At 37.3% G+C, this 72,089-nt stretch overlaps 2 protein-coding genes across 2 annotated transcripts; one reads left to right on the top strand and one right to left on the bottom strand.

The window, feature by feature from the left end:
• Positions 1-36,368: 36,368 nt before the first annotated feature.
• LOC140166614 (uncharacterized) lies at positions 36,369-36,929 on the bottom strand. Its single transcript, XM_072190115.1, has one exon. The coding sequence runs from the start codon at positions 36,927-36,929 to the stop codon at positions 36,369-36,371; it is 561 nt and encodes a 186-aa protein (XP_072046216.1).
• Positions 36,930-44,224: 7,295 nt separating this feature from the next.
• On the top strand, positions 44,225-67,837 carry LOC140165780 (splicing factor YJU2-like). Its single transcript, XM_072189103.1, has 7 exons — positions 44,225-44,366; positions 54,032-54,132; positions 55,984-56,128; positions 57,839-58,015; positions 60,923-61,062; positions 63,015-63,168; positions 65,962-67,837. Exons 1-7 carry the CDS (start codon positions 44,343-44,345, stop codon positions 66,448-66,450), a joined length of 1,230 nt encoding a protein of 409 aa, XP_072045204.1. The 5' UTR covers positions 44,225-44,342; the 3' UTR covers positions 66,451-67,837.
• The last annotated feature ends 4,252 nt before the right edge of the window (positions 67,838-72,089 follow it).

Below are 72,089 nucleotides of genomic sequence, written 5' to 3'. Positions count from 1 at the left end.
GTTATAGGGCTAGGTTTAGGTTTAGGATTAAAGCTTAGGTTATAAGTTAGTGAAGTTTAGGGTATAGAACAAAATTACTGGGTTTTGGGCTAATAACCTCAAGAATATCGGCGTGTAACCCATAACTTACCACTGTCTTGAATATTAATAAAGTTTTATCCTAATTGTGAACAAAAAGAAAGACCTTCATATTGCATGAATGTTTAATTAACTGAAACATTTAACCTCAATGACTTTATGAAAATAATGCCACCAGTTAAGGGCAAAAATCAGGAAAATGTACATTATTTGGAAGGCATAAAGTGACGACGTTTGAACGTGAAATTTTAACGTTGATATTTCCCAAACCTTTTTTTTTTACATATTTGTGAATTTTACACGTGCCCCATGGCACCTTATTGGACTCAAATAAAGTTGCTGTTTTTATAGAGGATAACGGATGATTTTTATTTATTTATTTATTTATTTATTTATTTATTTATTTATTATTTATTTATTATTAATTTATTTATTATTAATTAATTAACATTTTAAGCCGAAATGATGAGGTAACCACATCCTAACACAAGCCCCCACCCATACATGCATCATCATGTTACGTCTAAAAACGTGCAAAACTCTGCAAACTAACTCACAACTCCCCAATAAATGAAAAAAAAAAATGCAGATTAACGCTGTCCGGTCACCCATGTGTGTCCAAATTGCACATCTTGAATTGAGACCAAGACATGCTGTTATTTCAATTGTTATACCGTTCCGGTTGGTTTATTACCTACCATTGCCTACGAGATGCAGTTCTAAGGTGACAGAGGGACAGGTCTGCAATTCGATTCCACAACCATTCATACCTTTCATCTGTTTTATTGTATTATCGTGCGAATTGCTCCGTGGTACCTTACGGGTACCTGAATTTTATTTGAATGAAGATGACTCTGTCATGCTCGACGTCATATTGCATAATTTTTATTACAGTATATGCAATAAACCAACCAGAACAGTATAACAATTGAAATAATAGGTAGTTCTAAGATAGGTTAAGAAGAATATTATAACGTCACAATTCTGTATTATTATTCAAGGTTGTAACGTGTGTCTATGCTGTCATGTAGGCCTACCTGGCAACAGACACGCCCCGTACAAACAGATGAAATTTGTAGAAAAGCGTGATTATGACAAAAAACATTAAAAATGATACTTTGAGGTATTGTTTTTTTTAATTTTGTATGGCAGATCATACATACACATGTGCTGAGGTCAAAAGGTAAAAATTTTGTTTTTGACCCCTGACTCACCTGTCATTCCAAACAACCCCTTAAGTTACTGGTACTTATTGTTTTGAGTTATTCCAATTTGGTACTTTGTTACTTAATTCACGTAATTGGATCATTTTCTGCACAATTAGCAGTATTCAAATATTTATTTTTGTAATCAGTGCAAAATTTTGTATACTATAGCACACCTCTAGAAAATTATGCTAACCTAGTTTTATTTTCTGAGTTGTAACAACTCAATAAAGTAAGTGCAAATGAGTGCGACCAACATAATGATATCGAGTCAGCGTTACTCAAAATTGTACGCGTTGGCATTACTCGCAAAGTTGACGCAACGACTTACATCAACTTACTGAGTAATGCCAACGAACAATTTCTATGAGTGTATATTGATTTGAAATTGAAGCAACCACTGTAAAATGTCAATATCGTACATATACTTCAGTCACCCTCCTTCCTTAACGAAAGGACTTTCGTTTATAGGACTTCGTAGACTCTTCGTCGAACTTTTGGGTTGTTCCCTAAGTTCGTTATGATTGAGAGCTGCAAATAATGTATTTGGTACCAACATGAAGAGTTTTACTCGAAGGAAATGAATAAGTTTTTAATGCAAGTAAACTTAACATTTATTTCATGAAAATAAAATAAATAACACATTAATCCCGGGATATTATACTATAGGCTGTGTATAGTTAGGTAAACCATGTTATAAGAATCGACCATCAAATCTTTGAGTAAGTGGGAAATCGAACATCCGAGCTTAAAATTGCAAACAATTGCCTTAAACTCTCTACCAAGACGTTGTAAACTACACTTACCATGCGCGTATTTTTTTTTTTTTTTGGGGGGCTTTGGGCCACAACACGCCGGGGTAAAAGAGGGGGGGGCCAAAATGCAGGGGCGGCGGAAGAAGAAGGGCGGCAAAAATTTTAAAAAGTATAAAAAATTGTGAAAAAATGGTACTATACATCAAAATGTGTTGCTTTTAGGGCGCTAGCGCCTATAATCCTCAAATGCATGGGTTGATGACAACATTTGATTGAATAGACTGCACTGCGCCATGATTACGGTAAAGGACGCCGGTTCAAATCCTTTGTTTGGAGCCAATCAATAATTTCACGCACAACCGCTATACTCAAAGCGAACCACCAAATGGCTCAGTGTAATTGTCTTCATCACATGTGCTCATTTTGCTTAAATGAATCATTATAGTTATGAGACTGATCAATATAACCCATATCAAAAAATGAGACCTTTCCGGATAACTTCCCGATAGTCACCGGGTAGACACCGGCAAATTTCACATGCAAATTAAATAGGTAGCGGGTGACTACCCGATAAATTTTTGGGAAACCATAGTGGATACCTTTCAGGTAATAGGTACCGGATGACTACCCGATGACTTTTTGGGAAACTAGCGGGTAACTACCCGGTGACTTTTTGGGGGAACTAGCGGATAACTACCCGATAACTTTTCGGGGACCTAGCGGATAACTTTTGGTGACAATATACCTGGTGACCTCTTTGGAGACTTCCTGTTGACCTTTTGGGGAATGCAGAAATACAAATTCATGAGTATGCACAAATTTATTAGACAGTTAGTAAGCTTATTATTTGAATTGTAGTTTTGGAGAAATACAACTCTGTAGGCATGGCAGTTGAGCTTATAAAGTGCTATCTTGCAATAAGAAACTTGAAAGTGTACAATGTAATTGTAGTTATTGTACAAAAATATTCTTCTGATGTAATTTGGTTCACACCTTTATAAGGTGCATACCTTAATTAATGTACAACCAAATTGTTATGATATAGCATATGTATTACAGTACCTAAATGTGATGACACAACTATAATTTTTATCAAATATTATAATTTATTTACAACAAATAGCTTAACATAAAGCTAATTATATCAGTTAAGGGGTATAATCCACGCGTCTAGTACGCACTCGTTTCTAACTGAAATTTCTGTGAAATCTTGTCCGCGCAGTTCTTGCCGCCACGCGCGCGTCAAACTAAAAACTGCGTGGAGTGTGCGCCAGGCGCTTGAAAGAAGTTCAGCTACGCGAGACTACCATGTTTTTATCGCCATTTACCGGTACCAGTGATTTTTGTAAAAGAAAGAAAGATAAACAAAGAAAGAAATAACTAAAGAAAGAAATCAAGAAAGGAAAAGTTCAGGAGTGAAAGAAAGAAAGAAAACTAATAAAAGGAAGAAAGAAAGAAAAGAGAAGGAATAAAAGGAAGATAAAAAAAAGAAAGACAAAGTGAAATAACAGAAAATTTAAGAATAAAGGAAACTGAAAAAAATAATGTAATCAATCAAATAAATAACAACGACAGAAAGAAGTGAGAAAGAATAAAAAGAAGAAAGGAAACGAAAACAAAACAAAGACAGAAGAATGAAAGGTAAGAAAAAAGGGAGACAGAATTAAATAATGAGGGAAAATAAAGATAAAATAATAACCAAGATAACAAAATATATAGACGTAGGCCTAGTAATTAGACAAGGGTGAGCCCATTTCAGAAATCCAAAAAATGTATTACTTCATGGAAAAGAAAATTATGATGTAATTAAATGGTATTAGCGTTACACATCTCATTTGGTTACCTATAAAGTGTAACTTCGTAATGTAATGTAACACAATTTAACTCAATTTTGGTAACGGTTGGGGAAGTGGAAATCAATAATACGTAAAAATAATATCGGCTATAGGTATATATAATTATTATAAAACTAGGTCTATATTTTTTTCTTATGCATACTGTCCATTTAAACAGGCACATTAGGCCTGTTTGGGTGATGTCAAACGGCCTTTTTTATTTGTCTTATATATAGTATAATATAACTTATTTATTATAATATAAATTAGTTTCTTATTTTACTGATTATTAATATAATGAAATTATTTCAATAGTATTTTAAGATAAAATTCTGTAATTTGAAATATATATCACATGAAGTCAATTTTATTTTTTTAATAAAATGTCTTCACATCTGACTTACTTCGCATGCAACTGACTTTATAACTTAATCATGTAATGATAAAACGAGAATGATAAGTAGATCGAACCAAGTTGTCCCAGCAAACACAAAAAACGTTAAAACGTCTTAAACATTTGGGTTTTGATTTAAGTAAATTATATGTCGGGTTATGAAGTTATGAAAACGTACAATAATATTTCTAAATTGTTTTCAAAGTGTTATTGTAAAAAATTTGTTTTGCAAATAGTTTTTGCAAAATATTTTGTCAACACTAAAATAACATTATGTTAAAATGTTTGCAGTATAACGTATTTGAGTGTTTTGAAAACATTTTATACCCTTTATAACCCTTTAAATAACCCGACATTTAAACGTGTGCAACCTTTTCTAACCTTTGCGAATGATGTCGAAAATGTTTTGTGTTTGCTGGGTACATGCCCAAAATGACATGATATTTGAGTAATATTAATATCATTCTAAACATGATAAATAACGGGATCCGCTAATATTTAAGTTAATAATTAAAGGCCTATTCAGTGATAGCCTGCAAAAAATTAACATTGTTTATAAATTGCATAGGAGTAAGGATAAGTCATTAAAGTTGTCATAGGTAGGCCTACAAGTATTTTTGCTATGCAAAACAACGAGAAAAAACGGCAGCATTGACAAAGTTCAAATTCAATTCAATTTGAAATTACAGATTTATGTCAAATATCTCATTTTGTTTATTGGCGCATGGCTTAACCACTTTTGGTTTTCGATTTATAAAGAACTTTTGAATCAAGAGGGTTAATAAAACCGAAGAAAATCACCCCACTGTCATGTTGCAGGTGTTTGCGATATCACCTGCATACGCGGACAATATTAGCGCGTATGAGCTGCGACAAGTTTTTTGCGAGTGACGCGCTATGATATCGGACTGGTATTTTGAACCAAAAAATATGCCATTTCTGCTCAAATTGCGAAAAAAGTAACTCCGTGACCCCTATTTTTTATTAGCTTTAATGAAATATCCCATCAGTGCGCATATTATATCAAAAAATAAGCAAAATTGTTCGGGTAGATTTTTTGTTATAATCGAAAACATGTCTAAAATTTCCATTTTCCCATAGACGCCTGTACTAATTTTCCCAAAAACAGCATTTTTAAAATGGTTATTTCTCGAAAACTAACTCCGTGACCCCTCTTTTTTATTTTAGATATTCGAAGTATATCAATGAAATTTAATTGGTACGAAGTTTAAGAAAAATCGTTCGGCGGGATCTTGTATGGATTATACCCCTTAATTGACACATTAGCTGATGATATTAATTTAATTGACATTAATTTACTGTCAAAATCATGTATGATTTACAAGAAAAGATATAAACTAAAACATTCAAATGTGTCATATATTAGGTACATGTATGAAGACTGCATCAATATACAAATCATTTCATACACATTTTCCTACCTGCATTATCATATGAAATCAAGCATTCAATGCTTTATAATTCCTACAGCATGTTCCAGATTAATTAGTAAACATCTTGTAATGTCCTACATGTAAATCCATACATTTGGACCACAAATAACTTGAATATTCTGCACAAATATATTCCAACTGCCAACAGCTAGCTGCTCCATTTTGAATTCATTCAGTGACCTTTGACCATATACCCACCCACAATGCATTCTTAAGATGCTTTATGCTATTTTCAAGGTCAAATTAAAAGCGGATAACCACCGGGTAACTCCTGCAAAGAATCTATGTTTCTGGGAACCTTCTGGGTAACTCATTTGAAATATTTAAGTTTTTGGGAGACTTCCGGATGTCTACCCGAAAACTTTTGGATAACTTAATTAGGTATCCGCAAGGTATCCGCTAGCGGGCACTTTCGGATAACTCTGGAAAAGGTACCCGAAAGGTTTCTGATGACCACCGAATGGTCATCGGGTGGTCACCGGGAAACTTTTCTTTTTGCTATGGGAACGAACCACGAAACAGCTACGTGTAATTGTCTTACCATCCCATGTGCTCATTATGCTTAAATGAAGCATTATAGCATTGAGACTGACCAATACTCAAACGAACCACCAAACAGCTTAGTGTAATTGTCTTATCATCCCATGTGCTCATTATGCTGAAGCATTATAGCATTCAGACTGACCAATACTCAAACAAACCACCAAACAGCTTAGTGTAATTGTCTTCATCCCATATGTGCTCATTATGCTAAAAATGAAGCATTATATAGCATTGAGACTGACTAATACTCAAACGAACCACCAAACGGCTTAGAGTAATTGTCTTATCATCCCATGTGCTCATTATGCTTAAATGAAGCATTATAACATTGAGACTGACCAATACTCAAACGAACCACCAAACGACTTAGGGTAATTGTTTTATCGTCCCATGTGCTCATTATGCTTAAATGAAGCATTATAACATTGACACTGGATAATACTCAAACGAACCACCAAACGGCTTATAGTAATTGTCTTATCATCCCATGTGCTCATTATGCTTAAATGAAGCATTATAGCATTGAGACTGACCAATACTCAAGCGAACCACCAAACGGCTTAGGGTAATTGTTTTATCATCCCATGTGCTCATTATGCTTACATGAAGCATTATAACATTGACACTGGATAATACTCAAACGAACCACCAAACAGCTTAGTGTAATTGTCTTATCATCCCATGTGCTCATTATGCTTACATGAAGCATTATAACATTGACACTGGATAATACTCAAACGAACCACCAAACAGCTTAGTGTAATCGTCTTAATATCATCCCATGTGCTCACTATGCTGAAGCATTATAGCATTGAGACCGGGATTCAGACTGACCAATACTCAAACGAACCACCAAACAGCTTAGTGTAATTGTCTTCATCCCAAGTGCTCATTATGCTTAAATGAAGCATTATAGCATTGACACTGACTAATACTCAAACGAACCACCAAACGGCTTAGAGTAATTGTCTTATCATCCCATGTGCTCATTATGCTTACATGAAGCATTATAACATTGACACTGGATAATACTCAAACGAACCACCAAACAGCTTAGTGTAATTGTCTTATCATCCCATGTGCTCATTATGCTGAAGCATTATAACATTGAGACTGACCAATACTCAAGCGAACCACCAAACAGCTTAGTGTAATTGTCTTATCATCCCATGTGCTCACTATGCTGAAGCATTATAACATTGAGACTGGCAATACTCAAGCGAACCACCAAACAGCTTAGTGTAATCGTCTTAATATCATCCCATGTGCTCATTATGCTGAAGCATTATAACATTGAGACCGGGATTCAGACTGACCAATACTCAAACAAACCACCAAACAGCTTAGTGTAATTGTCTTCATCCCAAGTGCTCATTATGCTTAAATGAAGCATTATAGCATTGACACTGACTAATACTCAAACGAACCACCAAACGGCTTAGAGTAATTGTCTTATCATCCCATGTGCTCATTATGCTTACATGAAGCATTATAGCATTGACACTGGACAATACTCAAACGAACCACCAAACGGCTTATAGTAATTGTCTTATCATCCCATGTGCTCATTATGCTTAAATGAAGCATTATACCATTGAGACTGACCAATACTCAAACGAACCACCAAACAGCTTAGTGTAATTGTCTTATCATCTCATATGCTTATTATGCTGAAGCATTATAGCATTGAGACTGACCAATACTCAAGCGACCCACCAAACGAACCACCCCACCCGTCGCCATTCCATTGTTCGCCACGATCATGCGACATACATAAAAGCTTTAAAAATCAAGATTCCTCTCCGTCCATCCAACCGTCCGTCTGAGGTGACGTGAAGTTTTGATGATGCAGCTGCGCCGTATAGACCTTCCAATCAATTTATTTCAAGACTGAGTGGCACTCGTTGCCCATGGCGAAGAAGTACATGTAGGTCTACTATTATAAAAGATAAATACGAAATCACTGAACTATTAACCGTGTTAGTCTGGGGACATTTAAAGACCCATTCAGTGATCCCAGCGCAAGTGTAAAAAAATTAAAATTGTTTATAAATTGCTTAAAAGTGAAGGATGAAAGAAGTTGAAGCCCCATTCAAATACATGTAGCTAATTTAGATACTGTCAGTATCTAAATTACAGATTCGTGTAAAATGTCTTATTTTGTCTTAAATACATGGCTTTCGGCTGAACCACTCGCAGACTATGTTAGCACATCTATGACAATGACAAAGGTACCAAAATCTGAATTTTGAAGATTTTTACGATCATCTGGATGAGCAAATCACTGAATGGGCCTTTAAGGAGAGGTGATAAAGTCTGCACAAAAAGTAACGCAGCTGTTATGAATACGCCCATAGCTTCAGAACTAATAATTGTTCACAATATTTCAACATAAAAAGAAAGATGATTTATTTACGCGCATTTTGATACCCCATTTGTAAAAAATAAAACAAATATTGAAAAGTGTAGAAAACATAAATATAGGTCAGTCACTTGCACCAGTTTAAATGCATTTTAACTTTGAAAAGTTACTACTGTGTAACAGTTTAGGATAATTATATATTTATATTCCACACACAAGTCCTAAAGTGCCATGCAAATCAACTATCATTGGGACAATGTTTTTCACGGATTATAATCCTTCAAATCAACAGTGACTTGTATTATTTTCTATGAACATTCATGATGCAAAATATGAATTATTTAGTATTTTTTACGCTAAGTTACTCATTTGTGTGTGTGTAGAATTCTCACTCCACTATGGAATAAAAAGATGCTCCAGAAGAATTCTTACACAGTTTCTGCTTTCTGTACTGTATGATGGCGGTAGGCAAACAAAACAGTTGGGTGTTATCCACAGAGGAGTAAGATAAGACAGAGCGCGTACCACCAGTCAAAGTCTCCGCCTCATCCACAGAGGTCGGTATACACAAGAGTCGCATAAGTTTACATGTTCACGTAACCTCCTTCAACTCATTTGCATAGAACTGGATACCAGAATCGTATTCTGATTCGTCGTGCCTTCTAACCTGTTCTAATTAGCATACTTTTGGATACCTCCATATTTGGTATTACCTAATTAATTATTTATACCTCTATGTTGTTTACATAGTGACGTCATTAGAGCTGGTCACTTCGTCAAACATCCGACGAACGAACGTTTGCAGTTTTCTTTTAATTACTGTTATATCGTGAAATACCATATATAGCTGAGGTGTTAGTCCAATATGCATAGGAAAATATTTCTTGCGATGACCCATGTTCACATTGGCTAAATAAGCTGTATTTTCGCTGGAAAGGGGCCGGGACGAGTCGGCCATTTTGTTTGCAAAAGGCATGTTCTTCTCCCGCGTTACCCGGAAGTGGCAGCACCAGAACAAATGACGTAATTTCTGGATTTCAGCGGAACGGTTACGTTGCCGTGCATCAGTAATAGGCATCAGCGTATCTAGGTTTTACTAAAGTAAAACATCTTTGGCCTCATCCGATAATGAGAGCCGATTGTTCACGCGAAGCCACGCCTTGGTCGATATATTATCTGAGCTGGGTGCTTTTTACGTCAAAAAGCCTCCTAAAGGTAGCTAAAGCTGGAAAAAATTTCAACCAACCATTCGTCTGAGGTTATAGACGCTGGAGAGGGTTGGTTTTGTAATTGAGCTGCTTTCTGCAACTATTTTTCTACATTTTCAGCTTCTGAAAAACTTTTACCAACGGAAGAGAAAAAACAACGCTGGAATGGATCACGCGTCCGTGACGCGCTACGGTTTTCTTCATGGAGGAGCGGCCGCAAGTTAAGTTTTTATTTTCCGTTTCATGCCGAAAAATTACCTGAAAATCATGGACATAAATTGGAATAAAACATCTTGTACCCTCCGGACATCTGATGAGAATCTTTTGAGGACACTCACCGTAGAATAAATCATCAATATGGTCCCGGAGTTCCATCAACCAAGAAAAATCAAAATGGTATTATCTACAAATGTACAGGTGTAGGAATGTCAACTATCACCTTGTACGAATCTACACAAACGATTCATGTACAAGGAAATGGATATATGTACTGGGTAGAAAATGTTTTACCTTCGCTGTTGACTACCACTCATTCAGATGAAGAATATACAGTAAGTGCTTCTGAAGAACTTAAATCGATAGAACTTGCCCCTACTAGTCATGACGAAGAACTCTCACCTACTGATCTTGCTCCGCCTACATGTCCTGATAAAGAGGATCATGTTCTGGCTGTTGCAACTCCTCAAGTTGCAAACACAGTCCTGCCTGCTCCTGTAAGGAAGCCCATTCACAATGCTAATAACTCTGATGATTCATGTTCGTGTACCCAAGCCGTTCATGACGAAGAACTCTCATCTACTGATCTTGCTCCGCCTAGGCCTACATGTCCTGATAAAGAGGATCATGTCCTGGCTGTTGCAACTCCTCAAGTCCTGCCTGCTCCTGTAAGGAAGTCCATTCATAATGCTAATAACTCTGATGATTCATGTTCGTGTATCCAAGCCGTTCATGACGAAGAACTCTCATCTACTGATCTTGCTCCGCCTACATGTCCTGATAAAGAGGATCATGTTCTGGCTGTTGCTCCTCCTGCATACCCTGATAAAGAGGATCATGTTCTGGCTGTTGCAACTCCTCAAGTTGCAACTCCTCAAGTTGCAAACGTAGTCCTGCCTGCTCCTGTAAGGAAGCCCATTCATAATGCTAATAACTCTGATGATTCATGTTCGTGCATCCAAGCCGTTCGTGATTTGGAAGGTAATCTGGTAGATAAACTGTGCGGTGTAATGAAAGAGAATTACGACCTGAAAGTCCAAATATTACAAGGTAACCTTGATTTGTCAAAGCAAGAGTGTTCTCGTTTGTCCAAGGAAAACAAGGAACTGACAAAGGAGGTGGCTGCATGTCAAATCCAAATCAAGAAGCAAGACTCGGAGTCCTCATCTGGTTTCAAGGTAGGCCTTCACAAACTACGCACAGACATAGAACAGTTAATGAAAGCCAGACATCAGCAAGGGAAGGAGACGGAAGAGCGCCGAGTAGGGAAGGAGACGTTCACTTTCTTTAAGCCAACATGATCAAGAACGCTATGAGAGCATTATCATTGGAAAAGATAAACAAATTTCTGCATTACAAGAACAGCTGATCAAATCAAACGCAGAAATCATCAAAGCAAAGGATGATGCGTACGAATCCGCCGCACCCAAACATCCGTCTGCACTAAGGATTTCATCCCAGTCGGACGGCAAGGCATCATCAACTCATCACAGTCTTCTACGTCTGTACATACAATGACATCAACTGAGCCGATAACCAAAGAAGCTCCAAGCTATGCCTCAGTTGTCTGTAGCGGTGGCAACCCCTCATCAACCACACCAAGACCAAGAACATCAGTGATGAGAACACCAAGACAACTGGATTTGTCGCATCCGAAGCAGCAAGATACTAGTAGACCAAAGACCACGAGTGCTTCTACACCAACGTCACCAATGAAGATAGATAAGACACGCGGTTCATCGGCGAAACAGCATGCCACTAGTAAAATCAACCAAAATCTCCCGCATCCGCGACAATCATATCTTCCGCGCTCGCGACAATCAAATCTTCCGCGTCCGCGACGATCAAATGTCAATCACACAGTTCCCGGAGCAAACAGTGCTAACAGCACGAGATCATTTCATCGTAGACATGATCACCCGGCCTCTACTAAACCAACAGTGGTAGTAATCGGCAACTCCCACCTCGCACCAGTGGAAGCCAATCGATTGGTTCCAGACGCACAGGTGATATTGCTCAAGGCCTACACAATTGTTGAAGCAGCCGATCAACTTGAACATCTGTCATTTGCACCCGATTGCATAGTTATTCATGAGATAACAAATGACATAAAATATGCACCAAGTCCAAATGAGTGCGCCCAGTACCTTCATTCTGTAGTAGATCATTACAGTTCAAAATACCCGCAGACTAAATTCATCACATCACTTGGAATATCAAGAACTGACAACCAAGAATTAAACACCGCCACCGAGATAGTTAACGCGATCCTGAAGGGTCTCATTAATTCAACTGGGAACGATAATACTACATTCTGTGACCACGGTAACTTCTCCAGAAATGGTATCCTCATCGTCACTTATTTGGTACTGATGGATATCACCTTTCAAATGAAGGTACAAAATGTTCTCAAGCAACCTAAGGTGTAAGATACAAAAGGTATTAAACCTCCACTCAAGATATTGGAGTAAAACACAGATACAAGGGTAATTTAAAATTAAGATTTCATCATGTCTCTATTTTCTAGATCGTCGCTCAAAATAGGTGCATGGAACATCGACGGTCTTTTTTCAAGGATCGCTAATGTTCGCACATCTAAGTTAGGTTTCAATCCAGTTCGAAGATTACTTGAAAGTTTAGATATTTTTTGCTTAACTGAGACACACTGCGAGATTTCTGACATAATTGATCTTGATGGATATCACATCGAACAAAATCATAGGCCTCGTTCATTAAAAGCCCCTCATGCTTTTGGGGGCCTTGCTGTCGGTGTCCGTCTCAGTTTAGTTAAAGGAATTAAATTCCTCAAACCTTCTCATTCAGAGTTTATGTGGTTTAAATTATGTAAGAAATTTTTTGGTATTCAAAATGATATTTATATTTGCAACATCTACATTAGTCCTACGGGTTCAAGTTATAATTTACGTAGTGATGACATTTTCACATTAATTGAAAAAGACATCACTAATTTTTCTAAACATGGCAATTGCGTTCTAATGGGTGACTTTAACGCTAGAACTAGTGTTGAACCTGATTTTGTAGAAAATGATACTTGTAAATATTTAAACGTTCATTCCGATTATACGATCGATACACCTATCTGTAGAAGAAATTTGGATACCAAAATGATCGACACACATGGTAAACTTCTTTTAGACATGTGTAAAGGTAGTGGTCTCCGAATTGTAAATGGTCGTAAACTCGGAGATTTATGTGGCAACTATACATGTTATAATCACTGGGGTAACCCTAGCTTAATTGATTACTTGTTATGCCATACTGATCTTTTCAACGATATTGAATATTTCAAAGTCCATGAACTGATTCCTTATTCCATCCATTGCATGATCTCATGCACCTTAAAAACAGGCTGGTGCGAGTATAAAACCATTTTTGCTAATGATGACACTTGCATACTTAATGATCCCCCGGATCACTTTATCTGGTCTATTACATCAGGTAAACAATGGCGCTGGGCTTTGAAACAGCCTAAAATAAAGTCAAAATTGACCGTTTTTATTTGGAACAATCATCCAACACGGAAAACGGGACGGAAAACTCAGTTGAGAATTGTATTGATGATTTTTATGATTTACTTGAGTGTGTCGGAACTAAAGCGGGTTTAAAGAAGAAGAGTAGGCCTACTACCCGCAAAAAACGTTCCAAAAATAAGTGGTATGATCAAGATTGTAAATCTATGTATCGTAAAATCAAATCGATATCTCGCTCTATTAAACGTCAGCCACATAATCTTTTTTAGTGCATGATTACCGTAAATTATGTAAACAATATAAGAAACTTTTGAACTCTAAAAAGACGCTTTTTAGAGATAACATGTTTCGGACGCTTGACAAATTAGAAACCAATGATCCGCAGGGATTTTGGAAAGTTTATGAAGGTTTATGCACTACCAAAAAGTCTTCATCCCAGAATCCTATCACACCTAAACAGTGGTGGGAACACTTTCTGACTCTCATGAATAGAAATGTTTCTCATAATGATACACTATTTGAAGATTATATAAATAATTTTGTATCAAATTTTAATGAAAATGATGTAAATAATATTGATTCTATTATTACTAATGATGTAAATAACATTAATGCTATTATTACCATCAACGAAGTCAAAGAAGCAATCTCAACTCTAAAAAAAGGAAAGGCAGTTGGAGTTGACGGTATTTATAACGAAATGTTAAAAGAGGGTATATCAGTTCTTGCACCATCTTTAACCTGTCTTTTTAATTCAATTTTAGGCAGGGAATTTTTCCCTCTTCCTGGAGACTTAGCACAGTAACAGTACTTCACAAAAAGGCGACAAAAATCAGCCAAAAAATTACAGAGGAATCGCTGTATCGAGTAATTTATGTAAATTATTTTGTTTAGTGTTATATAACCGTTTAAATGTCTTTTGTGATAAGGAAACTATAATTCCACATAATCAAATTGGTTTTAGAAAGGGCTCTCGAACCAGTGACCACATTTTAGTTCTCAAAACACTTATTAATAAATATATTCATCGTGCTAGTAAATCTTATTTATATGTATGTTTTATTGATTTTTCTGCCGCCTTTGATACCATCTGGCGAAATGCTCTTTTATATAAATTAAGCCAAACGGGTATTGGCGGCAACTTTTTTCAAATAATTAAGAACATGTATACATCTGTTTCTTTCGCTATAAAATGTGACAACAAACTTACTGATGCGTTTAACACCACAGTCGGCGTGAAACAAGGCTGTGTCCTTAGCCCAATTTTCTTCAATATTTTTCTTAGCGATCTTCCAAAAATATTTGATGCTAATTGCGCTCCAGTGAGTCTTAACAACTCACCTCTCAGTTGTCTCATGTATGCTGATGATCTAATCATTTTATCTGAAAGTGCAAATGGCCTTCAACATGCCCTTGATAAATTGCACAATTATTGCAGAAAGTGGAAACTGTTAGTTAACATTGACAAATCAAATGTCATGATATTCAATAAAGGTGGTCATGTTTTGAAAGGTTGTAAATTTAATTATGGTAATTGTAACATCAACATAACTAATGAATATTGCTATTTGGGTATAATTTTTGTACCATCTGGTTCATTTACAAAAGCAATGATTAGACTTAAAGACAAAGCAATGGAAGCATATTATAAAATTAGGGATAATTTTATAAGTGACTCCTACAAATGTAGCATGAAATTATTTCAGACCCTCATCCAACCAATCCTTAGCTATGGATGTGAGGTTTGGGCACCATATTTGTTAAACAAACTGAACGACTCAAACTTTCTTACAACATGTGATAAACTTCCAAGTGAATCTATTCACATTAAGGTTTGCAAAATTATACTCGGAGTTCATAAAAATCCACTAACAATGCAGTAAGAGGCGAATTAGGTAGTTTTCCACTGCTCACAACTATGCTTTCTTTATCTGTAAAATACTGGTGGAAGCTAAACGAAAAATGTATGAATGGTAATGATTCTCTTGTAATTCAAGCACTTGTAGATAACAGAAAGTTAGTGTGTACTAATAATTTCACATGGTCGACAGGTATAAAAATATATTTAGCCTTATCAATAGGATTGACATTTGGGATAAACCAAATACGATCACCGCTTCCAATTTTAATGAAATTATTGTATCTAAACTTCAAATCGTCTATAACAATCTTTGGGTTAATCATATTAATAATTTTAGTCCTAAACTCAGAACATATTGTACATTCAAAAATTCTTTCAGTACAGAAAATTATGTTATTATCGCTAAAAGATCTTCCAGGGCTGCATTCTGTAAATTAAGAATAAGCGCACATAATCTCATGATCGAAAAGGGCGTCACTTCTCTCAAAAATTAATCCAGAGAATAGAATTTGTACACTTTGTAATTTAAATAAGGTGGAGGATGAATTTCATTTTGTAATGATATGTCCTTTCTATACCAACCCTCGCCAAGATTTATTATCTACAATACATGAAATGTATGATATAGATGGTATGGTAGACACTGACATTTTCAAACTTATAATGAGTGCAAGTGATTTTGACAGTATTACTCAATAACCAAATTCGTCAAATCAGCTTTTGATTCACGAACGAACATGGACTTATAGATAATAACAAAGTTCCCATTTGGGCTTAGAGCAGCGACCCCCTGTCATATTTTCATTCTATAGGCTCAATGTAACATGGACTTGAGCGCCACTATTAATATTGTCTATTATTATTAAGACTAATTTATATTTCTTCTATAATTGTAAATATTTGTACTTGTAACTTTAATATTGCAATTTCAATTGTAAATATTTGTATTTGTAAATATTAACTATACCAGTTTGTTTGGTGAATGTTAATAAAATATATTGATTGTTCTGTTCCATGAAATGCAACAGGCGAGACTGCTACGCAATTACCGCGTATTTTCATGGTCTATCGCGTAATCGCGAAAGCACGCAACGCTCTATCGCGTATACACGAAGGCACGCAGTGCTGGCGTGATTGTTTGACACGGGACAATCGAACAATCGGCCCTCATGAATATGCGAGAACTGGTACCATACAATACACGGGGACTTTGACTGGTGGTACGCGCTCTGTCTTATCTTACTCCTCTTATCTGTGGTGTTATCATTCTACCCTTCATTTTCATTCACTTCCATCTAATATAAAATCCCTTGCGAACATCTTTTTATACAAGATGGGAACACGATCTTTATTATGACCTACTCTAATGATTCAAAAATGTTGAAAACGTCAACACGCATGATAGACGACCTTCTTTTAAAGGTGCATTTCGTGATCCACAGCCTCATCCCCCACTTTTCTCAACAACAAAAAGTTGAGATTTTTATACCACTGGAAACCTGGCTACATAATGTTTATGTACAAAAACTTCTCGCAGATTAATTTGTTTAGCCAAAACATGGTCAAATTTGGAATTCACACCAGAACGTAATATTATTTACAAAAATCGGAAAATGGGAATCAACTGAAATTTTGGGAATCAGCTTGCTTTTTTCGTGAATATCTACTGAAAAATGTCATAAAGAGAGGGTGCTAGGATCGCGAAATACTCCTTTAATCAGGTGTGGCAATATACGTGTATTATAATACTTAGGGACCGTTCACAAACACTTGTAAGGGGGGCCTGATGCAAAAAGGGGGGCCCTGAAAATGTTTGACCCTCCTAAGGGGGGCCCTGAAAAAAATGAAGCGGGGGCCCTGAAATTTTGAGGTCTGTAAAGGGGGGGGCCGAAAAATTTTCGCGATGAAATTTTTTTGCATCAGGCCCCCCCTTACAAGTGTTTGTGAACGGTCCCTTACATTTGCATTATTGCTCTTTCTCAACTAGTTCATTTGAACTTGAAAAACTAATTTAAAATGAATGTATTGTCTTACAATATGTGATTCCAATATGTGACCTGTCACGGCGAATGAGCCGTATATTCCCCCCCCCCCCCTATCAAAATTGTTTTATTTTGCGTTTAGAAAATATACATCATAAGCTTTAAAATGGTATATTATTGACTTCAAACGATATCCAATAGCGGGGTTATGGTTTGTTGAACTTTGCTCCTTCAACAAAATGGTAGCTTTTTTCGTTTCTACGTGTGTCTCTTTTTCCACATTGCTGGCAATAATATCAAACAGTCATAATTGGTTCTCTCATTGTTAAGAACGTTCTCAGAAAGTTCTCTCATTGTTAATTGTTGGTTATACATACCTATACAAAATACAATGCCTGGTAACTCACCACTTGAACAGGATTTAGCCAAAGCAAACAAAGACCAGAGCTATTAAAATTTCTATTGCCATCTAAGGTAGAAGCTTATTATCCTCTTCAATAATAGGATTATTGATTGGTGTTTGACTATAAAAATGAGATAGATGTCGCGCCAGCTGGAGATGCCGATGAATACGAACTGCATACACATTTTACACTCTAACTCAGAATACAATTTAGGGAATTTACGGCTCATTCGAGCTGTACGGTCACATATTATCAACCACTGTAATCCTTTCTCACACCTTCCAGTCTAATTTGCGCTGCTATTGTTTTCTGTATGTAAATGATAAATGATGCATCGCAAAAAATTAACGGTAGCATATAAAAATAGGCAGTAACAAGCATGGCGAGAGAATTACGTTGATATTTCTCAAGAGATAAACTTCATGATAGCAAAGCACACCTGCCTCGCAGCTAACATTTCAAATCGATACGAAATCTCCATAGCTCTTTAACTGCACTACCACGACCCAATTCCTAACTCAATCCATATTATCTCAGGAATAAATATTCAAACCAGTGGATTCACTTTTTCTGCATAATAAAAATCCACGAGTGTGCATTCCATGAGAATAATGATGTTGTACACGTACGTGATCAAACAATAGAAGGTATAATGAATTGCATTAGGAAACGAATTTGGAGAAAACCTTCTGTTAATAAAATACTATGCTGAGCCACCAGCCTGGGTGGCTCATGCTCCAGTATTTCAGATGATTGAGCTCAGTAATACATCAAAGAATGTCTTCCAATTCATGAAAACAAATAGATAATCAGCTTATCGGATTAAAAGCTTAGAGGGAAGGTCTTGCTGCATGCTCAGCGAGTGTTTGTAATTATCAGAAGGTTTTCTCCAAATTCATTCTCTAAGGCTGAGTTCACATAGAAGTATACGGTATACGGTATTCGCTATACGAAATACGCTCATTCGACCAGGCTGAGTTCATATAGGAGTATACTATGTGAACTCAGCCTGATCGAATGAGCGTATTTCGTATAGCAAATAGCGAGTATGTCAGTTTACCCATTTTCTTCGTCTTATCAAATGCTTGTAACTTTACTTCTTGAGGTCACATTGCATTCAATGAGGTGTCATAATGTGCAGAATTAGAAAAAATGAATTTACCCACATATGGTTTAGGTTTTTTTAAATTAGGACGGTATACGCTGCACTAAAATCGAACACGCACGATTCCCACTATACTATACTATACGCAGGTATACGGCCTTTTCGAATAGCTCTTATGTGACCCGGTACTATGAAATTACCTTGCTCGATTTCAGCTATACGCGTGCACCTGCAAAACGTGCATCGTATACCCGAATAGTATACTTCTATGCGATCGTAGCCTTATGTGACCCGGTACTATGAAATTGCCTTGCTCGATTTAAGCTATACGCGTGCACCTACAAAACGTGCACCGTATACCCGAATAGTATACTTCTATGTGATCGCAGCCTTATGTCTAGAAAATGAACAAGAATAGCCTCCCTATAACAGTGGCCGCGCCAGGAGTTTTTTATTGGTGACATTTTCGGGAGCATTTTTTCTAAAATTATGCGATTTTCGCACAAAACAGGGTTCCCTTCATCCAATCAGAATTTTTTAAATATCAAATTAATCAAAAGCTAACACTTCCCACTAAAAACACTTTTCATCACTAGGTCAACAGATAACGTAATTCAATGTTATAGCAAGGCGAATGTGGAAAATCTGTTGAAAACTACCTATCCAAGCACATTTTTGACCAAAGTGTAGGTTTTAAAAGTCAAAACCTCAAGTGTTCCTTACAATATTTTTCAAATTTGATGTCATTAAATGAAAAAGCACACATATATTGCCCATATACTAACGTCACTAATGATCAATGGCCAATTCTCTTTAAATTGCAAATATTGTGCAAAAAGTTACTATTTTCGCCTGTTTTGTCATACGGTTGTAAATTCAATGAACTATGACTTCGCTAATGAGCGCTTACAAATTGATATGCTGCATCTGAGGTTGGCGAACTACACGTAGTCACGGTTTCAATTTTCGTTAACCATGTATTGAACATTTTAAAATCAAAAAGCCTTTAAGGGTTGTGTTTAGCTATTTCAGGTGGGTAGGGGTAGAAAAAAGATTATTGCCATTTTGACCAAAACACGTGAGTATTTATGATTTGCCAAACAGAAACTAACAGAATAATACCTAAAAGTATCACTTTTTAATCATTTTGTCATAAATACGACTTTCCACCATTTACAATTATTTGTACCGGGGTGTGCCTGTTGTCAAGTCGATCAAGATTGTGATGTAACATTCCGTACAGAGGGTAATCAGTACGGCGTGAAAAGTATGGCTTCTATAAGGTTACAATAAGGGAACAAACCAAAAGATCGATGACGTCCAATAAACGTAACTAGTTTCGTTTCTCAGCCGACCCCCTCCCTCCATGCCAGAAACGTAATAATGAAATGTTGGAAATTTTGACATAATAATAATAATGACACATTCTTCAGCCCGTTTTTTTTGTACAAACGTAATCGAGTATTTTTACCCCCTACCCCTTAAACGAAACTGGTTTCGTTTATAAGACGTTATCGATTTTTGGTTTGTTCCCTAAAACAGGTAATAGGTATGAATGGCCGTGTAATCGATCTAGAGAAACCTGTCTCGCTGTCATCTTAAGCTGCATGGGTGTCCCAGAAAGATCCATACCGGGAAAGTTGAATTTTGTAGGTAGCATTGTTATCAGTCGTATTGTTTTGAGTTCTAAATATTACATATATTTAGCTTTCTTGGTAATTTAAGATTTTAAAGATCGAATGTTTCTAAAATAAATTACAGAATATTGCGTACAATGGTGAAGTTTAAGTTTTGACAATACAATCTATTATGAAAATAATGAACTAACCGTTCAGCACAAAGTTATTTGGAAAAAGTTTTGCAGCTAATTTTGTTATGATCTATCGATTACTAGCATGCATGGTATAAAGGATTTGTTAAGCTTGATTGACCTAATACTGCATGTGTCGTCTTTGGCGGCAGTTTCGAAAATAATGATTGCGGTGTATGAGTTTCATCATTTGAAATGCCGGCAGAGATTGATTTAGGGGCCTATTATAAAAATATTATAGAGAAGATTCGTCCTTGTGCCACAGCATGTATTTATGTCCCTATTGGCAAACACACAACTAGGAAAAGGTGAAGATTACATTTGCAGCAAGTTTTTCTTAAACAAGTTATACCCTCTATAAGAATTACATTTTGGCGTAAAATTGATCGTAAAATTTTTTTTAAATTCAGCACAAATATCGGGACTAATATTGAAAACACATGAAAAAGGTCACTTAAATCAATATTAAGAATTATTCAGTGTTTCAAGCTCTACATTTGTGCCAAATTTGGTGTATCTCCTTTGACAACTGAATGATTTCTACACTATATTGCAAAGTACGTCTACGTCTGGGCGATAGTGATAAAGCAGGTCAATGTCTGGTGCTTATGAAGCCTGTGCTGTAAGTTACACACGTGCAATTTTTGTCCAGTTTTAAGAATTTCAAGTTTTTGAAATGAAAGTAACACAATAAGTAGGTGACATTTATGTCATTAGAGAGCTTGCGAAATGACGTTACTTTAACTTTAACTTTAACGTGTAGAGGATTATAGAGGATTATGTATTCAAAACCAAGGTGGTTTTGAATACATAATCCTCTGTAATCCTCTAGACGTTAAAGTTAAAGTTAAAGTAACGTCATTTCGCAAGCTCTCTATTGTATTCCATGTACCGGTACTAAAATTAAATACACTGTTGATTAATTTTTCAAACACGGTATAGATCATTCTGGAACACCCTGTATCTCAGAACTGTCCTTCAACACAGGTGGTAGTATACGGTTATATTGTTCCGGTCCATTTATGACATAGCCATCCTCATTTTAATACATGATAATACAATAAAACATGAGATCGGTTTGAATGGTTGTGGAATCAAACTAGAGACCTGTTCCTTTGTCACCTTTATAGACCTGATAAATCAAGCGGAACGATTCTTGTCATATCGTTTTACAGAATTGGTCGTATTGCCAGCGCTGCAGTGTTAGTATTAACTTTGGGCTTCTTATGAATTGACTGTCAATATCTTATACTAGGTATACATTAAAACTCAAACGGGAGAAAGAATCGCGCATACGCATGTTAGAACATTTTCAACAATGTTTTAAAATTGTATATTACAATGTATTTACATTAACATTGTACCCTAAATAACATGGACATTTGGGTGATATGTTGATGTAGTTACGGGCCATATTTAGTGCCGATTTGTCCCAATTTGCTTTTGACTTGCCTGGCAACACTCCATAAAATATGGCTAGTCGTGTGAAGACAAAGTTGAAGACCTATAAGGAGTTATATTCGTTCTCAAATGGAATCATTATGAAGATCGTAAGTAAAAGTAATATAATAACATAGCGCTATTAGCTCGCCTATGAACCTTGATATTCGTTAGTTAACCGGATAAATAACTTCGGCAAAACTGACAAACTTGTAGGCCCCTACCAAAATTGGCGTTAACTCGTTACTGTCGAAAATGTACAAAATATGGCTTCCGTGAATCTGAAAATATTGATATTTCAAAATTGGTTAATTGTATTACCATAAATCGAACACGGACATGCAGGATGGTATCTCCAGAAGTCTTTTTGCCTAAAAAATGGAATTTTGTTGAATTTAGAGTAACAAAATAACATGCGCCAGACAGTGGTCGACGAGACTGTAAAATCAGGTAGAAGTTTGTATGTTGACGAGCTTCGAACATGCCTTCGTCGCATTTCGAAGTCACAAATATCTATCATAATTCTTATTTCACGGTCCTGTAAATACCTCAGCAAAAAGATAAGGTCATCGTCCAACACGGACTGCTCGAAAAGAGTTCACCTATAAAAAACTGCGTGGGCTGTTATGCGTCGTTATATGTACAGGCATATTTGAAGAATTTCCTATCAACTAATAATATTAAGATTGCTAAAATATTAATCTAAAGACTTCAATCTTTCATGTGCACCATAAATTTTGCACCTGAGATAGATATTGCTAGGCAAAATTTCACAGCAAACATTGCAGTTTTCTCCCATTTCGGAGATATTTGAGACAATACAGCTCGACCCCTTAAGGCCAGAGTAATGGAAGACACATTCGTTCACGCCCGAATTTGAGATTTCTTGATATTTATCAACACTAAGATGTATTCTTTCACTTGAAACTGATAAAATACAACTTGCTAATATTTACTCATATTTTTGCTTGATTTGTTTCACTCTTTTCAACTCTAAAAAGTCACATGGCTCAAAACAGCTTAGTAAATTGGCGGGAAATAATGAGTCAGAAATGCGCGAATGCGAAATATTTTGATTACGCGCGAGATTCGCTTAGCGTGACGCGGCGCAACTCTGCGCGTATGTCCAACGCAGTCTAGGCGCATTCGGTTTGTTGTTCACGCCAGCAAATGTGGTGTAAACAAAACAAAAATTTGCAGTCAAAATGCCACTTAGATTTTTAATTATTTTGAATTTTGGCGCATTGAAAGCAGACATTATAGATTTATTGGTGCAAAAAGATGCATTTTAGACCATGCACCAGATACAGCTTTTACAAGCGTGAAAGTCTTACCGTTTTAAAATATAAGGACGTTTTGTGCATAATTTTGACATTTTTTTACTAAAACGTCGATTTCTCGGAGTTCACTTTTGACAATATTGCACGATTTTTGTGACAAGATAACTCGAAAAATATGCAAGCAAAAGGTAAACTTTTGCACTATCGTTTAGAGTACATCAAAGCCTAGGGAAGGTTTTCTCATTTTTTCAAAATATTTGTTTTAAACAAAAATATACACCATTCTGTGCAATTTTTAGCTTAATAGAGTGACAAAATTGCTTTTTCACATGTTTTTTTCAATATTTCGAAAAAAGAGACGAATTTCAAAAAAATACAAAAACATTCCCTAAGTTCATGTCTCTTCTTTATGAAAAATTAACTGAATTTTTTTTACTCCGAACGGATTTTTTTCTAAGTTGTCACAAAAAAATTGGGATAAAAAAGTGAATTTTTGTGATTTTTTCAAAAACTCGAGATTTTTGAACAAATCTGATTCCTTGACAAATTTCCTTTCCAAAAATGAATAGTTTTATATACTTTTGACATACAATTCAGAAATAATGATGCTCGAAAAGGTCCATGTTCTCTCCCATTACACTGGCCTTAAGATATTCACTTATTTATACTCCTCACACTTCCAACTTTTCAAGTGAAAACCATTATAAAATCATGATGGAAACATAGTATTGACTGAGAGCGCGCAGAAATCCACAGTTCTTTAATTCTAATAATATGCCTAAGCACACTTAGTATGGTATTTAAATAAAAATGGTACAAAAACTCATACTCCAGAACAAGTACAAACATTCCCAACATAATGTCGCTATGACGTCATAATGTGAGAGCGCCCGTGCAAATTTGGGAAATTCTGGCTAGGTAGGTACAAAAGTATATAATTGATTTTTCGGCTAAAAATTCTACAATAATGCGATTTTCACCGAGTTTTCTCCTAAATATAAAAGCAAATGACTACTTTCACCTAAATAACAAGTAAAAAGCCAGTAGCTCTTGGAATAATTTCACAAGAGTGAAATGAAAATCATTGGACCTCCAGGCCTCACCAATCACCCCCTCCCTCTTGGTCATCTTTGACGGCCGGTCCTACCCCGGGTAAGGTGCTGCGGTAAAAAAAATTATATCACTAAAATGAGCGCAAAGGATGAATCTACGATTAGCTTAGGTCGTTTGGGCGTAAACGCATGCGTGGTTTTTTTTATGACGGATAAAAAAATCTTAGGGGGGGGTACAGCCCCCCCCCCCGACGTAGTTCAAGGGTTAAAGAGAATTATTGAGTTATGCCATTGGAATTGACACCAGTGGCATATAGTTGATGACAGAGACCGTAATTTATATTATCGTATTAAACTACTGATATCAAAGCTCACAAAAATCAAGACGACCCGCCGTCCATTCATCCGTCAGTCCGATATGAAGTGAGGTTTTGATGATGCAGCTGCGTCGTAGACCGTCCAATCAATTTATTGCAAGACTGAGATGGGACACTCGTTGCCTTTGAGCGAAGAAGTACCATAGATAACGAGGAAATCACTGTGAAATGGTAATGGGAGTGAATCGAACAGTGTAAATTGCCTAAATTGTAAGGACAACCTTGTTAGTCTGGGGGCATTTAAGGTGAGACACTAAATTTTAAGCGAATTAATGTCTTAGAATTTTAGTGAGTTAGTTTATATTTAGTTACAAATCATATACATGATGATACATAAATGTTAAACAAGCAGTGTGAACAAGGTGATTGAACGGGGATAAATAATGTCAAGTTACAGCCGTATTTATGATTTTTTTGTGCATGATTAAGTTAACCAGAAAATTGTCGACGTCTGGGAAAGAAGACATGGATACTGTTCAGCATTTCATGTTTAGAATCATGCAAAAGTATCTTCTCTTCCTCTGGAGAACAGCTACAGTATCTCATGTATATTAAATTTAGTGCATATTTGAAACGTTTGACACCATAAAATATTTAAACTAGTAACTTCATAAGTAAAATTTGCTAATGAGGTATGGGGAAGGTTGTGGAGGTATCGGTCGATAAAAACAATATTGCTCAAAAACAATATTGTTCAAGGTTGGCCCACAGGGCTACAAAGAAACAATTAGCGCTCAAAAAAAGCGATCAAGCTTAAACTATAAATTTGCAGGGTCTGAAGAATGAGGGGAATTAAAAGGGTAAAAAGAAAAAATAGCAAAAAAAAAGACAAAAACAAGAAACAGGGTAACGGGCTTTGCTTAGGCCTACGCATTGCTTTCTTGCCCTGTGGGGCCATACATTGGAAGTCCATTAGTTGCAAGGCAGTATGAGAGTTTCCGGCCTCAGCCCTGCCCGGCAGGTCCGAGGCCGGAAACGCACATAGTAAGGTATGTGCCTTTAGAAACGATTAGTGCCTAGACCGTCACATCAAGGCTGCAAACCCGGCAGGTCCGATGCCGGAAACGCACATAGTAAGGTATGTGCCTTTAGAAACGATTAGTGCCTAGACCGTCACATCAAGGCTGCAAACCCGGCAGGTCCGAGGCCGGAAACGCACATAGTAAGGTATGTGCCTTTAGAAACGATTGGTGCCTAGATAGACCGTCACATCAAGGCTGCAAACCCGGCAGGTCCGAGGCCGGAAACGCACATAGTAAGGTATGTGCCTTTAGAAACGATTAGTGCCTCGCAACGACGTATTACTGATACTACGACTTCAGTTTTTAATGCCAGAAATGCATGCCCAATCATGATGATAATCGAAAGATTGGATGCCTCGTCGCTCGATCATGAAATGATTTTTTTTAATCATTTCAAAAGCATGCTATCGCGAATATTACCGTATTAATCTATGCATGCACAAACACAAACAACAAGCTATCAATAACATATAAAACTAAAATTGCCATTATTTGTTATCGAGGTAAGAATTGTCTTTGGAAACAAATTTGGAATTCAAAGTATTGTAGGGACTTATAGCTTAGAATACATATCCTTTTGTTATTGCCGAGTCACGTCCGTTCGTGTACAACAACATTGCTCATGGACTGTACATTCGTGTATTTTATGCCGGGATTTTATGCAGCAAAGGTAAAACCAGTGGTTTTAGAAATTTATTCCTCAGATAACATAGATGTGAGTTAAGAATTGGGTCGTAGGAGTGCAGTTAAAGAGCGATGGAGATTTCGTATCGCTTTGAAATGTTAGCTGCGGGGCAGGTGTGCTTTGCTATCATGAAGATTCTCTCTTGAGAAACAGCAAAGTATATTCCGCTCATATCATGCTTATTGTTGCCCGTTATTATGTTACCGTAAAATTTTCACGATGCTTCACTTATTTACACTAAAAAAAAAAAGCCACAATAACAGATAACATTATACGTGATTAGAAAATCTGAAATGACCATCATGTTGACTGATAACATTGGTATTTATTTTTTTTTTAAAACAACTTTAATTTTAAAGTTCAAAATAAACGAATTCAGAAAGATCAATAATGCAAACTTATGTGTTGACGTTGCTCGTATAAAGGGCTACGGTGTGTAATTGTCTTGTCTATTGCCAAACCTGATTAAAAGAATGTTGCCTATGGTGCGAACGTTTTTACGATATTTTTAGTTATGGATCATTAAAGTGGGTCTTAAGGGTAGACTAGGTATTGTTGGTCGAAGCAGCCAAAATCGATTTTCATTATCTAAATCAATATAATTATTGAAAAAAAACCCATTTGTTTTACAAAACTTCATTCTACAAATCATATACTTTGAAAACCTGCTTGATCTTGTTGTTAATGAGTTAAACTGTTGCGATTTGGTAGTTCACACCATCTTGCAAATGTTAGTGAGCTTTGCCAAAAATTGCGTTGATTATTTCATAGCGAGTGTGTAGAAGAATTCAAATATCACAGATATACTTTGGTCGGGCCTGTGGTTCTTGAATTATGTTGTAAAGAGGGCTTAAACAACAACACTTTTGTAAAACGTATATAACTCATTAACAGCAATAAATTAAGCAAGTTTTCAAAGTATATGATTTGTAGAGTGAACTTTTGCAAAACATCAAAGTGTTATTTTTCAATAATATATTGATTAAAATCGATATATTGGCTGCTTCGACCAACAATACCGCGCCAACCCTTAAGTTCATCGGAGGCTAAAGTATCGAAAATGAAGACCGTCTTTTCGAGATTTCTTAAATCGCATGGTTAACAGGGCTTGAAATTCGAATTTTGTGAGCTGTGGACTCACACTTTGCAATGTAATCTTTTCGTGCATAAAATCAGAATATTCTTTATTGCTGATTATTTTTATATTGGTTATATCGTATGTCGTACGTAATATTAACATGCATGTAGTTACATTGGGCTGTTCCATTTAAATTCACACTACCCTGTGGACGATTTTAGAAATATCTTCCACAGGGGAGTATGAATTTCTAATGGAATAGGCACATTAGGCAGCTCCATTTGAATTTCATACACCCTCTGAGAAAGATTCAACCTGAATTTTCCACAGAGGCAGGGTGAATTTCAAATGGAGCTGCTAATGTGGTCATTCCATTTGAAATTCATACTCCCCCTGTATGAGATATTTCTAAAATCTTCCACAGGGGTAGTTTGGATTTTACATGGAATAGCACATTACAGCTTGATATACGTCGTCATTGATCAGTATTGTTTCATTATTAATCTATATTTGTATGATCAACCCACACGTATTTATTTATTTATGCCGGATTTTATATGTAAAGAAAATAATCATTAATGGTACAAATGCAATGACCAAATCAATGACTTGTGCATTATAATAATCCATTTTTTTTTACTTTGTGGTATAAATTCTTCAAACACAGTCTTGAAAATCAATTGTCCCCAGAACACTTCCTTTGTTGACAAACATAATTAATACATTGAACTAAATTTGAATGTTTCCGCCGCCACTGAAAATAAACCATTATCCTCGTAGAAGAATAATAAAATAAATAACTCTTGAATCGTTTCAGACAATGATTTTTTGTTTGTTTGTTTGTTTGTTTTTTCAATGCTGGAAAAACATTAACTTTCATGAAAATTCAATTAATCTCAGGACCTTCAGTGAAGCATGTTATAAGAATGGCCGGCCAAACTTGAATTGAATGGGAACTTTTGAGCTTGAAACTACCAAAACATTGCCATTAAAAGTGTCAAGATTTCAATGTTCACGATGTTTTGAACGGGTTTTTATATAAATTAGATGAAATAGCCTTTCAGACATTCACTTCTTGAGTATTTATATTATTCATAAGGCTCCACATCTAATTTCGTGCTATAGACGAATCCAACGAGCCAAGTCATGGTCAGGATTTGATCGGCCATTATTGGGTCCCCGCAGCACCAAACTGGCGTTGTGACTGCCCAATTGGGTGGATTAGAGCCGCTTAAAAATCGATGTTCGGTTCTTTTGTGTTGAAAACTGTCATCATTCTTTTGTCTACGCGTAACACGGGTGATAGAATGCAGTTTAAAATACCCTCCAAGGCCGCATCATTTCACATTTTAGGTGAAATGGAGCCGACGGGGACCCAGCTTTGGCTGCCATTGAGGTGTAGGAATGCGTGAAATTGGATTCGTCTATATCATGTCTATTGCACGGCCGGTTAGGCACCAATGACTCTTTTTTTCTATCGTCACCCCTGATCATACCCTGGTGATGTAATTAATTGTATCAAGCATAATAACATTTGCATAGTGTTATTTTTTCAAAATAAAAAACGAGATTATTATGCAAATCTTCAGGTTATGGCAGAAAAAGCCACCGGTATACATATCGGGGCACTGATACGATAGGACCAAATTAGACTTCGTGCCTAAAATCATGAGGGAAACGCTATATAGTATTGAGACTGGTATAACTATATATTTTAATTTTTAAAACACGGTATAAATCATTCTGGGACACCTTGTATTCTAAACATAATTTCTTCACGGGGGTGACACTATACTCATAAAGACACGGGTCAATATTCATATTTTGGGTCCTTTTCATACCTCGAAATGCCAATGAAAGATAAAAAGTAAAGAATACAATCAAAACACCGGTGTGCATGCCATTGGGGGGATTTTTAAAAGTCCTCCTGATTGAGAAAATCAACACAGGGATTGAGGGTCTTAAATGAACAACCACGATATTGCCGAAGCCCCAGCTGGTTCAGCTATGGTGCGGGAACGCTCTAGTTTATTTTGTTCTTATTTTAGGGGCATTTCGTGATCCACAACCTCACCCCCCCCCCTTCTCAACACCAGGATCTGTTCCTCCGGGGGGCAGATGGGCTTTCAGAGTTATCCGGGGGCAATGCCGCCGAGAGAGCCCCCGGAGAGAGCCATTACGGCCCGGAGGCAATGTGAACGCACGGGCCCCTTTGATCAGTGGGGGGGGCAGCAGTGGCGTAAATTTCTTTGTGACATGGGGGGGAGCTTGGTGTAAAATCCTTGAACATATGTTAAAGCGGAGCGAAAGTAGCATGTTTAGCTGCCAATAATCAAATATGAACATTGAAGGAGACAAATGCGAGTGAAGCGCGCACAAATTTGTTATTTGAAAGTGGCTTTTTGCTCCCATATTAAGTTTCTCTTAACAACTTCCTCGCGAAGTGCAAAAAAAGTGCTAATTTTAAGCCACTTGGAGCTAAAATGATCCAAGTATGAACCGTTGAATTGGACAAATGAGCGCGAAGCGCGCGCAAAGTTGCAGTTCAAATTTAGCGGCTTTTGCTCCCAGATTGAACTTATTGAAACAACTCCATGCAAAGCGAGGAAAAATTGCCACTTTTAAGGTAAATGGTCAAATTTTCAATTTGTGTTCCCACGATTAAGCTGCACTCCCCTGATTTCTCGAAGATTTCATTATATCGAGGATGATCATTTTGACAAAAGGAAACAGGAAATTCAAGTAAAATATTTATTAGAGTGTGTGTGCTTTAAGGCTATCTTGTATTAATAAAATGCACGTCTCTTTTCTTTGTGTTTTACGGGCCCGCTACTTTTGTTTGCTTTTTATGGGCCGTTAAAGAGCAAAGAAAACAGACCTTATAAATAATGGACCCGTAAAGGCAAAGAAATGAGACCGCAGTGGGCCCGTAAAATGCAAAGAAAATATACCATAGGCCCGTAAAGGAAATAACATGATGCAGTCATGTCTACAGTAGAATTCACCGCGACCTTTCCAGGACTTAAACCCCATTAAAAGCTATTAAACCAAGATAACACTCATTGAAAACAGCTCAACTGATTAAATCAGATCTTCTCTGGTGGTGCACATGTGTCTGTTTTATATGTGCGGTATCGCAATGAGCTGGTATTTATAGCTTCAGTTGGGTAACCGATTATAAAGGAAACGCAAGGAAACAATGGTATATGTGGACCTTTGTTCACGAAATGAGACAATGGCCTGCTTTTTGTTAACCAGCATTCTTGAAAATGAGCAACATAATGATTCTTGACTTAACACGGTTTAGAAATAATTTCTTCATATTTTTTGGTGTTAGCTGTCGTTTACATATCCTTCCTAAAACACCAAAGTACGAATATTTCCAAACATCTAAATAAGCTAAAAATTTAGGACATGTTACAAAACTAAGTTTTTTATTCCCTGTTCTTGGAACTGGTGGAGGGAGAACAAATGAAATACACAATGGGCCACCAGTTCCCAACGATCATGAATTAAAACATAATATTATAGTCAAAAATTTTAAGAACAGGTACAAAGGACAATCACAAAAGAGACAAAGACGATGGACAAAGAGAACGTTCACTCTTAGAAACAAAACACAAGCACCAGTCTTGTGTCAAACAAGTGTCAAACAATGTGTCAAACAATGTGTACGATACAACAACATGCTTTCAGACTTTGTGCAACTCACAGCTGGTGTACCGCAGGGCACCAAGCTTGGCCCAATTGGTTTTCAAATCCTCATCAATGATGCCGCCGATGATGCACATGCAGAGGTCTGGAAGTATGTTGATGATCTCACATTTGCTGAAAACTCTACTAGTGATAGCAATAGTCATATCCAGGAAGATCTGAATAAGTTCTCAGACTGGGCAGCAACTAATGGCCTAAATCTTAATGCCAAGAAATGCCAGGCACTTGAGGTTAATTTTAGTAAAACCAAACCACATCATGCAGACTTGAGCATTGGATCTGACAAGTTTGATTATGTTGACAAAGCCAAAATCCTGGGTATCTGTATTCAAAGTGACCTGAAATGGCAATCTCAGGTTGATATTATGATCAAGAAAGCAAACACTTGTCTTTTCATGCTTAGATCCCTGAAAAGATTTGGCTTTGACCAGGATGAACTTACGGTCGTTTACAAAAGCTATGTCAGACCAGTGCTCGAGTATGCTGATGTGGTTTGGCATTCGGGGCTCACATGTAAACAAGCTAGTGATCTTGAGCGCATACAAAGAAGGGCTATTAAGAACCATACTTGGTTATAAATACATCTCATATTCAAAGTCAATACAACAGTGCAGAAGACAGAAGGGTTGAGCATTGCCGAACTTTTGCCAATGGACTGAGGGACAGTCTAAGAACCAGTCATTTATTACCCCCCACCAGAATCTCGGTCCATGGCAGAAGTTTGCGCAATGCTCAAGATCATACACAACTCAGGGCCAACACGAAACGCTTCAAACAGAGCCCCATCCCTTTTATGTCACACTTTTAAACATGCATTAAATGCCCCACTTGCTTTTATCTAAATTCAATTTGTGTGCATCCATGTCAGAGGGATGCGCTTGTCGGCTGCTACATGTGTCTCATTTCGCATGGTAGCCGGGAGTAGATGCCTGACTTGTCTCGGGTGGATGTCGCTTTGGGTCAGCCCTGGGTCACATGGTTTGGGAGTACAAAGAACATTCCTTGGCCATGTGACTTGCGGATGATTTGGAGTGGCCTCCGCTTGGGATGGGCCTGGTGTTTGTTCCTGGCTGTTGTGGGGGTGGGACGCGTGTGGCGTCCGACAGGTGCATCATTTTGTTATGGATATGTACACATTTTTTCATAAAGATTTTATCCTGCTGGCAGGTTAAATTTTGGTTTTTAGTGCTTTTTAATCAAATCTTTTGGTGATATTTTACATTGTAATTGGCCTATTTTATTTGTGCAAATTTCATATCTTTATGTCCTTGTAATAATATATTATCCATGTATCATGTTTATCTATACTACCATGTGCAATACTTGTGTTTTTATAAATGTTTTAAATTTGTGTGTTATTCTAAGTATTTAATTATAATTGTAATATTTCTCTGTAATTTGGCCCATGGCCACGATTGTGAAATAAATATATATGAAATAAAAAATGCACACATAACTTGGGTACACCCATCTTGATCCCGCCATAATCAGTTTGAAAATAATTGAAGAAAAGGACAACAATTTAAGATGCTTCAAGATCAATGGTCCATTTTTTGAAATGGAGCCGCAGTTTACCTTTACTTTCAGCAATTTTATACTCAATTTTCTGCTTCAATTTGACCATATTCAGAAAAGCATTGAAACTAAGGTTAGTATGTTTAAATCTGCACTTATGAATGTAAAATTTAAGGCACAGAAAAAGGAAATTAATACACAGGTCATGTTCTGAGGTATCCCTGATACCAAACATTTGATCAAATTTGGAAAATGTAAAAGAATCCCCAGTGACACTGTTGATATAAAACATAGTTCATCCCACATGGGAGACACATTCTTGCATTCACAAAATAAATGCAAAATTGTTTCGGGCAATTCATTACAAAAGTAACAATTGGGTGAATCCACCCTACCAATTCTGTGAAGAAAATTATTTGTACAAATTGCCCTATGAAAAACTTTAAAATAAAAAAAATCGTAACTGGGTTTCAATAGTACATTTAAAATTGCTACTATGCACACAGTTCCATTCAATTTCATCAAACATATCGAGACAATCAACCCATTTGTTTTCAGCTTCAACAGTGGCATGTTTTGAAACCTTCTCTGCATCTAAAAGCGAAGCAGAAATAGTATCAAAAATGTTCTTGAATGTTCTTAGGGTTCTGGAACCAATCCAAATAAATCCCATTCATTAAATATTTGTATTTTCTCCTGTCTTTAATGGAAATATCAAATTCTAAAACCAAATCTTCAAAGGTTTTAACTAAATTGTGACCCATATAAAGTTAGAAGAGTACTTTTAATATTGGCCGGTTATTTTGTACTATTACATAACATACACTAAAACACCAAAGTACGCATATTTCCAAACATCTAAATTAGCTAAAAATTTAGGACATGTTACAAAACTATATTTTCTAGAATTTTAGAAGAGTACTTTTAATATCGGCCGGTTATTTTTCACACAGCGACTAGGCAAATCCCCATACTTCTAACGTAGGCTATTTGTAGAGGTCACGCGTCAATGGGAAGAGCACTGTGTATTGTGTATAGGAAAACGGAACTGCAGTATGAAAGAGACCTTAGTGGGTATGTAAAAAAGCTTAATAAGCAACTAAAAGTGCAACTTTTTCTGAAAGCATCATTTTTGGAAAATGTGATAATTTTTTTACCAGCAAAAAATAATTTTCAAAATGAAGAAAATTGGGAGGGTAGCAAAAGGATTTCTCTATTCAAAGGTTTTTAAATTTTTCAAATCAACCTAATGCATGCAAAGAAATGTTTTGTGATTTTAGGTGAGGATCGAGTTTATCTTTTGAACCCTGTATATGTACCGTACCTGTTGCATTTTTATTTTTAGTAAGACAGAAAAAAAATCGTATAAAATTGTATTTTTCAACCCAACTATCTCATTCTCAGCGCAGAAAGATAAAGACTAAAGATAAAGACTAAGTTCTGAACCCGGGCTGGCACTTTCATCTCGGTAAAGCATAACTACTCTCTGACGATACGTTTGGAAAGTTGTGATGACATCACGTAATTAATTATTCATACCTCCTTCCGGGCATTGGAAATCACTTTTTTGACTCCACTGCGATTCATTCGTTCATACGACGTTTTGTTGTGATTGTTGTGATGGTAGCTGCAGATCAATCATTTTATTTCATTTGTCGAACGATTTGGAGCAGAACTTTACAAGCTATATAGCTATGCACTGTGTTCAAGTTTAATGTGACAAACTGGTGATCGTGCAGATCGTCTGACTTGAACGAAACCGACAACACAAGATAAGCTTACATACAGGACATACAAGTCTTCCGAATTTTGCACCCTATCACTCAGCTCAGTATTTATTTCATACAGTTTCATTCACAGCTGTGATCAAGTACTTGGTGATATTGCTACCAGCAAGAATCCAACAAGATGTCTGAGAGAAAAGTGTTGAATGTAAGTACAAATTTTCATGACAGTCTAAAATCCAGTTCACAGTTGTACTTTTTTGTACAAATTTCGAACGTTTGAGGACTTGTTCTCAAGTTATAGTAGGTAACCTAGGCAAACCTTAGTTAACACATTTACTAGTCAGCGAATTCGCCGAGACCGGGGCCCCAACACAATGCATCTTTACATAGAAATTTGAATTTTTTTCGAGAATAGGTGGGTGAAGGAAACCTACATAAATATGTTTTCTATACTTCACTTGACCCAAATATATGATTTTTATGGTGATAATCAAGTCGCACATGGAATTTTAGAGGATTTTGATAGCAGTTCCATTAAAAAAAGCTGCTATCGCCATGAGACTAAGATCTAGAAACACCCCCGATATGCCGTTTTGGGAATTTTGCTAGCTGAATCTTTTTGATGAAAGTCAATCTTTGACAAGATGTAACTTTGCTACGGAAAGTGCTATGAAAAAAGGTTTTCAGTTTTGGCTTAGTTTACTCAAGGGCTTTAATTTGATATATAAAATGATGCAATTTGATGGCAAATTTGAATTCACCTAGTATACCTAGTTATAGCACTAGCAGGTCCCATATAGTTAAAGACAGAGATAAAAAGAATTTATCGCGTATGATGTCACTGTCAATTACGATTCTTGATGATTGGTTTACACAGGTTAATCAGCGCGTAAAAGGAAGACCGATCTATCTGGTGCTGATCGGAGAAAAGGAATAGCAGCAAATGGCGAAAAAATTACGTACTTTTACAAGGCAAAAAGCAGCTTTTCTAGGCATTGTGGACATGGTGCCTTCGGTTAAGAAAGTTTCCTACTATAAACTCAGACCTAACTTTTGAGATGGTTTGCATGTCAAAAGGTGCAAAATTAACAATAAGGCGCCCGGTTATAAATCCGCGTTCAGCAAGTCATCATCACGACACTTGTAAACAAACCGTGCTCGAGTTTGATTGACAGATGGCGTCAGACGCGATAAATTCTTTTTATCTTTGTCTTTCATTATAGGGTGTCTTGAGTGTTAAGGGAGTAGGGCCTACTACATGTACACCCCTGGCCAATTTTGAGCCTATTTATGCATTTTTCTCAAAAATATAGCGCAATTGGTGACAAGTGAGATACATATATGTACTTATATTTATACACAATCAAACTCCTTACCAAGTTAAAATTATGCAAATTTCCTAGCACTGCCCCACGCACCCACTGCATGACACAGCGTGCACAGAACTGACGAATCGTGTGCGTACATGTAGGATCGGTGAAATTTTTGTAAAATTTGGTAAAAAACACCTCGTGCATATTGTCCATCTCCGTTGAAAAACTGGATCCTCCGTAGTACGAGGAACCCATACCGTACTTAGCTCTGCTAGTACGGTACCGTATGGGATGATCTGTATGCAGAAAACTAGTGCAATGTAATTTCAATTAGAGCTTGTACGAAAACATTCAAGGCTCCAGAAGCTTCTTCTTCTTCTTCTTTAGATTACGGCTCAACACTCCAGGTGGAGAAAAGCGAGTCGGATATTGTGTGTGCGCTAGTGCTTGATTTGATGCTTGCTACTGGAAGTGGTTCTGTAGCTGTTGTTTAAATGCTTTTGGATCTTCTGTGCTGATGATTTGTTGTGGTAAATTATTCCAGTCTATGAGAGTCCTAGGTATGAATGAGTATTTAAAACAGTCTTTTGAGGAGTATAGTTCGATAAATGACTTGGTATGTGACCTCCTGGTGGAGCGCTTGACCGGGTGCAGCAGCGTTCGAACTGGTATGGATAAGTAACCCTCGTAGGCCTTTTGGAAGACAGACAGGCGAGCGATCTTTCTTCTCTCCGCTAGTGTTCTCCAGTTTAAGTTCGTAATCATGGCAGATACACTGCTGTGCCTATCGTAATCTCTCTTGACAAAGCGGGCTGCTCGTCTTTGTACGGCTTCTATCTGGTAGATTTGGTCTGCTGTGTGTGGATCCCATACTGCTGCACAATACTCAAGTGTTGGACGGACAAGTGAACGATAAGCCAGATCTTTAATGTCTTCAGTGCACCCGTGTAAATTTCTTTTTATAAAGCCCAATGATCTGTTCCCCTTTGCTGTCATGTGGTCAATGTGTTTGTTCCATTTCATGTTGTTAGCAATTTCGACACCCAAATATGAGTGCGAGTCTGTTTCCTGGAGGGTGGCTCCATCCAGTAAATATGTATGAGTTCTCGGGGTATGTGAATGTGTTATTTTCAAGGAAAACAGTGTTCACAATTAAACTTCATTTGCCATGTGTGCTCCCACTCAACTAGTCGGTCAAGGTCAGTCTGTAAGAGGTCTGCGTCTTTGTCACCAGAAATGGTTCTGTAGATCACGCAATCGTCTGCGAATAACCGTACATTGGAGGTGAGATTGTCAGGTAGGTCGTTGATGTACAGTAGAAATAGCAACGGACCAAGCACAGTGCCTTGCGGAACGCCGGATTTGACACTGGTCCAGTCCGAGCATTCACCTCCTATAACTACCCTCTGCTTCCGGAGCATCAGGAAGTTAGAAATCCAGTCGTAAGTCGGTCCTCGTATTCCGTAATGGTCAAGTTTCAGCATAAGTCTTTTGTGTGGCACCACATCAAAAGCTTTGCTGAAATCCATGATCACAACGTCCGTCTGTCCTTTCTTGTCCAAAGTCTTCACAAAGTCGTAGGTCGTAAGTATCAGCTGGGACTCGCACGAACGATTACGGCGAAAGCCATGTTGGAAGTCGGTCAAAATCTCGTGCTTGTCTAAATGGAGCATGATGTTCGAATGAAGTACATGCTCCATTACCTTGCAACAAATAGACGTCAGAGAAACCGGTCTATAGTTGGAAGGCTTCGTGCGGTCCCCTTTCTTGAAAATTGGAGATATGTTCGCGCATCTCCAATCTGCAGGCAGATTGCCTGTCTCAAGAGAATGTCTAAAGATGGTGGTCAAGGCTGGAGCGATTTCAACAGCCCCCATCTTTAGTATGCGTGCCGGCACGCCGTCGGGTCCTGTCGCTTTCCCGGGGTCAAGGTCGGTCAACAACTTCACCACACCTTTAACAGTGATGTTTATATCTGGCATACGAGTTACATTTTGTTTGTTTATCTTTGGCATGTTGGTAATATTCTCCTGTGTGAATACTGATTCAAATTGCTGGTTCAATATGTTGGCTTTTTTGTTGTTATCTGACACCAACTGACCATTTAACTTCAAGGTTGAGATACCAAAAGAGTCAGTTTTTAGACTCTTTATAAAAGCCCAGAATTTCTTGTTGGAAACAGCACATGTGTCTCTGATATAATTACGGAACTTACCACGTGTCAGACGGTTTACAAACTTCCTTAGGGAACGAAATGTTTCCCAATCTTCGGAAGAGTCCGACTCCTTAGCACGATTGTAGGCCTTGTGCTTTTTCCTAAGGGCACTTTTGGTCTTACGATCAAGCCATGGTATGTTCTTACTAGAAGACATCATCTTCGAGGGAATATTAGCATCCATTGAAGCAGTTATCCTATTTTTGAAATCAGTCCATAGCTCATCCACAGATACAAGGTCATGAGCAATCTCTTCAAAATCATTACTGATTTCACAGAGGTCAGTTTTGATTGCCTCCCAATTAGCCTTGTTGTAAAGAAACACTTTTCTAGGCTTACTTCTGTTAATGATGGGGTTTGTGTTGATGGTAATCAGGGGAATGCCATCATGATCACTCATGCCCGGTAATACCGAGACTTTCTCTACCAGGGTAGGGTTTGAAACAAAAAACAGGTCCAAAATATTTGCTCCACGTGTGGGCTTTCTAACCACTTGGTCTAGCCCAAATTCATTTGAAATATCAATCAGACTACGGCATAAGCCAGGTTTAGGGCACTTGGACAATATGGCCTGGTTTTCCCAATCGATATGGGATAAATTAAAATCACCTCCCAGCCATATGTTGTGCCCCTTTGTCAAATCGATTTTTGACAAAGATGTTTGTAGACGGTCAAGGACCTCGCTACCTGAGTCGGGTGGCCTATAAAAGGCTCCGACAAGGATAGACTTAGACCCAACAATTTCAAATTGAGCCCAAAGGATCTCACATTGTTCATCCAAGTCAACCCGATGTGAGGCTATGAGATCACTCTTCATGGCGATAAAAACACCGCCATGAGGCCTGCCATTATCGCCTAGTGGCCTATCTTTTCTAATGACAGTGTATCCCGTTGGGAAGATCTCACTATTACTCACACCTTCAAATAACCAAGATTCCGTACCGATTAGGATATCTGGTTGATGAGTGTCAAGGCATATGGCTAGCTCGGCCACTTTGTTTTTACGCTTTGGAAATTTATTACCATCACCTTCATCTGCTTGGATTTTTTAGGAGAGTTTGGATGTGATTTATCAGACCATTTGGTACGTTTTCCACCTGTATGCGTACTATCGGAACATTTTGTATTTATGGGCGACGATGTTGCAAGAGGTGGATTTGCAGCAATTGGAGACTTGATGTCCTCTTCACTACTGATAGAAGACAGTGTGCCAAAACTGTTGGACAAAAGGGTGGTATGAGAACTGAACAACGAGCTCGCAAAATTTGGTAGCCCACAATTGCAACAAATCCACGTTATGTTACTATCTTCCAAGGAGGCATACACCTGTGTGTCCATGTTCATGCAGTCAGCGTGATACCACCTATCGCACGAGTCACACTGAACTGCGTATCTACCCCAATCACACTCTTCCTCACAGATATTGCAGGGAAAATCGGGTCCGGGGTTGGTTTCAGTATCACCTGAACTCATGATATAAAGTAAACAGAGGTAGACCAAAACCAGTTTCTTACCGCGACTGCTTTGGGCTTTGTTTTTACCCAAGAGAGTTTTTAAATCAGCCGGAAAAAACATAAACACAAGTGTTAAGGGGAGTTTTTGGATTGGCACCTTAACACGCCAAATCTTGGATTCAAAATTTGCATCAAAGTATGAATTTCTGGAGAGGGTGATTGAGTTAGTCAGGTTGTAATACTTGTCGACAACTACTGGTGTTGAGAAATCTGTATCTGGAAACCCCTGTGGGGGGTCTAAGTTTTTGATGACCACGACATGGGGAACATATGACACAATTGGTATAACATGTGATCTCCCAACATTGGAATCGTATGAGTTCTTGCTTTGCATACTGATCATTTGAGCTATGACATCAAGAACATGGGTACAAGTTTTTATGTTATGAGTACTATTGTTTTTTACGCTTGAGCTCCCAATATTTGAATTGTATGAGTTCTGACCTTATAAATAATGGACCCGTAAAGGCAAAGAAATGAGACCGCAGTGGGCCCGTAAAATGCAAAGAAAATATACCATAGGCCCGTAAAGGAAATAACATGATGCAGTCATGTCTACAGTAGAATTCACCGCGACCTTTCCAGGACTTAAACCCCATTAAAAGCTATTAAACCAAGATAACACTCATTGAAAACAGCTCAACTGATTAAATCAGATCTTCTCTGGTTGTGCACATGTGTCTGTTTTATATGTGCGGTATCGCAATGAGCTGGTATTTATAGCTTCAGTTGGGTAACCGATTATAAAGGAAACGCAAGGAAACAATGGTATATGTGGACCTTTGTTCACGAAATGAGACAATGGCCTGCTTTTTGTTAACCAGCATTCTTGAAAATGAGCAACATAATGATTCTTGACTTAACACGGTTTAGAAATAATTTCTTCATATTTTTTGGTGTTAGCTGTCGTTTACATATCCTTCCTAAAACACCAAAGTACGAATATTTCCAAACATCTAAATAAGCTAAAAATTTAGGACATGTTACAAAACTAAGTTTTTTATTCCCTGTTCTTGGAACTGGTGGAGGGAGAACAAATGAAATACACAATGGGCCACCAGTTCCCAACGATCATGAATTAAAACATAATATTATAGTCAAAAATTTTAAGAACAGGTACAAAGGACAATCACAAAAGAGACAAAGACGATGGACAAAGAGAACGTTCACTCTTAGAAACAAAACACAAGCACCAGTCTTGTGTCAAACAAGTGTCAAACAATGTGTCAAACAATGTGTACGATACAACAACATGCTTTCAGACTTTGTGCAACTCACAGCTGGTGTACCGCAGGGCACCAAGCTTGGCCCAATTGGTTTTCAAATCCTCATCAATGATGCCGCCGATGATGCACATGCAGAGGTCTGGAAGTATGTTGATGATCTCACATTTGCTGAAAACTCTACTAGTGATAGCAATAGTCATATCCAGGAAGATCTGAATAAGTTCTCAGACTGGGCAGCAACTAATGGCCTAAATCTTAATGCCAAGAAATGCCAGGCACTTGAGGTTAATTTTAGTAAAACCAAACCACATCATGCAGACTTGAGCATTGGATCTGACAAGTTTGATTATGTTGACAAAGCCAAAATCCTGGGTATCTGTATTCAAAGTGACCTGAAATGGCAATCTCAGGTTGATATTATGATCAAGAAAGCAAACACTTGTCTTTTCATGCTTAGATCCCTGAAAAGATTTGGCTTTGACCAGGATGAACTTACGGTCGTTTACAAAAGCTATGTCAGACCAGTGCTCGAGTATGCTGATGTGGTTTGGCATTCGGGGCTCACATGTAAACAAGCTAGTGATCTTGAGCGCATACAAAGAAGGGCTATTAAGAACCATACTTGGTTATAAATACATCTCATATTCAAAGTCAATACAACAGTGCAGAAGACAGAAGGGTTGAGCATTGCCGAACTTTTGCCAATGGACTGAGGGACAGTCTAAGAACCAGTCATTTATTACCCCCCACCAGAATCTCGGTCCATGGCAGAAGTTTGCGCAATGCTCAAGATCATACACAACTCAGGGCCAACACGAAACGCTTCAAACAGAGCCCCATCCCCTTTTATGTCACACTTTTAAACATGCATTAAATGCCCCACTTGCTTTTATCTAAATTCAATTTGTGTGCATCCATGTCAGAGGGATGCGCTTGTCGGCTGCTACATGTGTCTCATTTCGCATGGTAGCCGGGAGTAGATGCCTGACTTGTCTCGGGTGGATGTCGCTTTGGGTCAGCCCTGGGTCACATGGTTTGGGAGTACAAAGAACATTCCTTGGCCATGTGACTTGCGGATGATTTGGAGTGGCCTCCGCTTGGGATGGGCCTGGTGTTTGTTCCTGGCTGTTGTGCGGGGTGGGACGCGTGTGGCGTCCGACGGGTGCATCATTTTGTTATGGATATGTACACATTTTTTTCATAAAGATTTTATCCTGCTGGCAGGTTAAATTTTGGTTTTAGTGCTTTTTAATCAAATCTTTTGGTGATATTTTACATTGTAATTGGCCTATTTTATTTGTGCAAATTTCATATCTTTATGTCCTTGTAATAATATATTATCCATGTATCATGTTTATCTATACTACCATGTGCAATACTTGTGTTTTTATAAATGTTTTAAATTTGTGTGTTATTCTAAGTATTTAATTATAATTGTAATATTTCTCTGTAATTTGGCCCATGGCCACGATTGTGAAATAAATATATATGAAATAAAAAAATGCACACATAACTTGGGTACACCCATCTTGATCCCGCCATAATCAGTTTGAAAATAATTGAAGAAAAGGACAACAATTTAAGATGCTTCAAGATCAATGGTCCATTTTTTGAAATGGAGCCGCAGTTTACCTTTACTTTCAGCAATTTTATACTCAATTTTCTGCTTCAATTTGACCATATTCAGAAAAGCATTGAAACTAAGGTTAGTATGTTTAAATCTGCACTTATGAATGTAAAATTTAAGGCACAGAAAAAGGAAATTAATACACAGGTCATGTTCTGAGGTATCCCTGATACCAAACATTTGATCAAATTTGGAAAATGTAAAAGAATCCCCAGTGACACTGTTGATATAAAAACATAGTTCATCCCACATGGGAGACACATTCTTGCATTCACAAAATAAATGCAAAATTGTTTCGGGCAATTCATTACAAAAGTAACAATTGGGTGAATCCACCCTACCAATTCTGTGAAGAAAATTATTTGTACAAATTGCCCTATGAAAAACTTTAAAATAAAAAAATCGTAACTGGGTTTCAATAGTACATTTAAAATTGCTACTATGCACACAGTTCCATTCAATTTCATCAAACATATCGAGACAATCAACCCATTTGTTTTCAGCTTCAACAGTGGCATGTTTTGAAACCTTCTCTGCATCTAAAAGCGAAGCAGAAATAGTATCAAAAATGTTCTTGAATGTTCTTAGGGTTCTGGAACCAATCCAAATAAATCCCATTCATTAAATATTTGTATTTTCTCCTGTCTTTAATGGAAATATCAAATTCTAAAACCAAATCTTCAAAGGTTTTAACTAAATTGTGACCCATATAAAGTTAGAAGAGTACTTTTAATATTGGCCGGTTATTTTGTACTATTACATAACATACACTAAAACACCAAAGTACGCATATTTCCAAACATCTAAATTAGCTAAAAATTTAGGACATGTTACAAAACTATATTTTCTAGAATTTTAGAAGAGTACTTTTAATATCGGCCGGTTATTTTTCACACAGCGACTAGGCAAATCCCCATACTTCTAACGTAGGCTATTTGTAGAGGTCACGCGTCAATGGGAAGAGCACTGTGTATTGTGTATAGGAAAACGGAACTGCAGTATGAAAGAGACCTTAGTGGGTATGTAAAAAAGCTTAATAAGCAACTAAAAGTGCAACTTTTTCTGAAAGCATCATTTTGGAAAATGTGATAATTTTTTACCAGCAAAAAATAATTTTCAAAATGAAGAAAATTGGGAGGGTAGCAAAAGGATTTCTCTATTCAAAGGTTTTTGAATTTTTCAAATCAACCTAATGCATGCAAAGAAATGTTTTGTGATTTTAGGTGAGGATCGAGTTTATCTTTTGAACCCTGTATATGTACCGTACCTGTTGCATTTTTATTTTTAGTAAGACAGAAAAAAAATCGTATAAAATTGTATTTTTCAACCCAACTATCTCATTCTCAGCGCAGAAAGATAAAGACTAAAGATAAAGACTAAGTTCTGAACCCGGGCTGGCACTTTCATCTCGGTAAAGCATAACTACTCTCTGACGATACGTTTGGAAAGTTGTGATGACATCACGTAATTAATTATTCATACCTCCTTCCGGGCATTGGAAATCACTTTTTTGACTCCACCACTGCGATTCATTCGTTCATACGACGTTTTGTTGTGATTGTTGTGATGGTAGCTGCAGATCAATCATTTTATTTCATTTGTCGAACGATTTGGAGCAGAACTTTACAAGCTATATAGCTATGCACTGTGTTCAAGTTTAATGTGACAAACTGGTGATCGTGCAGATCGTCTGACTTGAACGAAACCGACAACACAAGATAAGCTTACATACAGGACATACAAGTCTTCCGAATTTTGCACCCTATCACTCAGCTCAGTATTTATTTCATACAGTTTCATTCACAGCTGTGATCAAGTACTTGGTGATATTGCTACCAGCAAGAATCCAACAAGATGTCTGAGAGAAAAGTGTTGAATGTAAGTACAAATTTTCATGACAGTCTAAAATCCAGTTCACAGTTGTACTTTTTTGTACAAATTTCGAACGTTTGAGGACTTGTTCTCAAGTTATAGTAGGTAACCTAGGCAAACCTTAGTTAACACATTTACTAGTCAGCGAATTCGCCGAGACCGGGGCCCCAACACAATGCATATTTACATAGAAATTTGAATTTTTTTTCGAGAATAGGTGGGTGAAGGAAACCTACATAAATATGTTTTCTATACTTCACTTGACCCAAATATATGATGATTTTTATGGTGATAATCAAGTCGCACATGGAATTTTAGAGGATTTTGATAGCAGTTCCATTAAAAAAGCTGCTATCGCCATGAGACTAAGATCTAGAAACACCCCCGATATGCCGTTTTGGGGAATTTTGCTAGCTGAATCTTTTTGATGAAAGTCAATCTTTGACAAGATGTAACTTTGCTACGGAAAGTGCTATGAAAAAAAGGTTTTCAGTTTTGGCTTAGTTTACTCAAGGGCTTTAATTTGATATATAAAATGATGCAATTTGATGGCAAATTTGAATTCACCTAGTATACCTAGTTATAGCACTAGCAGGTCCCATATAGTTAAAGACAGAGATAAAAAGAATTTATCGCGTATGATGTCACTGTCAATTACGATTCTTGATGATTGGTTTACACAGGTTAATCAGCGCGTAAAAGGAAGACCGATCTATCTGGTGCTGATCGGAGTTCAAGGAATAGCAGCAAATGGCGAAAAAATTACGTACTTTTACAAGGCAAAAAGCAGCTTTTCTAGGCATTGTGGACATGGTGCCTTCGGTTAAGAAAGTTTCCTACTATAAACTCAGACCTAACTTTTGAGATGGTTTGCATGTCAAAAGGTGCAAAATTAACAATAAGGCGCCGGTTATAAATCCGCGTTCAGCAAGTCATCATCACGACACTTGTAAACAAACCGTGCTCGAGTTTGATTGACAGATGGCGTCAGACGCGATAAATTCTTTTTATCTTTGTCTTTCATTATAGGGCCTACTACATGTACACCCCTGGCCAATTTTGAGCCTATTTATGCATTTTCTCAAAAATATAAGCGCAATTGGTGACAAGTGAGATACATATATGTACTTATATTTATACACAATCAAACTCCTTACCAAGTTAAAATTATGCAAATTTCCTAGCACTGCCCCACGCACCCACTGCATGACACAGCGTGCACAGAACTGACGAATCGTGTGCGTACATGTAGGATCGGTGAAATTTTTGTAAAATTTGGTAAAAAACACCTCGTGCATATTGTCCATCTCCGTTGAAAAACTGGATCCTCCAGTACGAGGAACCCATACCGTGCATTTAGCTCTGCTAATCACGGTACCGTATCAGGATGATCTGTATGCAGAAAACTAGTGCAATGTAATTTCAATTAGAGCTTGTACGAAAACATTCAAGGCTCCAGAAGCTTCTTCTTCTTCTTCTTTAGATTACGGCTCAACACTCCAGGTGGAGAAAAGCGAGTCGGATATTGTGTGCGCGCTAGTGCTTGATTTGATGCTTGCTACTGGAAGTGGTTCTGTAGCTGTTGTTTAAATGCTTTTGGATCTTCTGTGCTGATGATTTGTTGTGGTAAATTATTCCAGTCTATGAGAGTCCTAGGTATGAATGAGTATTTAAAACAGTCTTTTGAGGAGTATAGTTCGATAAATGACTTGGTATGTGACCTCCTGGTGGAGCGCTTGACCGGGTGCAGCAGCGTTCGAACTGGTATGGATAAGTAACCCTCGTAGGCCTTTTGGAAGACAGACAGGCGGCGATCTTTCTTCTCTCCGCTAGTGTTCTCCAGTTTAAGTTAAGTAATCATGGCAGATACACTGCTGTGCCTATCGTAATCTCTCTTGACAAAGCGGGCTGCTTTCGTCTTTGTACGGCTTCTATCTGGTAGATTTGGTCTGCTGTGTGTGGATCCCATACTGCTGCACAATACTCAAGTGTTGGACGGACAAGTGAACGATCAGCCAGATCTTTAATGTCTTCAGTGCACCCGTGTAAATTTCTTTTTATAAAGCCCAATGATCTGTTCCCCTTTGCTGTCATGTGGTCAATGTGTTTGTTCCATTTCATGTTGTTAGCAATTTCGACACCCAAATATGAGTGCGAGTCTGTTTCCTGGAGGGTGGCTCCATCCAGTAAATATGTATGAGTTCTCGGGGTATGTGAATGTGTTATTTTCAAGGTAAAACATTTTTCACAATTAAACTTCATTTGCCATGTGTGCTCCCACTCAACTAGTCGGTCAAGGTCAGTCTGTAAGAGGTCTGCGTCTTTGTCACCAGAAATGGTTCTGTAGATCACGCTATCGGCTGCGACTAACCGTACATTGGAGGTGAGATTGTCAGGTAGGTCGTTGATGTACAGTAGAAATAGCAACGGACCAAGCACAGTGCCTTGCGGAACGCATGGATTTGACACTGGTCCAGTCCGAGCATTGCACCTCCTACAACTCCCCTCTGCTTCCGGAGCTTCAGGTAGTTAGACATCCAGTAATAAGTCGGTCCTCGTATTCCGTAATGGTCAAGTTTCAGCATAAGTCTTTTGTGTGGCACCACATCAAAAGCTTTGCTGAAATCCATAATCACAGCGTCCGTCTGTCCTTTCTTGTCCAAAGTCTTCACAAAGTCGTAGGTCGTAAGTATCAGCTGGGACTCGCATACGAACGATTACTGGCGAAAGCCATGTTGGAAGTCGGTCAAAATCTAGTGCTTGTCTAAATGGAGCATGATGTTGAATGAAGTACATGCTCCATTACCTTGCAACAAATAGGCGTCAGAGAAACCGGTCTATAGTTGGAAGGCTTCGTGCGGTCCCCTTTCTTGAAAATTGGAGATATGTTCGCGCATCTCCAATCTGCAGGCAGATTGCCTGTCTCAAGAGAATGTCTAAAGATGGTGGTCAAGGCTGGAGCGATTTCAACAGCCCCCATCTTTAGTATGCGTGCCGGCACGCCGTCGGGTCCTGTCGCTTCCCGGGGTCAAGGTCGGTCAACAACTTCACCACACCTTTAACAGTGATGTTTATATCTGGCATACGAGTTACATTTTGTTTGTTTATCTTTGGCATGTTGGTAATATTCTCCTGTGTGAATACTGATTCAAATTGCTGGTTCAATATGTTGGCTTTTTGTTGTTATCTGACACCAACTGACCATTTAACTTCAAGGTTGAGATACCAAAAGAGTCAGTTTTTAGACTCTTTATAAAAGCCCAGAATTTCTTGTTGGAAACAGCACATGTGTCTCTGATATAATTACGGAACTTACCACGTGTCAGACGGTTTACAAACTTCCTTAGGGAACGAAATGTTTCCCAATCTTCGGAAGAGTCCGACTCCTTAGCACGATTGTAGGCCTTGTGCTTTTTCCTAAGGGCACTTTTGGTCTTACTGATCAAGCCATGGTATGTTCTTACTAGAAGACATCATCTTCGAGGGAATATTAGCATCCATTGAAGCAGTTATCCTATTTTTGAAATCAGTCCATAGCTCATCCACAGATACAAGGTCATGAGCAATCTCTTCAAAATCATTACTGATTTCACAGAGGTCAGTTTTGATTGCCTCCCAATTAGCCTTGTTGTAAAGAAACACTTTTCTAGGCTTACTTCTGTTAATGATGGGGTTTGTGTTGATGGTAATCAGGGGAATGCCATCATGATCACTCATGCCCGGTAATACCGAGACTTTCTCTACCAGGGTAGGGTTTGAAGCAAAAAACAGGTCCAAAATATTTGCTCCACGTGTGGGCTTTCTAACCACTTGGTCTAGCCCAAATTCATTTGAAATATCAATCAGACTACGGCATAAGCCAGGTTTAGGGCACTTGGACAATATGGCCTGGTTTTCCCAATCGATATGGGATAAATTAAAATCACCTCCCAGCCATATGTTGTGCCCCTTTGTCAAATCGATTTTTGACAAAGATGTTTGTAGACGGTCAAGGACCTCGCTACCTGAGTCGGGTGGCCTATAAAAGGCTCCGACAAGGATAGACTTAGACCCAACAATTTCAAATTGAGCCCAAAGGATCTCACATTGTTCATCCAAGTCAACCCGATGTGAGGCTATGAGATCACTCTTCATGGCGATAAAAACACCGCCATGAGGCCTGCCATTATCGCCTAGTGGCCTATCTTTTCTAATGACAGTGTATCCCGTTGGGAAGATCTCACTATTACTCACACCTTCAAATAACCAAGATTCCGTACCGATTAGGATATCTGGTTGATGAGTGTCAAGGCATATGGCTAGCTCGGCCACTTTGTTTTTTACGCTTTGGAAATTTATTACCATCACCTTCATCTGCTTGGATTTTTTAGGAGAGTTTGGATGTGATTTATCAGACCATTTGGTACGTTTTCCACCTGTATGCGTACTATCGGAACATTTTGTATTTATGGGCGACGATGTTGCAAGAGGTGGATTTGCAGCAATTGGAGACTTGATGTCCTCTTCACTACTGATAGAAGACAGTGTGCCAAAACTGTTGGACAAAAGGGTGGTATGAGAACTGAACAACGAGCTCGCAAAATTTGGTAGCCCACAATTGCAACAAATCCACGTTATGTTACTATCTTCCAAGGAGGCATACACCTGTGTGTCCATGTTCATGCAGTCAGCGTGATACCACCTATCGCACGAGTCACACTGAACTGCGTATCTACCCCAATCACACTCTTCCTCACAGATATTGCAGGGAAAATCGGGTCCGGGGTTGGTTTCAGTATCACCTGAACTCATGATATAAAGTAAACAGAGGTAGACCAAAACCAGTTTCTTACCGCGACTGCTTTGGGCTTTGTTTTTTACCCAAGAGAGTTTTTAAATCAGCCGGAAAAACATAAACACAAGTGTTAAGGGAGTTTTGGATTGGCACCTTAACACGCCAAATCTTGGATTCAAAATTTGCATCAAAGTATGAATTTCTGGAGAGGGTGATTGAGTTAGTCAGGTTGTAATACTTGTCGACAACTACTGGTGTTGAGAAATCTGTATCTGGAAACCCCTGTGGTGGTCTAAGTTTTGATGACCACGACATGGGGAACATATGACACAATTGGTATAACATGTGATCTCCCAACATTGGAATCGTATGAGTTCTTGCTTTGCATACTGATCATTTGAGCTATGACATCAAGAACATGGGTACAAGTTTTTATGTTATGAGTACTATTGTTTTTTACGCTTGAGCTCCCAATATTTGAATTGTATGAGTTCTGATACATTTTTTGGAAGACATTTGATTGATCATGGCCATTACTAACACTTGATCTCCCAATATTGGATACGTATGAGTTCTTAATTTCGTTCACAATTTGACACTTGGTAACATCATTATTGCGTTTAGCTAGTAAACATGACAAATGAGCAGAAATTGGGACTAAGGAATAGTCCACCGTTGACCCCAAGTACAAGCAGATAATCACTGTACTCACGACACCGTAGAACCCCATGGTGATGTTGGAGTTGAGGGTTACTCGTCACAAACCAGTCCTACTTGCCGCTACACCCGGCACTGGGCGCAGTGTTTAGCACAACATAGTGATGACGCTGACGGCGGCCATCTTGAAAATCAGCACTACCAGAACCATGTGACGCTGGTTGAAGAAAGTCACAAAAATCTCGCTTTACTCAGTGCATAAAATTCCACAAATGAGTCCAACGGGTGCTATAAGTTGGCAAAAACACAATTCGCAGTAGATTTAAACAAAAATCTGCCAACAAAATGGTGAAAAATTAGCAGAAAATAATCAAAGACACGGAGCGATCTTTTTTGCTTCCGACCTCGATGAGGGCGCTACACATGTTTGTCATAATATTAATTTACAAGCCTTGAAATAAGCGGACTATAACCAGGAGCAATTTGTTTTTTAACATTGCTCCTGGTTTACTGAAAATTTACAAGAACCAGGAGCAATTTCTGAAGAAACAGGAGCAATTTTCAAATAGTAAATCCTTTTACTGCATATAAAATACAGCATACCTGCACTACTGCATCAAATTCAAAACTGGAACCAGGAGCAATTTGTTTTAGAAAATTGCTCCTGGTTCATGTGAATTTTACAAGGACCAGGAGCAATTGGTGGCTTTACGAGAGCAAATTTGCTCCTGGCGCCTGCTTATTTCAAGGCTTGTTAATTTATACGTGTACCGGTACGGGTTGTTGTACTTCTTACCTAAACGTTCATGTTTGAAATTGTAATTAAAGCCATATTATAACATTTGCTGAGGAGGACGCCCTCACTGAAATTTTTTAATTCATTTTTTTACACGATTAAATTGTACTTTATTAAACCAATATAGCCTGCAAAAATCAAGACTCTAGGTGCTGTAGTTTTGTCAAAATCAGAGATTCAGCCCTTTATTATTACGATGGAATTGTTAGTCGAACGCATACACGATGTTCATAACACACAGTACTACGCGGCGTGCGTGACGGTGATATACACAACAAAGGGTCGTACCACAACATGACCGAAGGAGTGGTACGTATTGGCGACATGTGCGCTGGTAGTAAATTCCAATTTTCTTTGCTTTGAAGTAGTTGTTCGGCTCAAAAATAAAAGGGATATATCTGACAGTAAAAGCTAACATTTTATGGCAAAGAAATGCTAATCTATTTTGTTTGAAAATGTTATAATATTGCTTTAATACTCCATTATGAATCCAGAAAAAAATTAATATTCATTGGTACACGATCCAGTGCAGTGAGTGTCAAAAATCCCCGGAAAATAAGTCATAAATCACAGCGATGACTGAGGGCAGTCCATAGAATTAGAAGTTTACCCAGTCTATGTTTTGCGTGAGCACTACGTCACTTGAATTTTAACGTACCGTACAATGTACGGGATTGGAGACTACCAGCCAAAACTTGGTCAGGTCAAGAGGTTACCTTGAACAGAATTATGATTAGTGCCATAAGTTAACATACTGTAACAACTTTTCCCATGCGCTTTTTTCATCTTTTGTGGCGATTTTTGCATACAATGCAGCATTATGGTTCTTTATAAGGACCTCTAGATTAGTTTGATGAACAATTTAGAGTGAGTATATGTGTAATTTACTGACAAATCAATGCACTCAAACTGAGATGGCTCTTCGGTGCAAACTTAAAATAGGGCAGCATCAATAACGAAAATGTCATACCGATAAATGTCACGTCTGTTTTGCCCGTTTTTTTAAGTTTGCCTTGCGAACTAGATCCTCCGCAGTAAAATCCATCATGACCATTTGAAATAAGCTCTTAACATTTATCATGATATGATCAATTAATATCGCGATAGATTTTGCGGCGATATCGCAACATGGAAAAACTTGCCGATTGCCAATCACCCTTAATTTAAGGTCTACTCACAAACATTCAATATTTGTGATAATTGAACAAAAATGTTTGGGTCATCAAGTCGAAATCATGGACTTTGTGATGTACAACATTGTCATACAGTAGGCCCCCTACTGTAGAGAGCTCAAGCCAGAATATTTACAAATAGGTAGTACTACAAATAAGGTTAAAGTTGCCCATTTTCACAGATTCTATCCAGATTCCTCTCAAGTTAAGAACATTCTTTAAAAAAATATTTCAATTCAACTTCAAGTAAATGGCCGTGCGTCGTGAACTGGTGTTCTCAATAGGGTGGTGTTGTTTCATATTTTAGTACAAAATGACTTATTTGTAATAAGCAAGCACCTTTAATCATTTCTAATGCCATCAAATTGACATTCATTTTAAAGCTTATAGTGTACTCCTTAATTTGATACCAAACATAATATTCTGAGGTTTTTAATTAAAAAGTTGCAAGTAATTAAGTAAACGAAGCCGCAGGGTGGTGCAATTGGGATACAGAATTGGGATACGGCACCATGTAAAGTCTATGGGAGAAATGAGCACTCTGCTCATCAAGGTTTTTCTATTACAACAATGAATAAAGTCATTAAATAAGATACTGCCTAAAGGCCTGGAATGTACTCTTTAATTAGGTACCAAATTTGATGTTCTGAGATTTGAAATAAATAAGATTTAATTAATTAAAAGCGAAGATGCGGGTGGTGCAAAATTGGGATACGGCACCATGTAAAGTCTATGGGAGAAACGAGCACTCATCAGTTCATCATGGTTTTCTACATTACAACAATGAATGAAATCTTTAAATCTCTACTTCTATACTAAAGATCTATTTTTTTTTTGTAATTAATTAATTAATTTTAATTAATTAATTAATTTTAAGTAATTAATATAATTAATTAATTAATTTTAAATTAACACGGATCTTGGGACACCGAAATCTGAAGACAACCATCTCAGGTTTTTTTTTAAACTGCCATAAATCAATTGTAATTGATTTTAACAGGCCTGTATTAAATAGCCATAAAATTAAATAGTTTATTAAATTAATTATTAATTATTTAATTAATTAGGCCTAATTAATAATAAATGATAAATAAATAAATAAATGCTACAGACCAAAATTTAATATTTGCTCAGCCATTTTAAAAATGGACATTTAAAATAAATATATGCACACATTTATATTTTATAATTGCTCACAGCAGAGACTGTCTTTTGGAATTTGCAGGAGAGCATTTAATAGCTCTTCTGGAGCCTTCAAGGAGAGAATGATCAACTAAAACAAGGAGAGCTAAAAATGACTCTCCTATATCAGATTTAAGGAGAGCAGAGTGATTGCTCTCGCTCTCCTCAGAAGGCAGCCCCAGTCACTGCATGTGATCTATTAAAGAGTGTCAAGAGTAATAACAATTCAGGTGAATTTGGATAAAACAACACAGCCCTAAACATGCAACCTCTTTGGATAGTATAAAAGCAATAGAGCCTGAAAGTATTGCTAGAAAGAATCTGAAGTGAGTTAAACTTGTGGTTAATACCCATGATACCTGTAGTTTTTACATGTTTGAAGTCAACACAACAGATTAGTTCTTTTAATTTTTTTAACTGAACAAAATGTACCGTACGTCTTTTATGTCGGCATGTTTCGGTGTACTGTGTCATCACACCACAGAAAGTACCCTATTTAGGTGTAACCTTATCAAAGTAAACATTTTTAGGATGGTTGTTGCTTGCACTTTACAAATATATTAATGTTTTTAAGAATACACTATGATTTTAGTATAAAGAGGCTCTTTTAGCAATTCAAATATTATTTTTGTATTTTCCTCAAATTTTGATGGAAAAGTTTGTAACGTGTCATTCCGTGTATCAAAAAAGTACATCAAGTATACATTTTTGGGTGGGCTATATACCTCTACTTTGCACCAATAAGGTTGTTTTTTAGATAGGTGCTAGGGTTTGGATGTTACATGTTTTTGAGGTGCTACTTTTTGACAACTTTTTCATGCATATTTGGGTTTTTACCTGATTTAGACTTACCCCTACTGAAAATTGGATGCCATTTTTGGAAAGATTGGACTTTTTCCATTCAGAAAATGTTTACTTTTGCTATGAAAGGATCTATAATTTGGAAGTTATGAATGTTTGAATACAAAATGATCCACGATCCTAGAAATTTACTAACGAAATGCAAAGGACTACCACTTGAAGACACACGGCCAAGTATCTTTGAAAATTGTAAATTAAATGTACATGTTTGTATCTTGTTGTTTTTCAGAAATATTATCCTCCGGATTTTGATCCATCCAAACTACCAAATTTACGGCAGTCTAGAGATCGTCAATACACTGTGCGTATCATGGCTCCTTTTAACATGCAGTAAGTCACTTTCAATGGATAATAGCTTAAATCAGATAATATTATTAGTATTATTATTGTTGTTGTTGTTGTTGTTGTTGTTGTTGTTGTTGTTGTTGTTGTTGTTGTTGTTGTTGTTGTTGTTGTTATCAAATTATTATTATTATTATATAAATATCAAATTATTATTATTATTTAGAGGTTAATGATTTTGCATTGATATTTTGAGGGTACGGTATTGTGAAAAATATAAAATAAAAAAACAGTTAGAGGTTTCCCAATATCCGAAAAATAACTGATGCGATAGCCGTCACTTTTCACTTTTTTAATTCCATATCTGCATAACATTTTCTTCTTTTAAATTTGAAAACAAAATACAATTTTGACTTTATCTTTCATTTTCCCTGTAAAATATTGAATAACCGATTAAAGGGGGTAACCCTATTGGTTTTGGATATGGATTGTCTTTAAAATTACATAATAATATCAAATATCGCCTCCTTTATGCTGCTTTGTGAAAAAACGAGAGCATTTTCAGCGTAAATGTGAATAAATAGCCAAATTTGCAATCCATTTACCTTGGTATACGTGAATTGCATTCTGGGCAGGCAATGACGAATGCTGACATGCTGTACAATGCCCGGCCCGTATTGAACGGAAAATGTTTTTATTTTCGTACCGTTTCAGAAAAAAAGGAAACAAAATATATTTCCCCTTGCAATATGTACATTTCAAATGAATATAAAAAAGTTTGGGTAAAAAACGGAGAGAAAAAAAACCTTCCGAGACCGGGTTTTGAACCGGGTACCTCTCGGGTAAAGAACAAACGCGCTCGTCAATTGAGCTATTCAGCACACCACGCTTACTCTTGCCGTTTTAATAACTATATATACGGCAAACCGTCTCCTCAGCAGTTAGTGTGGTTCGCTTTTTCACAGAATGTGTATGACGTGAAACCAAAGTAGCTGTTGCGGTGACTGATATTTCGTTCACAATTCCTCCCAGAATTCCAAAGTATTTACCATTGTTTACAAACTGGTATACCTGTAAAACCCGCTGTGATTCATGATTTCTCCGGAAATACATCGACTTGGGCGTCAAATTTCAGGATAGTAATGAGAAAAATAGTATCTATTATGTGATACCAAAACCTCATCAACAATGAAAAAAATCGGGGGATGATGCTGTCGATCGGGTTACGGACCTTTAAGAAAATACCACTAGCTTGTTGAAAACAAGTAAATGCATTGTACAAAGCAGTTAACCACAAAAGGACCTAATTAGTGCTCCTCTAATTATTATAAACACTCCTAGTGACAACTAAACTTCCCATTTTTATCATGCCCCTTTCTTTACAACTTCTGTTAAATGTCTACATACATGTAAAATGTCTAAACCTTCTGGGCCTCAGATTCGACAAGAATCACAGAATCGACTCTCGTAATGATTCTTGTAACATTTGTTGCCAGAATCAACTTCTTTCATTGAATCATACAATAAGTAATGCGACTCAGATGATTTTTGATAACTCACATTTCTGGCACGAAATTGAGGCCCTGCCTCCCAGCCTATAAGATTATGATGATTTTGACTTCAGGTTTCGACTTTATTTCTTTGTTAAATATGTGCCCTCCAAATGTGTAATTTCCAAACATCCAACACACTAATTCGATAGCATTTGGTAAATTTATGCTATCCATTCCAAGAATTCATTAAGATAGTGATTTATTTGTATATTTTGGTACAAATTTCAATCTGGGATAGCTGTGAGAATTTTAACCCTCTCCTCAATGATGTGCAATCATTATTTTATTTTATTTATTTTTTATTTATATTGCATTTTCACATGTCCTTATTACGTTTATATTTCAGATGCAAAACTTGTGGGGAGTACATTTACAAAGGAAAGAAATTCAATGCTAAGACTGAAAATGTGACGGATGAAGCGTACTTGGGTTTGAGGATTTACCGCTTCTACATCAAGTGTCCAAAGTGCATCTCTGAAATCAATTTTAAGGTAAATTTTATTTAATTTTGACTGTACGTGATTGCTGCAAGCAGATAAAAATGACTTGTTCATCTTGTCAAAACCAAATATATTTGCTGACCTGATAGTTTCGGCCATCTAGGTCTAAGGCCATCATCGGAGTGATGGTACATTTTTATATGATCCACTTCTGTAATGTAGTGTGCCCACTGTTGGTGAATTTCAATGAAGACTGATTTTAAACCACAGAAAAATGTCCTTGCATAATTTGGTGAAATGGTGCATTTAAGTTGTTGTTTTTTAAACAAAAAATAATTCAAATTAACTGCACATGAGATCCTATTTAAATAATTATTATGTGTAGAGGATGCACTTGTAGGCTGCTAATAACTAAGTTTGGAAATGAAGTTGATTTAATTTGACAAGAATCTTGTTCGGAGCACGGTGGCCGAGTGGAACAGGCTTCGACTCATAATTGGAAGGTTGCGGGTTAGAGCCCCTGCAACGCCATCGTGTTGTGCCCTTGAGTAAGGCACTTTATCTCGATTACTCCTCTCCACACCGGTGTATAAATGGGTACCGGCATTCGTAAATGCTGGGAAGGTAACAGACTCGCTGTGGAGGATGTGTAGCGATCCCCTATAGCAACATTACATGGGGAGTCTAGCCCAATCGCTAATGAAATATATATCGTCGGCAGAGTGCTACACTATCGTAAGTGCTGTTTGGACAGTTTTACAGGAGGAGCATTTTTGTCTTTAGCGTAGCCGTTTGTTTCCAAATAGCGATAAAATGACATGGGAATGTAAAGCAATTTGATTTTTAAAATATAAACTATATCAATGTTGTTAAAGTTAATAAATCGATGAATTATTTACTGATTTAGATGTCGTAAGTGCCACATACGATAGTGTTACACTCAAATTGAAATGAGTGTAGAGTGCGACAGTATCGTATGTGCCACATACGATAGTGTAGCACTCAAACAGAAATAAGTGTAGAGTGCAACACTATCGTATGTGCCACATACGATAGTGTAGCATTCATTGCTAAATTAGGATATGCGTAATATCGGCTCAAATATCCAATATTTTGTCATTTTATGTTTCTTAAAAAGTGTTAATTTATTTTGGCACATAATATTTACAATAGCAAGACACCTTTTGCCGTAATGTTATCTCTCAAGATTTATTACTGAATCTAAAATTAAAACCACCGGATTTATCGTTATTACCAGTCATGGGAGCTATGAACTTAGCCAGCATGATGACAACGCATACAGCAGTCAGCGTCACAGCCAGTGATGTGTTAGAGACTGTTTTGCACTTACGATGGTGTAGCATTCCGTGATTTTGTTGTTCAGGCCCAATAAAGTAGCGTATGTGGCACATACGATGGTCTTGCAGCAAATGAAAAACAAAATTAGCGTGCAAGACTATCGTAAGTGGCACATACGATAGTCTTGCATGCATTAATTAAAATTGCATTGCACTTACGATATTTTATTTTATTAATTAAAAATAATTAAGCAATTTTGAAACTTAAAACCTGGTTTAAAATGTGCGTTTTTATATGGCCTTCCATAATTCATCAAAATCTCATTTTGGCCAAAAATGTCACTTACGATAGTGTAACACTCTGGCGACGATATGGGCACTCTGATCACTCTTTATACAGGATCGCCTTCTTTACCTTACCTTTACTTTAGAATCTTGTATGTGTTTTTCCTTATCTTTCCAGACTGATCCACAAAACACTGACTACACTCTAGAGCATGGTGCCACACGACTCTTTGAAGCATCCAAAACCTTTCAGAAACAAGAGGAACAAGCCAAGATAGACAAAGAAGAAGAGGAGGCCAATAACCCCATGAAAGTACTCGAAAACCGTACCAAGGATTCAAAATTGGAGATGGAGGTTAGCAAGTGATTCATAAACACATGAAGAGTTTGGATGCAAAATACCATAAAGACCATTTTCAAGATTTTGCATTAAGGCTGCAAACATCTGCCCTAGATAATGCTAGCTTTTGATTCACACCATACATGAAAAATCCAATGTACTCCGGCGTTGAAATGTCTTTCCGCACCCCCTATAGCCGCAGAAAATGTTAAATTGTAATGATAGTTTATTTCGTTATTTTCCAGCAATGTTTTGATTTTGATTAAAACTGATTAAAGGTGTTATAGATAATATTGAAGTAAATAAATAGGTTTCAAGTCGGTATTATTTACTAAAAATTCAACAATTGTTAGTGTGGAAAGACATTTCAATGTGAGAGTATATTTGAAACTATGATGATTGATGAATAAAAAAAGCACTGTGATTTATAGTAAATATTTTATATTAAACAACAATACAAGTGCGTGCAGCGAATGAGCGCACACCCTAGACATACCGTAATTGACCTTCACAGCCTAGATTAGTTCCCCAAGTTTTGTACAGGTTACAACGAGACAATTAGCAGCAAGTTCCTTGTGCAGGGGAATTTTAAGCTAGCCAGCGTCAGGGTTGAAACCCCCAGCTTCTCACACACCTTGAGCTAACTTGACTGCTTAATGAGGGTATAAAAAAGCACATATTTTCAATACATTCTTTTATATTTGATGAGTTTGCCCTAAATCACAATTCTCAAATAAGAGAAATGGCTGTATCTGTTTTTGCACATGAGCGCTCATGTTGTTACAAATACTCCTTGTTACCTGTTGACACCAATAAGTAGCAATCCGTTATTGGGCATACGGTACAAGAAATGTGCTAAAAGTGAAAGTGTAATCCAACTGACCCCAAAATAGATTGGCAACCCCCACATGTTTCCCTTGTTACTTCCATTTCAGGGTGGTCCTTAACACCAAGTAGAACATACATTTACAAGTTCATTAAGCGAAGGGGTATGCACGTTTGGACAGTATTTATTGTGGGACATTAGAGCAAATCAGACATATCGAATTGCATTCTGAATACGAAGAATGGCCTTCTGATATCAAATAATTTTGATTTTTTGAAATTCGCAATGTAATACTCATTTTATGGCAAATCATTAAAAATTGATATTTTTGATATTTAACAGTACTCAAAGTAAACTTTATAAATATGATGATTTCTACCTAAAGTGTATGTAGATGGGATGAAAAGCCGACGATCAATTGAAAATTTTGACCTTTCGTATTGAAGATATGGATTTTTTTTTCGCAAAACACCAAAAAAAATTAGGTCTTTTTGGAAAAAATCCATATCTTCAATATGAAAGGTCAAAATTTTCACTTTAAGACTATATCATTAAATTTGTAAAATTTACTTCGAGGACTGTTATATCTCCAAAATGTGAAAAATATCAAATCCTACTATAATTCACCAGAATCTGTTTGTTTGTGTGTTTGTGTCTTTGTGTGTCTGTTTGTCTGTCCGCCTCTTTTCTCGGAGACTGGGGATCGCGCGTTCCTCAAACTTGGTGGGTGGATGCAGCTTGGTATGAGGAAGAACGAGTTTATATTGGTTAGCGGGTCAAGGTCACCCAAGGTCATCCAGGGGTCAAATTAGTAAAACTGTTTTCTGGGAGACTGGGGCCATACGTTCCTCAAACTTGCCGGGTGGGTGCGTCTTGACCCGGGACAGAACAAGTTCGTATTGGTTAGTGGGTCAAGGTCACCAGAGGTCATCTAGGGGTCAAATTAGTAAAACCTGTCATATGGGCATGAAACTTGGTGGGTAGGTGCATCTTGACCTAGGACAGAACAAGTTTGTATTGATTAGTGGGTCAAGGTCACCCAGGGGTCATCTGAGGTCAAATTAGTAAAAACTGATTTCCGCCTATTTTCTCGGAGACTAGGTGTCGCATGTTCTGCAAACTTGGTGGGTGGGTGCATCTGGACCTCAGACAGAACAAGTTGGTTTCGGTAAGTGAGCCAAGATCACCTGAGGTCATCCAGGGGTCATATAAGGTCAAATTAGTAAAACTGTCGTATGGGCATGAAACTTGGTGGGTACAGTCAACTTTTAGAGTCAAATTTTTGGACGGTCATTTTGGGGTCATCCGGGGTCACCCAGGGGTCATCTGAGGTCAAAATAGTAAAAAATGTCGTATGGGCATCTAACTTGGTGGGTACAGTCAACTTTTAGAGTCAAATTTTTGGACGGTCATTTTGGTGGTCATCCAAGGTCAAATTACTAAAAACTGTTGTATGGGCATGAAACGTGGTGGGTACAGTCAACATTTAGAGCCAAATTTTGAAAGGTAATTTCGAGGTCACAAGGGGTCATCTGAGGTTAAATTAGTAAAAACTGTCCTATGGGCATAAAACTTGGTGAGTACAGTCACCATCAGCCAGGTAATCGCGACAGCCGAGAACCGCCAAATATGGGTAACCGCCTAGTTTTAATAATTTGTCATAAAATTTGTATTATATCGTGAATTTCATAAAATGAAAATTATTTGATATCAGAAAGACATTCTTCATTATTCAGAATGCAATTCGATAGGTCTGATGTGCTCTCATGTCCCACATGCTGTCGAAACGCTCAAAACGCTCATTCCAGTTCCCTTAACTGGCTATAATTCTTTCAATCTCAAGAGAACAATAATATATATTTTTGTATTTTATTGAGAATCCGATTGTGAGTATTGCTAAATGCCTTTAAAAAGGGTTGTGCATGTGGAGCCATAGTGGTCGATTAGTGCAGCAATATTTGGCTATCAAAACTTTTCAGAATCACCAAGTGACCAGTCTAGCTGGTTTCATATGAATTTTAGTTGTAAAATATACAGTACAGCCATGCAAGATCGGTACAGACTTGAATAAAATTTTCTTTTGATTTTATTCATAGGTGATAGAAAACTTGGAGGAGCTGCGTGAATTGAAAAGCCAACATGCCAATGTCAATTATGCTGACATACTCAAACAGAAGGCGGAGGAAGAGGAAGCTATGTTACAAAAACAGGAAGAAGAAGATGAGGCGGAAATAATGTAAGATGATAACCTGGTAAAAAATTGGAAGTTCTATAAATGAAATTCATAAACTTTGCATATATGTACATGTACATCCGAATCAAATTGCTTGTTAGATGAATTAGAGTATCAAATCAAGTAACTTTTCTTCCAAATTTGTCTCAGAATTTCATGATTTTACGGCAAAAAACTAAAAAAAGTAAAGAAAAGGGAAATAAAAATGAATTTGCTGTATGCCCTTCCTCACATAATGTGATTTGACAAAGGAACTATTGCCATGCTTTTCAGTAATGCACATATCAAATGCAACCCCGGCCCCTGGAGACCCGGGAATGGTCCGGGACTTGACATCATATGACCCGGGATTTGACTCAAAATGTGCCCGGGGAGCCGGTGTTGGCGGGACTGGTGTAAGACTTGACTTGGCCAAAACCCCAGGAAATTGGGCTGGGACTTTACCCGGACGAGGGCCGGGATTATGTCGTAACATACCCGGGGTTTTCCAACCAGTAAAATGGGCCGTGAACATGGCCGTGGTTTGCTGCCCAGATTTATATGGGCTGGGGAATCCTATCACTTGGCCGCACTTGAGCCGTTGATGTATTAATAATCCACAGAGTCGCCACATTAATGTTAGGCCTACTGTTCATATAAATCCATTCCAAAAACGAAACCTTGGCTGTTGTTTCCACATTTTGCAGTAGCCCATGTATCTGCGATTTAGCGGGACTCTAAAGCATGTTTAACCAGACCACACTGGCTTCTTGACATGCACGTGCAAACAAGAGCCTGCTATACGCTTATAAACTATTTATGCCAGATGTATTGGTTTTTATTTTTACGTTATTTTTTTAAAACAGTTTTAACCACCCGCCGAGAGTAAAGTTTAAACTATTAGGCCTATACTCATTTGATTTTAAACAAGAAACAAGGTAGGCCTATTTGGATGGGGTATGGGCCTTTACGGAATAGCCTCATTATAATTGAAGTTGCATTTTGGATTCGTTGACATCAAAACAATCATATATAGGTCTATAATATTATGTGCTTAAAATTTTTATGCAAAGATCGAACATTCGCCACTCCATACCCTAGACAGATGTAAATGTAGTGATCTGTTTCTTTCATATCTTTGATGTTTTAATCATATAGACCTACATGTAGGCCCTATATCAATACAATATTCCTGAAAATCACTGAAATGTAAGCCAAAACGGTGTCAAAATAAATGGGTATATCAAATTTTCTGATTCCATGCCTATAGACCACTTTACATCATTGTTTATCAACAAAGGCGAGGGATTGGTCTGTTGATATGCCCGAACGAACCGCTTCATTGTTCAATGGCTTTCTTATATGAAATGAGGTGGGATATTTAAAATACACATGCCCTGAGCAGACAGCCGACTACGATGCGCACGCACACTGCAGGGCAAAGAACAATGGAAAGTACCGTAATGCGTGCGCATACTGCCGGGCAATGACGTCACATGTCAAGTGGTCTATAAACTGTTCACGTTGAAGCCTGTGCGTTGATACTCAAACAGTAAATCAAGTAGGCTGATCGGCAGTCCATTGAAGACATACCTGCCGAATTTTGAGCCCATACTGACAAGATTGCCGCGATATTAAAACCATATTAAGATCCAGGCCTATATCCGATGCTCAGGGCCGGGAACTTGGGCCGAGTAATACCCGGGGTTTGCATCTGTTTGCATTGGATATTGGCCCCGGGTGGGCTGGGAGTGGCTGAGAGTTTTGCCCGGGTGGGTCCGGGACTGGCCAGGTGTTTATCCGGGACTTGAACTTTTAAACCCAAAATCCACGGCCCACGACCCAGCCATCCCCGGGTCCCCAGGGGCCGGGGTTGCATTTGATATGTGCATAATAATACTTTGTTTTTTGCTCAATTCGCTGATGAAGATTTTTGTTCAATTGTTCAATTTTATGTAATTTCAACCCAATTTCAGGAAACACTTTGGTAAGACCCAAGGAGTAACAATCAAAAGACTTGTGGATACAGAAGAGGATGAGGATCAGGTAGAAGCATCACCTAGCAACAGAAGTAGCCATGGTAACAGCAGTACCCATAGTAATAAGAGACCTACTGATTTTTTGACTGAGGTAAGTTTTGTCAAAAGACAACAATTATGAATAACCATTGATTGTGCAGTAATTGTCAGTAATAACAGATTCTGTGTGTGTAAGTTTCATAGCGTAACATGTGTTAGATAAATGGCATCCAAGGATTTCAATGTTTATATGTCACTAATTTTCATATTTAATTAAATATGAGATTATGTTGTACAAGTCTAGAATTTACTCACATTTTAGATGTTTCATATGCCCTAATCAACAAACTGTAATGACTTCAAATTAATGAATTCATATGAGAAAGTTCATTCTTTGTCAAATTTGTAGCCCATGGAAAAGAAAATAGTGTATCAACAAAGTATATCAGTCAAACTTCAGTTTTATTGTGCTTGTGGAAATCTGTTGAAAATCAGTGTATTCTGTGTGTAATGCAATTTAACTGGTAACTGGCTCAAAATATGCTAAGGTGTCATATTATAGCCATATATTTTGACATCTTTTTTTTAAAATAATAATTATAGAAATGGAATATTTGCTAGTTTAGTGCCAAGTTTAGGTAGTAAAGACATAGCATACACAATTTAAGTAAAATCCTTTCACTCTAAATAATAAAAAAAATAAAAAATAGCTGTAAAAATGCCTATTTTTACACTTTTATTTGTAACATGCCAAGAGACGCCTTTTTTCAACAGCTTTTAATTTTTTTTATGGATCCTTACAGAAATTCATGTGACCTGTTTCCCAAAATGGTGCAGTAAACCAATCAAAAAAACAGAAAGAGGCATTATGAATTATAAGTTAACAGATCAAAAAAAGGATTTAAAAGTTTGCCTTGCGTATGTTACTATTGTCTGTCAAACTTTTGATTGATTTTGAAGTCCTCAGTTTTTATAAACAAAGACTTGAAGCATAAACTAAAGGGTAAATCTATTGTAAATAACTTCATTTCTCCATATTATAATCAATTTGTAAGTGGCTGCCATCTTTTTTGAACATATAACAATTTTAAAATTTTTCTTGAAATGTCTGTCAAATAGTAACATACGCAAGACAGTGCTGTAATTCCTGCTAAACTAGGGTGATACAGCTAATTATATCCCTCATTAATATATTCTCGTTCATTAATTGGTTAAACGAGTATCATGTGACCAAAAATAGTTTTGCTATTTTGCAAACTTGTTAACAAGACGATTGATGAGGAGCGGGTACTATTCAAAGTACTATCTCCGGGAAATAGTTTTACTATCTCCCTCTGGCGCGTCCCGGAGCGCGTATGACCTCATAACAGCGTCGCAGTTACTAGTGGTCAATGCAACTCGCCACATCATGCGGGATATCAGTACCGGCTCCGGGGTATTAATGTGTAACAATTCGTTTTGTCTTGCGAAGCACACAATAAGCAGCACAGAGATGACAGAAGTGCAACTAAAATACGGCGGTTTAATGGCATAATCTGAGTTAAATCAGGATCAGGATCAGTATCTTAATATTGATGGTGTAATAACAGGGAACATGTTAACATGGTTACTCGTTTCACGGCGGTATTGTAGAGGTTGTCACACATTTTTACGGTAAGCTTTAGCCACTCAACTGTGTGCGTGCTTTGTCATGTTTGTGCATTCAATCAAAACAAAGCAAGGCCGGCGTAGCCTTGGCTAGGGCCTAGCCTACATTTATGCCTAGGCCTATGCCTTGTGTTTAATGAACAAAGAATATATTAATGAAAGATATAAAACAAATATTTACTGCTCTAAATTCGGGATCTGGTGGAATCTATTGGTCCCCTCGGTGAACTGGAGACCGTGAGCCTACTATTTTCCCTCGACCTGGCGGTCTCGGGAAAATAGTAGGCTCACGGTCTCCAGTTCTCGGGGACCAATAGATTCCACCAGATCCTCAAGCAGTAAATATTTGTATATTATCTACATGACATAGCATTTAGCTCCACCTAGCTTTGTGGCACTATCACTTTGTGAGGAGAAGCTTTTTTGATGACACAATCCATTGTTAAGTGTTGTCTGTCCAACATTTGTACGCAAGTAACATACGCAAGATTTGTATGTGTCTGTCAAAAGTAACATACGCAATACGTTTAAAAAAATTAAAAATCACTTGATGTTCACATTATGATGATAGTTTAGAGTTTATAAAAGTGTTTTAAAACATGTGATTTATAAACTGCATGTGATCTTTATTCAATTTCCCATCTTGAACTACTGTTTTTGCCAAATTATTATTCTGTATGTTACATTTGACAGACATCTTGCGTATGTTATGGCTTGACAGACACACATATTTTATTTATAACAATTTATCCTCCTTATTGTAATATTTGGACACATTTTTTCCACAATCAGTTGCTGTAGGTCCTACACCTAAATAACCACAAAATACCTTATGTAATACTTTATAAATTTTTATTTGATTGCAGAAAATCATCAAAATTGTGTCTGTCAAATATAACGTACGCAAGGGCTAGAAAATTAAATTTGTGAAGTAAATGGTCTATAACTTATCTTTCTTTTAGTGTATTATGAACGATATATGTGCATACTATAATTTAAACCTGGTTGGAGACCAAAAGAAAAGAGCTGGAAAAATAATTGTGTGTTACACTTTTATGACACCTTAGCTTATTTTGAGCCAACTGTACACTTAGCAGTCACCTTTCCAACACACTTGCTTCCACTGACACCAACATAGTGTTTATAGTTTCACCATTCTGAGGCAAAAACACAGTTCTTGTCCCATGGTGAATTTTCCAAAACGTTTATAAAATACTAACTATTCTCTCTTTTTATTTCTTTGATTTCCCCCATGTAGGATTCTCCAGGAGCCTCGCCTGTTCCAGCTAAGAAACAGAAGACATGGGATGTGAGTGTGGGAAAATTATCATCAACCAAATCAACTTTAGCAGGACTTGTTAAAGTCAAGAAACCTTCAAAATCAAGCGTAGAGAGTGACAGTAATCCGAACCCATTGTCACAAGACAGTCCCAGTATCACTCAAACTGTATCCAAACCAAATGAGACTCAGACTCAAAACTTGGAAAGCAAAAGCTCATCAAATATACAAGAAAAGGACTCTAAAACTAACAAAGACAGTGAAATTGACACAGAAGAGGCCAGCGTGGGACCATTAGATAGTGCTGGCATAATGAGTAGCATTAGAGAAGGTTTGGTGAAACAACAAGGCAAACAATCCGTTGGTGTGAATCGAATGAGGACTGCTAAATCAGGTGGCTTAAGCCTGTTGGGTGGATATGCAGATAGTGACTCATCTGCCTCATCAGATAGTGATGAGGAATCATAATTTATTGAGACATTTGCTGGATTGACTCGTTGAAATCAAATAGATTGTTTTAAATCACTGCTTAAAACCAAACCAGTACATTGTTTTTTAGTTACTGATTTAAATCAACATTAATTCCACAGTATTCAACCTAATTGGCACCCGTCTCCTAACAACCAATTTTTCAAGGGACAACTGTCTAAGCACCCCCTTTTCGATGTGCCTGAAGAAATAAAATTGGGCAAATGTTTCAATAAATATACCAATTACACCTTGTAGCTTTTAGGATTAGGCCAAAAAAAATTGTTTGTTTGTCCTCCACAGCTTTGAAAGAGGAGGTGCGGGTGTGTGGATGGTTTTGTTTTTCGGATTTGGCATATTGCTGGACCTAGCTAGAATTAAATGCTACAATAAATCCATGGTGACTTAAAAAACCCATTTTGTTTCTTTAAAGGTCCGTAACCCGATCGACAGCATCATCCCCCCGATTTTTCTCATTGTTGATGAGTTTTTGGTATCATTTAATAGATTATATTTTTCTCATTACCATCCTGAAATATGACGATCCAATTTGATGTATTTTCGGAGAAATCAAGAAACAAACAGGCTATACTGGTAACCACCTTCGACATTCTGGGTAGGAAAAAATGATTCTGTGAATAGGAGCCGTTTTACTCCCATGCCCAATTCGCACAAACGGAAATAGTCCGAAATAATGAGGGCGCTATAATGATAAATGCTTAAAACAAAAATAAAGAAATACATAAGGGATAAAATAAATACAAAACAAGACCTTATCTTGTTAAGTATGATACGAGGAATATGAAAAAAAATATGAGAAAAAATGTCCGCCACTATAAAATTAATTAATTAATTAATTAAAAATATTATAAAAAAAACATTTTTTCATTAAAACAAATCCTAAAATAAAAGATAAGTGTAAAATGTACGTGATGATAATATACACAATTAAAAGGAAATGTATCAGGGTCAAATGAAAACAAAAAGAATGAGATATTTTGTCACAAGAATGATGAGCGTAGTGGTGTGGCGAAGCACTCGACGGGAGTGTTGTTTCTGGATGCCGGACCACAATGCAATGCATGCGTACCAACGTATTGGCTTACAAATTGTGCTAATTATTCACTTTTACGCTGAAAATTTTCTCGTTTTCTCACATAGATGCATAAAGGGGACAATATTTGAAATTGTATGTAAGTTTGAAGACAATCCATATCCTAAACTGATAGGGTTACCCCCCTTTAATATGCAAAGTTATAATTTGTGTTCATGTCATGGTCTTATTGATTTCAAAATGGATATAAATCCAAGTGTATTTTGAAGTCATTAATAATAATAGACTATGACATGAACACAAATTAGTTGCATATTGAAGACACAAAATGGTTTGTTTTTTTTTTGTGGGGGGGGTTTATTTTCAACAATGAGCAATCCTATCATTTAGCTCTATAGTTAGGTCCAGAGATACTCCAAATCTGGAAAAAAAATGGAATTTTTGGTGCAGCCTTAATCTGAGGAGCGGGTGGTTGAGGACAAACAAACAATTTGTGACCGTCCACGGCGAATGAGCCGTAAATTCCTCCCCGGTCAATTTTGTTTTATTTCGTGTTTAAAAATAAACATCATAAACTTAAAATGGTATATCATTTGACTTCAAACGATATCCAGAAGCGGGGTTATGGTTTGTTAAACTTTGCTCCTTCAACAAAATTATAGCTTTTACGTTTTTACATACGTCTCTTTTTCCACATTGTTGGCAATAAATATCAAACAGTCATAATTGGCGGTCATTTCAAATCATCCCCAAGTCAACGAGGTTTAAGAAAGTTCTCTCATTGTTAATGGTTGGTTATGCATACCTGTACAAAATATAATGCCTGGTAACCCACCACTTGAACAGGATTTAGCAATATAAGCAAACAAAGACCAGAGCTATTAAAAGTTCTATAGCTATCTAAGGTAGAAGCTTATTATCCACTTCAACAATAGGATTATTGATTAGTTTTTGACTATCGAAATGAGACGGATGTCGGGCCAGCTTAAGTTACCGATGAATATGACCTTCGTACACGTTTTACACCGTAACTCCGAATACAATTTAGGTAATTTCCGGCTCATTTGTGCTGCCGGGTCACATTTTTTTGGCCTTAAAAGGATTTGACTTCAGGTACATTTTTTTAAAATGTTTTTGTGTGTAAATGCTCATTTATTAACCTTCCATTTCATTGTAATAAGCGCTCCCAAAAATAACTGGCTTTAAGCACCTAGGGTGCTAATTAGGTTGAATACAGTACTGTGTCATAAATATAACTATTTTTTTAATAATAGGCCTACTTATTACTTCTTAAGTTTTGCATACAAAACCTATAGGGTGTTGTCTCAGCTGCATACATACAGGGTGTCCAAAAAAAAAGAGGCCCCACATTGCACCCTCTTTTTCTACTATTTCTGGAAAGTTGATCAAATATATTTTGGTATGTAAAGAAACCTTAAATCGTTAGCTTTTATAAACCAAAACAATTATTTCAATCGGCTCATAACTTTTGAAGATATGTCCTTTTAAAGAAATGTATCCGTTTTTCACTCTGTCCACGGAGGGAGGAGGTTTGGCTACTTCAAAGATTGAAAAGTGCATATACCATGCATGAATATAAAACATTTATCCATGATAACTTTATAAAATAACAACTTTATTTTAGGGAATGGGCTTTACAGGTGGTCTTGGGTTATGGATTTTGTTAAGCGTCATTAATTGGGGCGAAATTGATGTGGGATGGGACTTCTTTTGCTATACTTGCAATTACTTATGTTTTTCTCGTTTCTTGCTTTCTTTTTATTGACAACATAAGTCATTTCTCTTTTTGGAATAAAAGGTAGCCCTGAAAAGGTCTGTTTAGTTTGTCTTTGGTTCTTGAGAAGTGAGTGTACTGTGCTGCTCTGCCCTCTACCTGGTTGCCTCCATGACGAATACAGGTTTCAGCCCTAGTTCTCATTGCATTAATTGCGTTGCGTACCATCCTTGTGCGCCGGATACTTGCGAATGCAGCAGAAATACGGGGTTGCGAAGATGTTTGAAGCTAGCTGGTGATCCTCGCTTATAGTGAATGCTTTCCCAAGCCTAATGCTATTATCTATCCATGTCATTAACCGTGTGTTTCGTTTAAATCTTTGATGTAGCCAAACCTCATCCGTGGACAGAGTGAAAAACGGATACATTTCTTAAAGAGAGCATATCTTCAAAAATTGTGAGCCGATTGAAAAAATTGTTTTGGTTTATCAAAGCTAACGAATTAAGGCTTCTTTACATACCAAAATATATTTGATCAACTTTTCAGAAATAGGAGAAAAAGAGGGCGCAATGTGGGGCCTCTTTTTTTTGGGACACCCTGTACTACATAAGTATCCAAATATTGTTGGTCTAAAGTAGGGATAGATTGACAAACATGGTTTGCCAGACATCAAGTATGTTACTGATCTTTGGAGCAGCGTTTGCCATGTAAACAATTTTTAAAATTCATTCAAATAATAAAAACTATGATCTGAATCAAAGACATTGGATTTATTACTTTCTTTCACCTGGGCTATTACCCAGAAACAAATATATTGTCTTGTATTCATTGTCCATATATGCCCCGCTATTGTAACGACCCAAGTGTAATCAAACCACCTCCATCACATTAGAAATCATCATTTCTCAGAAAAACAACAAACAGCAGACCAGATCATGGCCAGACAGTAACATGAATAGGTTTATTTCGAGGGCTTAGCCAGAACCACCCATGTCCACTTTTGGCCATTTGAGTTAAGTTCACTATTATAAGCAGCAGCAATCATCTACTAGTAATTCAGCATCGAAGTGGTTACGTAATTCTCTTGGTTACCGGATCACGCTATTTTGATATGCCTTCAAGTGCCATATACTTTGTGTGGTGATTGTTTCGATCGTGGTTCATAACTCAAGCGCGTGATCCCGTTGACATAGTAACATTACGTAACTTCGATACTGAATACTGTGGGATGTGCAGTGTCACTTGGGTCAAAGAAGCAACTAGTCAGTGAAATAAGTGAAACAAGTATTCCCACAAAAGGGAGGTGATGCAGACAAGGTGTGTGAGGAATTTTAACCTTTTATGTTGGAGGGACTAGTATCACTTGGTGATAATGGTAGTCCAAAACCCATTAAGATTGTGCGAGATATGTGTTGTGCATGGTCTATGATTCTGGAAGGAACTTTGCCCTTTAATGGGGATAGTTCAGCAGGTATTGCTGTGGTCCAGGGTATTGGGATGGAAATAATTAGTGTACCTCTTCACAAAAGTAACTTGACATCTGACTTGGTTTCTTGAGCCTTTAATCATAGGAGTTAGACACGAATTACCAGTCAAAGGAGTGTCCATGTTGCTAGGAATTGATCTGGCAGGGGGGGGGGAAGGTTTTTCCTGACCCAATAGTCACAGATAAGCCCTGTTTGCAGGAAGATGATAGTGAGGAAAAGTAAATATTTCCTACATGTGCAGTTACACGGGCAATGAATAAGAAGGCCTCAGAAACTTAGGCTACAATTTGGAAGACACATTTGTGTCAAAGTTGAATAAGAAAGAAGATAAACTTCCTTCTCTAGGGGATAAAAAAAGACCCCTAAAAATAACACAGCTTCTGAGCATGCACAAATTGAGGAAACATTGAGAGACCCTTTCAGTGATTTCACAGGAACATTAAAAAATGGAAATTTGTCAGAGTTGCTTAGAAATAAAGAATAAGTCTACAGAATTTCATTAAACCACTTTTCCCTGAATACATCGACAAATTAGTCAAAAAACAGAAGTTTTAGAAAGGTTTTCTACTTCAACTCAGATCGACTCTCGAGAAAATCGAGATTTTCGTACAGTGCGCCACCAATCGACTGGAAAAACTTCCTAGTCGAGTGTTTCTAACACGGGGAAGTAAGTCTATTATTATTACATCAGTAGCTACTATTTTAAACAAAATACACAATTTTAACTGTTTTTCATATTTGAATTGACCGTTAGTTTGCCTCAGTGTGACCTTTAATTGCTTATTTTGTTTTCTACTACAAAAATTAAGCGTCTGTTTTAAATCAATTTGACTCTACTTCCATTTTTTTAACACTTCCTGTGAAATCACTGAAAGGGCCTTTAAGTCATGACAAACTAATTCTGGAGCATCAAAATGACCCTGAACTCAAAGAGGTCAATCAAATCGTCGGCAGAGTGTAACACTATCGTAAGTGGAGTAGAATGTAATAGCTGCATTTTGTAAAACACCTATTATTTGCAGCACAACCTCCTCATCATGCTCATTGTAAAGTGTTGATGTTCTGTATACTTTCCTGATGACCACTAAGCTAACCCCAAGATATCACCTTTACATGTAGTTGGGTGTTTTCTAGTGTTATTGGTTAAAAGTAAGTACATTTATTAAAATGTTGCAAATGGCAGCTATTACATTCTACTGCACATACGATAGTGTTGCACTCTGCCGACGAAATGGCATTGATCCAAGACAAACAAGATGGTGTGCTGATGAGAAAATTTCGCCCACCTGATGCACCTGCCGATGACGAGTGGAAGGAAGTGCACCAAATTGTGGTACCAAAAGTCTGCAGCACTGAAATTATT

The sequence above is a fragment of the Amphiura filiformis genome, chromosome 12 (assembly GCF_039555335.1).
Source record: "Amphiura filiformis chromosome 12, Afil_fr2py, whole genome shotgun sequence".
Taxonomy (NCBI): domain Eukaryota; kingdom Metazoa; phylum Echinodermata; class Ophiuroidea; order Amphilepidida; family Amphiuridae; genus Amphiura; species Amphiura filiformis.
Note: the sequence above shows the minus strand (reverse complement) of the source record. Positions and strands in the feature narration are given on the sequence as shown.

What these genes read in the sequence shown, in the direction of transcription:
- LOC140165780 (XM_072189103.1), top strand. Translation starts at nt 44,343, where the DNA reads ATGTCTGAGAGAAAAGTGTTGAAT. An exon ending in CTGAGAGAAAAGTGTTGAAT is followed by an intron (nt 44,367 to 54,031) that starts GTAAGTACAAAT and finishes GTTGTTTTTCAG; the next exon opens with AAATATTATCCTCCGGATTT. An exon ending in CTACTGATTTTTTGACTGAG is followed by an intron (nt 63,169 to 65,961) that starts GTAAGTTTTGTC and finishes TCCCCCATGTAG; the next exon opens with GATTCTCCAGGAGCCTCGCC.
- LOC140166614 (XM_072190115.1), bottom strand. Translation starts at nt 36,929, where the DNA reads ATGAAATGGAACAAACACATTGACCACATGACAGCAAAGGGGAACAGA.